The sequence below is a fragment of the Miniopterus natalensis genome, chromosome X, assembly GCF_054644295.1.
Source record: "Miniopterus natalensis isolate mMinNat1 chromosome X, mMinNat1.hap1, whole genome shotgun sequence".
NCBI classification, from domain to species: Eukaryota; Metazoa; Chordata; class Mammalia; order Chiroptera; family Miniopteridae; genus Miniopterus; species Miniopterus natalensis.
Genome location: NC_142103.1, coordinates 27,700,563 through 27,772,651, shown reverse-complemented (window position 1 = coordinate 27,772,651; position 72,089 = coordinate 27,700,563). Strand labels below are relative to the sequence as shown.

The 72,089-nt window shown below is 41.6% G+C and overlaps 1 protein-coding gene across 1 annotated transcript; it reads left to right on the top strand.

Moving 5' to 3' along the window:
- The first annotated feature begins 37,415 nt into the window (after positions 1–37,415).
- PLP1 (proteolipid protein 1) lies at positions 37,416–52,674 on the top strand. The gene is made up of 7 exons (XM_016213017.2): positions 37,416–37,505; positions 45,330–45,516; positions 46,522–46,678; positions 47,864–48,032; positions 48,514–48,587; positions 49,388–49,453; positions 50,591–52,674. Exons 1-7 carry the CDS (start codon positions 37,502–37,504, stop codon positions 50,660–50,662), a joined length of 729 nt encoding a protein of 242 aa, XP_016068503.1. The 5' UTR covers positions 37,416–37,501; the 3' UTR covers positions 50,663–52,674.
- Positions 52,675–72,089: the final 19,415 nt, after the last annotated feature.

The window sequence follows — 72,089 nt, the reverse complement described above, 5'->3', positions numbered from 1 at the left end:
TCTTCTCTGCTCTGCTCCACTGCTTTCTGCACCATCACCAACCCTCTTCAACCCTGCTCTGTACCTGAGATGAGTAGGAGGAAAATGCTGTTGACTTTCAAGTTCCCTCTAAGGTCCATTCAGGAGCTTGGCTCAGCCTACCATGAGCAGAGATAGCAGCAGCCTTGACTGCCCTCATAGGTGGTTTAGAAGGGCCTTATGGCTTCCATTTGGTGCCTGAAATATATTGATTTGGTAATGAATGGGGAAAGACTAATATTCAATAGGAGAGAAAAATGAAGGACAAACGAAGAAGGGCTAGAATCCCCCTCAAAATTTCATGCACAACTACCAAGTCATAAAATGTTAGAAATTACTATGATATTACAGTTCAAACCCACTTCCCTCCTTTTGAAAGCCAAAGAAAGGACCAAAAGTGTGAAATGACAGGCTGAAGTTGATTTAGCTATTTGGTACAGATCTTGGAGTAGATCTCTGACAATTTGCTTCCCAGTGAGCTGCTCCCATCACATTAATGCTTTCCACCAAAAGTCCAAACCAGTCATCTACTATCCCCATTATTATCTGCTTTGGGCTCTGTGACATTTCCCGTAGGCCCCCTTCCACCAGGCACACATGTGCACATCTACATTCTGCACTGCACCTGGTAGCCATGAGCTCTTCCTGGCAGAGCACAGGTCCAGGAAATAAAATTCAGCAGTAGGGCCAAGGGAGTCCCTTTATATTAAACCATAAGTCAGCTAAATTATGCACATGCAAGCTGCTTCCTCCACTGTTTACTCAGTAACTCATTCTCCTAAAAAAATACCAAAGAAACAGAGGAGGGAAATGAGAAATGAGGAGAAGAGATGAGAGAGCAATACAAGGGGAAATAAATGAGTGGATTTCCTTAGAATTTCTTGGCACCTCCCTCTCCTTACCCAAACTATTTCTGTAATCTCTGTTCTGTGGGTCCAACTTCCTTTGCAACCCTGAGCATACATTGTCCCATTATAAAAATGATAATGATAAAAAACAATGTTGTGTCAGCAGTGTCTTTCTTTATCCAGAGACCTTATCAGCATAGAAGATTGGTGTCAGAACCAAACATTGTCTCCTACAAAAGGCTAGGTTTCTTTTGACCATAAGAAGTAAGCCATCTGGAAAGAGGAAGCTGTGTTCTCCAAGAGGCAAGTAGGTACATGCCATAGGCAGCCTTGAGGTCTCTTGCTTTGAGAAAGCCCACTCCTAAGAGAGCTGGTGGAAGGTCCAGCACCCCATACCTATCTGGTTTCTGGGAGAATTCAGCATTATCCACCTTTGTTTCAGGTGGAACTTTCCCATGTAGAAATAATTCTGCCACTACAATGTTGACTCTCTGTGTCAGGCACCATGTTAGGTTCTTCTAGAGCCATGGTTTCTATCAGCTCAGAGATGGCAAGTGGAGAGCCAGGCCTCATAAGCGGGGTTCCCAGCACCCAACAGTCTTTCCACAACACCGAAACCTGTGGATAGGCTGAGTGGAGCCTAGCTCATTGGATATATTTGTTAAATGTGTGTTGAATGAATGAAAGAATGAGTGAATATGGGAACTGAGAGTCTGAAGAGAGAAGAGGCTCACAACGAGGGCTCCTCAACTCCTGTGCACCTCTTTTTGCTCCACTGCTCCCATGGACCTAGGCAGAAAGACAATGTGTTTGTTGTTCAAGACCTTTTTATTTATTGACCAGACCTCCTCCAAATAATGCTGATTAAAGGACTTGCCTGGACCCCATTCCCATTAAGTGAGTCAGGATAGTATCTTCCTCCTCAAACCTCTTCTGAAAGTAGTGTGAAAGAGGCAGGCTTTGGTGCTAGACTACCTGGGTTTAAATCCTTGCTCTACCACTTACTAGCTGTGTGACATTTTTCAAGTGACTTAACCTGTCTAAGTCTCTGTTTCCCCATCTGTTAAATGAGATAATAAATAATACCTATGCTGTTGGGGTGATTATAAAGATTAAATGTGATGATAGACATAAAGCTTTAATGTAGGGCTAGGCACATAGTCAGCACTTGACAAACTATCATTATTCTCAGCCCTGGAGCACCTTTCCTTTCATCTGCTCTATGGGCAAAAGTGGTTTTACTATAGCGTGCCTCCAGCTGGGGGTACTAGAACAGAGGATGTGGACTTTGAGGAAATGCCACATAGAGCTCACCCAGAGCAAAGACCAACATTCACTAGACTGATAGAACTGAAGCTGATGAAACATCCTGGATGAGGGTTTAGCTCTGGGAGAAGGGAGATGGTTGAAATATTGCTCAGGGGGAGGGGGACAGAAAATTTAGAGGATAGGCAGAATAAACAGGAGATAGACAGAAAGGAAAGAAAGGATATAAAGACAGGAAGAAAAGATTTGGGTGAGACGGAGGGGCTGGAGAGCTGAGGAGAAGCTAAATTGCTACTAGAACATTAAGCGCAAATGAGGGGAAATAGAATCAACATCTTTATTGAAAAGAAAAACAAGGAAGTAAGAAATATCCCTGTCTGGGGAAATCTTATGGAGAAAGGAGCAGGTGCTGGGAGCCTTTGAAGGCTGGTTGCCATGGTGATGGTATATGTCTTTTTTTTCTATTACCCTGTGAATCTGGCAGCTGATAGTTTTCTTTCTGCTCTGGTTTCTAACTCCAAGGCTTAGCCCTTGGTGAAGCTTTGGTGTTTCAATGTCCAGCATTTTGGTTATGCTGCAGAACCTTCTGGCTTGTTGTCAGGGCTCCTTTTTGATATGATACATGTCCAGAAAGAAAAAGGAGAGAAGGTGCATGCTGGGTTGCTGGAGGGAGAAGCACTTTGTGCAGCTCTTTTCAGGTAGATGAGAAGGCAAACTTAGAAAGCAGAAAACACTTTGGCCAGAGGGATTTGGACGTGGAAGGGGGGGAACTTTTAGTGCATCCTCCGTTTTCAGGGTGAATCTAGGTGGGCACTTTAAGAAACTAAGGTGATCAATTGTCCTGAGGGGTTTCCTGGGACATGGAACATTTAATTATACAATGAAGAGAATCCAAGACAAACAGGATGGTTGGTAACCCTAAGAAAAAACCCGCTCAGAAAGTCCAAGAAGAGGGGAGCTCTCACGTTTTAGAGACTGACATTAAAATATTGCAGTCAAGAGCTAAGAATACTTTTGAGAGAGTGTCATTGTTTAACGCAGGATCATGGGCCATAATTTCATAGCTTGGTTTTTGCTAATCATCTTCTTCATGCCATAGAATATAAAGAGGTTCTTCAAGTTCCTGTAATATCAGAACCATTTGGGGACCTTGTCAAAAATGCAAATTCTTGGGCCCCACCCCAACCTACTTAATCCAAGTCACCAGGGGATGGGATGTACCAGGCATCTATATTTTATCTAGCTTTCTAGCCAATTCTGATGTTTGTGGTCTGAGGGCTGGACATTGAAAAACCTGGGTGGCAGCAGTCAGAGAGTTTATTTGACAAGTAAAAGCCAACAGACATTCAGAGCTCAGGGAACCTGACTCTGCCAAAGTAAAAGGGCTTGGAAATGCCCTTGCCTCAAGGTGGGGACACACCTCTGCCTCTTGCACCCAACTCTCTGGCTGGTGCCTATTCTTCCCCAGGGTCGGGCTTCAACATCTCCTCAGAGTTCTTTCCTGGCATTCTACTTGATCTTAGAGGGATTCACAACATCTTGCTTTTATTTTCTTCTGTTTATTGCAATTCGGGATTTCACATTCATGTGTGTGGTTCTTCATAAGTACCCCTCCCCCACCTCCCCACTAGAATGTAAGCTGCTGAGGTCAAGGCTCTTGCCTGTTTTCTGCTTCCTGAGCACCCTAAGCACCTAATGCAGGGCCAGGCACAGGAAAAGTGGTAGCTAAATATTTTGGAATTCATGCATGAATGAATAAATAAAAGAATGGATAGGAAAGCACTGGTGGTAGCCCCAGATTTGCCTACAATACTGAGTGATAATCCTCCATGGGGCCAGTCCTAGTTGCTCTGTTAGCAAGTTTGCTTGCAACACCATCAGCGGGCTTGAAAGGAGACAAAGCAGGGCCCGTTTCTCATAGGTTCTTATGTAAAGCCAACAGAGAAGCCAAGGCAGCCAGGTCTGGGGTAAGAGACCAATGGATGTGCTACATCCCCCGTTGGTTGGCTGGACACCAGGAGGTTGTGGGTGGGGAGCCCTGGGACTTGTTGCCCTCTTGCCCTGGCCCTGTTTCTGGCTCTCTGGGGGTGGGCATAGAAAGGGATCAGAATTTGCCACCCCAAAATATGCCTCACAAGCAGAAGGATTATTTCAGGCTATTTTTTTTAAAAACAGCAGACATAAGGAAAGCTCTGAAAACTGAGTAAAAGTTACCCTTTTGTTAGAGACCTTTACATTAATAAAGGAGGTTTCCATTTGTAAGGATGTCTCCTTCTGTACCAAGAAGAGGATAACTAAATCTCTAGAAATTTATCAATGGAAAAGACAGACTTAAATCTATATAACAGCCTTACCCTGTTCACTGTGCTTTGCCTGGTAACTTCCCATAACTGTTCCCCCCTCCACCCAGCATCTTCTTTTGTCTCTAACTGGAGATGATATTTAAGGGGGTGGCTTGGGTCATTTTGAGGAGTTACTCAGTTTTCCTGGGTCTCTTCTCAGTATACAGGAGGTATAGATGTTATTAAACTTCTGTTTGTCTTTCTCCTGTTAATCTGTCTTTTATTACAGGGGATTCAGCCAACAACCTAGGAGGATAGAAAATTATTTTTCCTCCCCCACAGCCCTTACTGTGATGTATGCAGAGTTGTGGGCAGGTGGCCTCAGGAGCCCAGGAGTATTGGTATCTAGGGCAGTGTTCCCAAGGGTGCTTGAAAATGAAGAGGGCCACATGTGCATGTGCATGAAATCACAGGCAACGTGCATTTATCTGTATTCTGAAGGGCTCCCTCAGGCAACCTGCAAAACACATCTTCTCATCCTCAGAATGTCATGCTCCCTCTGGAATGAAAAGCCAGGTCCCGGTGACTTGAACACTGGGACAAATGACAGACCTGAAAGGTACACTGTTCAACAGCTCAAGCTGTGGAGAATGAGGATCTCTGATGAGATGCAAATAGCTAACGTTTATGGAGTGTTTCCTAAGGTTGCATGCTGACTGTTGTACATGTGTTTGCAGTAGTCTTTTGAGATGGGCACTGTCGCTGTCCCTAGTTTACAGAGGAGGAGAGTGAGGCTCTGTCAGGCTAAATGATTTTCAGTCACCTACTTGGAAGAGGCAGAGAGAGCTGGGATGTGAACCCAGGCAGCCTGGCTCCAGAGCCTATGCCCTGAATCTCTGCTTCCCTTGTACAATGAAGACTCAGACACAGAGAAGCCAAGCAGGGTACCCACGGTCACACAGCCAGCTAATGCTAGAGCTGCAACCAGAAGTTCAGTCTCTTCTCCCCTACTGTGGCTCTCTTTCCTCCATGGCCCCATCGCTGTAGGTACAATGGGGATAACTTGTCCTACTTTAACCAGCCAAGTAAAGGCCCAATGGTCTAGACAGAGGCGGAGGTTTTTTCAGTCCCATGACTGGATTTTCTTTGCTCAGTACTGGCTAGGAAGCATGGCGGGATCAGGCCTTGTTTGTCCAAAGCTTTTGAGAAGGTTGACACAGCTGACCAGCACTGTGGTCATCCTGCAGTGAAGAGCCTCCACTTGCCCCATCACTCTCTTGCCCCTTGAGTCTCAGGAGTTCCCTCTCAGTGGCCCTTCAGGGAAACCATCCACTCCTGTTGCTATACATTTTCCTCCCCTTGGCTTTCTCTCTGGATAGCTGTGGGTGCTGGGGCTGGGCAGGTCACTCCCACCCAGGGTTTTTAATGAGAAATCTTGTCATGCCCATGCAGAGAAGATGAATAATTCAGTGAAGGCAGCCTAGGAAATGTTTGTTTCAGAGAAGAGTCCCTTGACAGTGAGAGAGGCAGAGAAAGACAGAATCTTATTATAGCACAAATGGGGGGTGAAGTGACATGGGTATAAGAAAGGAGAAGGAGGAAGGCTACACAGGAGTCACAAACATAATTCTGAGGGATTTTTATCCAAGCCACTTTGCCACTTAGGACTTAAGTCTACTCAGGCTGGTGCTAATCCCCATTAAACTGTTGACTTTTGCCCCATCAAGCAGTGATGTCTTTATGACGGATGCTGACTTCCAGAGAGCAGTGGTGTCATCTCTAAGTGTAGTGGCCTGCTTTCTTTATTCATTGGAATTTAAAAATTATTCCCAGTGCTCAGAGAGGAAAGAGGGCAGAGGGAGGAAAGGAGTGACATGCATTCCTGGTCCTCATTTAGGTGCCAGGGGAAAAGAAACAAACCCACAAAAGCCCTTGCCAGCTTGCACTGCATCTGAACACATATCCCTACCTAGTTTGGGGGTTTTGATGGGGGAGGGAATCTAATTCTTAGATAGCACCTTTAAGGAGAAAACATCAAACAGTTTTCCCACAAGGTGATATGCTTCTACTTCCAACAGAACATGAGAGATGCCAAGTTTCTTCACAGTTGGCAATTTGGGACATAGCACCAGGGCCCTAGATCATTATTGTCTGAATAGAAGGCAGAAGTTCATTAATGGGTATTGGCACATGACACAAAGCAAGGTTTCTGATGCTTTCTGTGCCAAGGAAACACAGTGGCTTACACTCTGGGGTTTGAGAGTCAGAAAAGAGTGGATTTTAGCCCCAGATCTACTACGTTTTGAATGTGTGACCTTAGCAATTTGTATCACTTTTTTGTGCCTCAGTGTCCTTTTCTCTAAAGTGAGTAATGGTAACAGACTCTTTCTTATGATTTCTGTGAGGACTATAGGAGAGACAAAAGTGTTTTTGTAAACTGTAAACCTTTGTACCTGTGTGATGAAGACTGATAAGTAGAAAAGCACACTTAGCAACCCACACTCTCTCACCTGGGTCCCTGCAGACAAACTGATTTAACAGTTTGAATAAAGTATGTGGCCAAGAAATTATGAAAAGCTATCATTTTGGGGAGCTGAAAAGGGACCTTAATCTCATGGTACTTACTTAACATCAGAGGTATAGGGAGGCAGGCTTTCCAAGGGACCTGGGTTTGGTACCAGGGTCCACCATTTGTTAACCATGTGTGTTTAGAAAAGTTAATTAATGTGCTTGAGCCTCTTTATTCCCATCTATGGAACAACATTAAATAATAGTTTCTACTCCTCAGTGTTGTCATAAGGTTTAAATTAGAGTGTATATTGAAGTACTTAACATGGGCCCTGGCACATAGTACTTGTTCAATAAAGGGAAGCTTTAAATGCTGCTGTTTTCTATGTGATCAAGGGACTCTGAGATTATATACATAGTAGGCTTCACTCAAAAAACTCTTCACTGAATACCTAGTGCATGCCCAGCAGGACCTGAACATACAATGGTGAGCAAAATCAGACATGGCACCTGCCCTCATGGACTTTAGTCTAGTAACTTTCAATAAATGTTGGGTGAGTGAGTGAGTGAGTGAGCAAAAGCAAGACTCCACTTTGGCTCAGAAATCAATAACTCTGAAAGGAGGCTTAATATATGGTGATGGGAGAAGATATGACTTTGGGTGGTGGGCACACAGAGCAATATATAGATCTCATGACATAGAAACCCACACCTGAAAGCTGTATGTTCATATTAACCATTGTTACCCCAATACATTTAATAAAAAAAAGAAATCAATAACTTTAAGCTATTAAGGTGTTGGAAGTTGAGGCTGAAGGAGAGATGATTATTTTTCCAGACTCTGGGACTCAGTTGCTCACTAAAGGAATGAGAAGGGTGTTCAGATGGTATCAGGCACAGGAGAACCTACAGAGGATGGAAGGTAGTGTTTTTAAGGAGAAAGAAGTATTTAGTTCATTTTGCAATTGGGGAAACCAAATTCACTAAGAACAAATTGAGCAAGTAACCCTTCACTAGTCGTGGACATGAGCAAAACTCCCAAGAGTCTCCCCTGAGTCCTTTCTCCCCAATGTACTGCTTCCTGTTTTCTTGTCAAAACATGCATTAGGAAAGGGCTTAAGAATTAATCCACACTACTGTGGTGCAGAGCCAGTGTGAGCTGCCTGGGGACCAACATTGGGTCTGATTTATTCTTTGTTTTTTAATCCTCACCTGAGGATATTTTTTCCATTGCTTTTTCAGAAAGAGTGGACGGGGGGGGGGGGGGGGGAATTGAGCCTGCAACCAAGGTATGTACCCTTGACCAGGAATTGAACACAGGACCCTTCAGTCCACAGGCCAACACTCTAATCACTGAGCCAAACGGGCTAGGGCAGGGTCTGACTTCTGAGTCAAGGCCCAGATCATGTGTGTCAGTGAATTTGTTCCAGTCCCATACCCAGCTCCAGCCTCAGTTTCTTAAGTAAGGTAGTGGCCAAAGCAGTTGTCAGTGTGAGTTATAGAGCCTTTGATATGACTTGAAGGAATGCCTACCTTGCCAGTTGGCTGTCCATGCATGAGGGTCAGTACCCTTTACTAGACAGATGGAAAGAAAAGAGGGTTGTGGCAATGGTGCCTTTGGGAGGCCTGGCAAGGCAGAGTTGGAGGTCAGAGGAACTGAGTTGTCAGGAAAATTTCCTGAGGAGTGTGCCTCCTGTTTCTTCAGATAGTTGCACTCTCACCAATGACCAGGTGGGCCCTTGGTGAGGTGAACGTGGATACCTTACTGACTTTTACTTTCTGTCTCTTCTTTCTGCCTTTGGCCAATGAAAGGGCAAATCACTTTGGGCTGCAAAGAACTGACTGGTTCCCCTACACACTGAAGGATCCCTTAGACTGCAGAGGTTTACCTGAGGGGAATGGGGAAGAGAGTGGGAGGGCTGGCCTTCACCAGGACCCTTGAGGGTTAATACAAGTTGGCGTTTGATGTTCTCCCCACCTTCCCAAGAGAGTTCCTGAGAGATGCTGCCTAATGGAAACCTGCCATTCCTCACCTCAGCTTTCCCTTTCCTCTCTGACACTTCCCCCTCCTTCAACGTCCACATCTCCCCAGGACCAGTTTAATTTGCCCAGTATTGAAATCATCTCAGGCAAAGCAGCCAAACTCCCCTCTTCACTAACAACTGGATTGAGGACTGAGGAAGTCTGGAGGCTTACTGGTTGCCATGGAGAGGAGTAGGCCCTGAGAGGATTAAGGAGCTGAGAGTTCGAGGTTTTTTGTTTGCTGGTTTCGATGAGTTTTGTTTGCTTTTCTTTCCCTACCCAGGTTCTCGTCAATTCTCTTCCCACCTCCCCACAGTCTCTAACCACTTAAGCAGAAGGAGATTACTAGGAGCAAAATCAGCTCCTGATGTGGGCTATACTAAATACAGGTTGCCCTGCTGAGGATAATTAGCATGTACTTTGTAATGCAGACTCCTGGGAGGGCCAAGCTTGGAACATAAGATCTTACACCTTTGTGGTGTGGCACAGCATCTTGAGGCAGAGGGAGACTGATGGTAGAGGAGGGTTCACTGAAGTTCTCTGAAGACTCCATAGTTTTTCCTTTTTGGCAGTCAGGGAACTCCTGTCCTGTGTCTCCCACACCCCAAGGTCCTTTTTGACTGGAGTCCAGGCATCCAGTCCACAAATCTCCCTCCATCAGCTGCCTCTTATCCCACTGGTGACCAAGGTAGAGCATATTTGTGGAGAAAATGTGGGTTCTGGAAGGGCAGTGAAAGTATTATGTTATTATTATTATTTTATAAATAGTTTCCTTCAATTAAATCCATTGCTCTGAAAAGGGAGACAGCTGATTCAGGGATATTTTGTGGACTGGGTGCTTGGACTCCTGTCAAAAATGACTTTACTTCTTTCTTAATTGGCACCCTGGGGCTGAAGAGCCATAGGAAGGGAGAAGGGCATGGAAAGAAAACCTTGAGTGCACTGGCAAGGCCAGATCATGGCAAATGGTGATGTTTCAGCGGCTCCTATCTCCTCTTTCATTCTGTGGTAACTGCATAAAGCTAGTTTGATTGGATGAGCATCTCGGAGTGAAGGTGTCAAATGGTGTCCCTGTACCCCTTGTCCAATCTTTTTGTCCATTCTAGCCTGGGAATATAGATCCTGCTCCCTTTTTAACACTCCAAAATTCTCAGCTTCCAAGGTCTTTATTTATCCTCACTTAGGTGTTGCTTTGCGTATACTCTCAAGTCCTTGTATCCATGTTTTATTTTCCCACCTAGATGGCATGTTTTCTGAAGGCAGGTTCTATGTCACAAACCGCTAAACTTCCTCTTCAGGGCTTTGGATCATAATAGTAGCTTGGTAAATAGATCTTGAATTACTGCTCAAGAACTGAGGGTCACAAGAAAGGTCCATGTGATGTAAAACAAGCATAATGTAGTGATAGTGAAAAAATTGGCTCTTTTATAGAAAAAATAAGATTAAATGATTATCTCATGCCATATACAAAATAAACTCTAGAAGTATTAAAGACAGACATAAAAGGCAAAACTATACAACTCAGTAAAAAATGTAGAAGACTATCTTTGCAGCACTGAGGTAGCAAGGTTTTCTTAAGGTGCAAAGAGCACAAATGATAAGGGCAAAAGTGGCTGGATTTTACTGAAGTCCATTAAAAGTAAGGATTTCTTTTCTACAGAGGACACAATGGGCAAATCAAAAGGAGAGGTAACAGGCTTGGAGAAAATATTTGTACTATATATGAGCAAAAAAGATTAATATCCAGATGTCTGGCAAGAAAGAGACTGGAAATATGATGGAGAAAACAGCAAATGTACTGATAATCAACTTACAGAAGGGGAAACTCAAATAAGCAAATCATAACCATCTGAAGAAATGTTCACCCATCATACTAGTAAAACATTAAAATAAGAGTAATAACAAGTGTTGGTAACAATGCAGGGAGACAGGGATTCTCACACATCACTAGAAATTATGTAAATGGATACAGCCATTTTGGGGAGGAATTTGGAAGTATTTAGAAAATTTAAGTTAGTATACATCTATGACAGAACAAGCCCATTTCTGGGTATATATCCCCCAAGAACTGCTCTCACAGGTACACAAAATGGCTTGTATGGAAATGCTCATTTCAATATTGCACAAGAGAGGAATTGGAAACAATCTAAATGTCTATCTACAAGGGAATGAATAAAATGAAAATTATGCAAATCATGGAATACTATGCAGTAGTCAAAATGAACACACTAGATCCATAGACATCAACATAATTAGCTCTCTATAATTGTGATGCTGTATGAAACAATGAAACAGAAGAGCATGTACAGAATAATGTTATTTATGTACATCAATCACACAAGAGTGGGTATCCACCAGGAAAGGAGATGGGATTAGGAACTGTGTAAAAGAAGGAAAGAAATAAAAAAGATGAATAAAGAATAGAAATAAAATAAAAGAAAGGGTGTCATGCATAAACTAATGATAGTGTGACTCTAACAGAATTCCAATAATGCTATTCTTTGCATCTGAGCCACAACCTCCTCATCCTCCTCAAAAAAGCAAAAACATAGAAAGGAAGAAATGGGAGAAGATAGTGCCCAAGATAGTTCCTGGAAACCAATACTTACTCAGCAAACATGAATTTCGTTTTTCCTGTTTCATCTTTTTTCTTCTTTGAGAAGATAGTGGTGGGAATGCGAAAATCCCAGAAGCCAAACACGTGGGCATTTGGATGTGTCCATGGTTGCCAATCAGCCCACCTGGAGGATATGCCCCTGCTGGAAGACACCAAAAGTAAAACTGGGACATGTGTTAGAGACATGCAAGAGGCTTCAACATCCTGAATGCGTCTCATTGGGATGTGTGAGCTCCCTTTGCTCCTCATGTCCCCAGTCCCACATCTTTGTATTGAGAATTTGACCCAAGGACCCCAATCAGTAGAGCTGCCAGCCTCGTAGTCTTAGATCCAATGAGACTAGCTTCCTTGTTCGCTCAAGGGTATGGAGAAACTTTACCTTTTCTCCTGAATAAGCCAACACTACACCTGCCTAGAGGCCCCCTGGATGCTCTGAGAAATGGGATCCATAGCTCAGGAACCCAAGAACCAAGACACCAGACAGCTGGTTTAAGGAAACTGCCCTTCCTGTATAGGGACACAGAGAATGAACCCCAAGGCAGTGATACTATTGAAAAGACAGCCCACACACTGAGCTGAAGGCTCCTTAGCAGGAGGTGCCCAGAAAGCTTGCTTTTCACTTGCCTCAGCCTTGATTTCTGCTGGAGGCCAATCAGGTTAGCCTTGTAGTCTGATTCAACCTGAACAGGGCCAATTCTGGAGATAGTAGCCTTCATGGACCTGCTGCCAAAGAAGATAAGTGAGAGAAGAGATGGGAAAAGACTTGCTCCCAAGGGCATGGTTTAGGAAGAGCAATCTGTGAGACCTGAGTCATGGCAACGAAGGCAGCCAAACAGGAATGCCTAAAGTCTCGTCTGGCTCTGACCTATTTTGTAGCTGAGGGATGACATTCCCTCACAGAAGTCCCAAGACAGAATCAGGCCAATGTTCTAAGAACCAGGTGAATGGTGTAGAATGGAAAGGAACAGACAAGTAGACATAGAGCATAAGGGAGAAGAGCAATTGTATATTATTTACTGGAAAGAACAATTATATATTATTTACTCTCCTCTTCTGAACAAAGCTCCTGCTTGCTGGGATTCTCCCTGGGCCAGTTTCAGAACTTGACATTGACCTTGGTTTTTGTGGTGGTAAAGGAGATGGAGGTCTGGTCCTACCAGGCCACAAAGCTGCTTGGCTGTCTGTCTGGGGGAAAAGGGATTCAGGCACGAGGTGAGCATTTGTGTTTATGCACATTTATCACCTTCCTTTTATTTTATCTTCAGCTCTACCATCTTCCCCACCCCCAAGCTGTGGGGCTCTCAGTCCTCCTGGCTCATTCCTCTACATCTGTTTTCTATCTGTCTGTCTCTTTGCTTCCAAGGTCAGGCAATTGGGATTTGCTGATTTATCAGTTTTTTTAAACTTTGCATTTAAAGGTTTTGCAGGCTGCCTGCCCAGGAACACAAATGGCATGGGGAGTGCCAGTCAGTTTTGAGTACTCTTTTGTCCAATGTCCTTGGGGGATGAGGGAGGGAGGAGAGACTGGGGCCAGGTGATAGGGGAACACTGATGGTCATAAGTTCCAAACCTCATTTTCTTAGCTTTTGTTATCATCTGCCCCTCCCCCTGCCTCCCTCTGAAGAGAGAGGCACTGAGGTTGGGGGGAGGGTTTAGAGGGAAAGGAAGATTTACTAAGAATATGGAATACTTACTATGTGCCTTTGAGGTTAGTACTATTATCATTCCCCAGTTTATAGTTAAGAAAACTGAAGCCCAAAGAAGATTGATAACTTCTTTAAGGTCTCATGGACAGTAATCTGTGAATCTGAGAGTCAAAACCATGTTTACCTGACTCCAGTTGTGGTGCCCTTAACCACTCAGTTGCCTTGTCAGGAGCACTAGGTTATGCTCCTGGCTGTGCCACCAATATATGTAGCTATTAAAACAAAAACCTCCTTGTGCTTTAGTTTCCCTTGGTACAAAATGGGAATAACTGTCCTTGTCCTGCTCAACTCCTGGGATTGCCATGAAGATCGCATGGGTTAGGTGAAATGAAAGAATAAAGAACCATTCTCCCATGGTGGGAAGATGAATAATAGAATGAACACTAGTCTGTGAGTCAGCCTGCCTGGGTTCCAAACATGGTTGTGACCTTTCCTGGTTCTGTGACCTTGGGTAAATGACTTCAGGTTTCTGGGCCTTGACTATAGAACAAATGAGGTGGCCTTGAAGGTCCCATCCACGTCTATGAGTCTGTGATCATTTCCCCTTTCTCAAGTCTTTGGCCACCTGCCTGCTATTAGAGTGAAATGGTCCTATTCAATCTTTTCCCTTCACTGTGTTCACGTTGACTGGGTCTGAAATGGTTTAGAATGAATTCAGAGCCAGAATCCAGTCTCCATGCCTCCCACTGCCCCCTTTTCACCATCTACCACCACAGAATTGATCCCAGGTATCACCTTCCCTGTCCCACCTCCTTATCATTAAAGGGAAGGGAGACTGTGCCTTGACCCAATCTCCTTACAGCCTAGCACGGCCCTACTCACACTGTACCCCTCTGAAGAAAAATGAGTGACACTGGCTTCACTTGGTATCACTTGATGCTGCTATTGGGGATACAGGAAGGTCCTGGTTCCAGGCTTAAGCTGTGAAGCAGCTTACAGTAACAGAAATTTGACTGCCATTTGCAGTCCTAAAATGCTATTCCCCCAGTCATATCTTGACTTCATGAAGCATAATTTTATTGAGTATTTTTTATACACAAAATACACAGAAACTAGGAAGGGAGCAATCAGGCTGGTGGGTGAGAAAAACGTATCTCCTAGCACATGCAGCACTTTGTGTATTCTACAAGAGCATTCAGAACTTTATCCCATCAGATTCTCAAAACTTCTAGGAGATACAGAGGACAGTATCATCTTTATATTACAGATGAATAAAATGAGTCATGTAAGTATATATGAGACCATGTGCCTGTAGAAGTAGGAGAAGAGTAGGTGGCAACTGCAGAGATGTGTGATGATGTGAAGTAGACAAGTCCTAATGACAGGATGGTGAGCCATTAGGAGAGAAGCACTGTGAGAAGGCTTTGCTTGATGTTTAGCAAGCTTATTCTCAGGGAACTGAGGGTTCAGTCACCAGGGCTATACTTTTATAAAGATGTGTCAAAGCCTAGGGAACTGACAGAGCCTGAGTACTGTCCTCAGGTAGTCATCTGGTTGAGAAGATGGATGGGATCCTGCAGGGTAGAGTCAAAAGGAAATGAAGCTGCCTCTGGATATCTCTGTTGACTCTGCCTTAGGAAAGTTCTAGAATGAAGCCTTAGGATTTGATTGGGAGTCCAGGAGGCTAGCCACAAAGCTTTGTTCACAGTCTTGAACAAGCCAGTCCTGCAGAACAACCAGTGTCTTCTCAGCATCTGCCCTCATTAGGGTGCTCACTGAGCCCCAGGAGCTCTGCAAGTAGCCCAGCCCCCAGTACTCTGGCCTCTTTCAAAAGCAGAGCTGGAGGGCAAGTTTCCAATCTCCCTCACTCCCTAACAAGCAATCCCTTCTCTGGCAGCCTTGCTCTGCCCTACTGCTGGAATAATTGAGCACAGAAATATGTGGGTGTGAGTGTGTGCATCTCTGTGTGTGGGAGAGCAGTTGTATTGCCTGGGGAGGGGAGGTGATTCTCTCCCACCTTCCAGTTACATTGCTAGCTGCCTTCTCCTCCATACATCTGATTTAGTTACCCTCTGTCCTTTCTTTTCCCGGTGCTCCCAGGGCTCCTAGGAAGGGCTCCCTGCTCTGTTACCTAAGGCCACACTGGCCCAGGGCCTTACTATGGCAAAACACTAGGATTTCCTCTGAAGTAGATGAAGGCCCCAGGCATAAGGAAACAGGCCCTGAGTGGAGAGGGCTAAGCCAAGAAGTAGAGGGCAGGGGAAGTGGCTCATCTACACATAGGCACATACCCAGGTTATGTGCATAGTAGCTAGGAGCATGGCATTTGGAGGCAGACTGTCTTGATTCAAACCTTGTTTTTTATCTTACTAGCTGTATAACCTTTCTGTGCCTCAATGGTCTTGCCTCTAAAATGAGATTAACAACAGTATCTTCCTTATAGGTGTATGTTATGAATTCAATACACTCTTGTCTATAAATTAGTTAAAACAGTGCTGGACATACACTAAGCACTCAATAACCATGAGCTGTATTTATTATTTTTCCTTCCCCATCTTCCACCCACAGTCAAGGCAACATGAGGATCATAAACCATCCCTTGGCCAGCCATGCTCTTTCAAGGCTGGAGCTTGTCTGCCCTTTGGGAATGCGTTGTTTGCTCCACCAACATCCAATTGTTACTGATGTCATTTTAGTCTGTCTTCTAGGGGACAGGCAGGAAGATTTGTTCCCAACTCTCAAGCTGCCCTATTAGATGCCTGCCCTGATGAGTGGCCATGACAATTTTTCTCCAGTGATACTTGGCTCAGTCTCAGCCCAGGGTAATCAGCCCTGAAGCCTTGAAAGCCTCTAGAAGTGCTGCCTGGGTTAGCTCCAACATTGTCATTGCTTGAGGGCTCAAGGCCTAGTTGTCTACTTCACATATAGGAGAAAATTGTCTAGATTCTGGTGGTAGGTGCTCCTGAGCATCCTAGTCAAGAACAGCAGGAAATGCCAGAGGGAGCTGGGGAGGAGGTCCTGGCCTGAAGGGGCTGAGGGAAGGTCTTCCATGTTTCCAACAAGAGCATTACCCCCACTGACACCCATTAGTGCAACCCTCCATAGGGGTTTCCTTAAGAGGTTGATCAGCCAAAGGGAATAAGAAAGTCTCTAATCAATGAAAACTCCAGCATGGAAAGAAGGGGAAAAAACAGTTGAGAGATCCAGGCCAATTTTGAAGAAGCAGAGAATTAAAAATAGCTGAACTTTTTTCTTCTTTTTTTCTTTTGGTTGTGGGAGGGGATTGAAGAGGGCGCTGGAGCTAGACAGGATGCAAGAAACATTTGTTCTGCCAGTGAGTCACTGCCAGGAGTCTCTCACCACAGATCAAGGATCCCCTTGCCACCAGAATTGTCTTTGCAATGGGCACACCTCCCACCCCCCATCAGCCCTCTGCCCATAGCTGTTGCAACTTCCGGTCTTCCCAAGGCCTGGGCATGGGATTCAGTAGCATCATGTTGGCTAACACTTGAAGAATACACATTTGGTCCCTACACACTGATGTTAGCATTAGATGGGACACTAGAAGTGGAGGGCAGCAGCATAGCACTGGCCCATTCCAGCCATGAAGTCAGCTCAGAGGACTCCAGAGGAGGTTAGAGCTGAGGGCTTGAGTCTAGAAGAGGGACATTTTTCACTCCACCATGCCCTTTCAAGAGGCTTCAGTAGAGAACCATTTCATTTGTCAAGATGTCCTCAGTAGAGAATCATTTCACTCGGGGCTTTAGCATTTGTGTGGATTAGGATGAGGATGGAGCTCCTGAGGGTTACGTAAAGGAAGGTGCTGTCAAGAAGACACTGGCTGGGAGGGAACTGGGAGGATAAAAATCCAGACAAGGTATTTGTCAAGTCCAGCCAGCCCTTAGGCTCTGGGAATGTGGGACAGAATTAAAGAAAGGAAACTACTATTTATTAGGTTTGTATGATTATGTGCCAGGCAGGGTACCAGGGCTTTCCTGTAATGATAATAGCTACTTTTTAATGAGTACCTACTATGTTCAGGCACTTTCTGTATGTTATCTCACTTAATATTCACAACTATTCTCTGAGTTTGGCATTATTATCTCCACTTTTAAGTTTGGCAACAGAAACTAAAACAGTTCAGTGACTTGCCCAAAGTTGCACAGCTGGTGCAGAACTGAGATTTGAATCTAGTTCTGACCGACTTTGAAGTTGGTACTCATACTACTTAGCCATTGCTCGTTGTAAACTCCTCAGAATCTTTGTCCCAGGAAATGTTCTAAGAAAAAAAAATTTCTTGATTATATTAATCAGGATAGGATAGGATAAATATTATACCAAATAGCTTCCACCACTCAGTGAGTTACAATTATTATTATTATTTTATCCATGTCACAGTCCAGTGCTACTTAGAAAGAGTCAGGTGGGCTGGGCTGGTGAGCTCTGATCTACACAGTCTTCCAGGGACCCAAGCTTATTTCATAGGGTGGCTTAGCCACCTTTTTGTCCTTGAAGTCATTTATTGGATCCTCTGCATTCTGCTAATAGGTGAGGGAAAGAGAAGAGAATATAGAGGGTGCACACCCATTTTTAACTGCCTCAGCCTGGAGAGAATGCACATTACTTTTATTCACATTCTGACGGTAAGAACTGATCATCTAATTGCAAGGGAGTCTGGGAAATGTAATTTGATGGTGGGCCCTGTAAGAAGAGTGAATGCATTCAGTGAGCATCTGTACAGTCTCCGCCACTCTGATCCCATACTCTGTAGTGCAATCCCCCAAAGTATCAGTTCTTCTGACTACTAGCTTGTGACCTTGGATGGGTAACTTAACCTCTCTATGCCTCCATTTCTTCATGTATAGATTGAAAAGAACAGTAGCATTTACTTTATGTAATGAGGATTACATGAGGATTAATACATGTGAAGCATTTAGCATATAGCTTAGGACAGTGGTAAGTGCTTGATAAATGGCATCTAGCCACAAACTCTATTCCCTTCATCTTTTAGAGACGAGAATACACATTAGCATATTAGAAGTTTTGAGAAGTCTCAAAGTAGAAACACTTTTTATTTTTAACTTTGGTTAACCCAGCCTTTCCCAAACATATTTGCCCACAAAGCCCCTCCCTTTTTTTAAAAAAAATATTTTTATTGTTGAGAGTATTACAGATGTCCTACATTTCTTCCCCTTTGCCTCCCTCCACAAGGCTCCATCCCATCCCAGGCCTTCACCTCACTATTGCCTGTGACCATGGGCTATCCATATAGTTATTTGGTTAATCTCTTCCTGCCCTACCCCACTTCCCTCTGAAATTTGTCAGTCTGTTCCATGCCTTCATGTCTATGGCCCTATTTTGTTTATGAGTTTATTTTGTTCTTTAGATTCCACATATAAACGAGATTATGTGACACTTGTCTTTCTCTGACTGGCTTATTTCACTTAGCATAATACTCTCCAGGTCCCTCCATGTTGTCTCAAAGGGTAAGAGATCCTTCTTTTTTATAGCTACATAGTATTCCATTATATAAATGTACCACAGCTTTTTTATCCATTCATCTATTGATGGGCACCTGGGCTTTTTTCAGATCTTAACTACTGTAAATAATGCTGCTATGAACATAGAGGTACATATATTTTTTCTGATTGGTGTTTCAGGATTCTTAGGATATACTCCCAGAAGTGGGATTGCTGGGTCAAATGGCAATTGCATTTTTAATTTTTTGAGGAAACTCCATGCTGTTTTCCATAGAGTCTTCTCTTTTACATGACATCTTTCAATATCCAGTGGAACTGGAACCTTCTAAAATATGCTTTGGGGAACTCTCCTCTCCTTCCAATGAGAGACTCCAATAAAATGTATCAGTACCTGGAGATGTTTTCATTTGATGTTATGAATACTTTTTTTCCTATTCATTATTTCCTATTTGGAGGAGGGATGGAGGGTTGCTGTTTTTTTAAATGCCAGCCTGTGTCAGCTGACTGCTGGGGACAGGGAAAGAGTCATTGTGTTTTTGTTGGTGTTGGGGCTTTCTAAGAGGAGGAGTAGAAACTGGGCTGGTGCCTCTGGTGGCTGAGATAAACAAAAAGATGGAAGTCAAGGTGGACCAAGTCAGCTCTCCTCTCTAACTTTCCAGATCAAAGCTGGAAGTATCAAATCTCAAGAATACCATGGATTATTCCAATGATTCTATTTCCCTCTTAAACCTATGAGTAGAGATGGGAAAATGTTCTCTGATTATTTAATAAAGGCCAGCCATGAACAAGACACTACTAGGGTTTTGTGGGGAGAGGATATCTGGCCCTTAAAGCCTTTACATGTGGGCTATATACAGCGCACCCTCTGCCCCTGCCAGCCCCAGTGCTCTTGTGGGAAAGTCCTGTATATGGTCTTGGGAAGTTCATAGACAAGCATCTGAAATAGTTTGCCTCCTACCAGCCTTTTCTCAAGACTCTAGACCCTCCTCCTTGGTACCATCTCTCTTGCTTCCTCTGTTGCCTGCTTGGCCCAGGGAAGGAGCCCCTCTCATCACACTTGAAAGCAAAGGTGGCTGCAAGCAACTTTAGCTCTACCCATACTGCTGTAAGCTGCCACCTGCTCACCAAGCCACCTTAAATGCAAGCATAATCTAAATAAAGTACCCTTAAGCAGATGCAGCCTCTGGGCAAACTCCCCTTTTCCTTTAACACACATTTCAGATCACTGTTCCTAAACCCTTGCTGCATAAAAATATCTAGAACTTTGTTCCTTGTCTCCCTGACTTTTGTCCCTCCTCCCCATCCCTTGAGACTTTCTTGACAGGTAATTATCTGAGAACAGACATACTTAGGGCAATGAATGTTCCCACTTCTTCATCAGAGGGCTCTCAGGGTTGTGTCTCTTGCCCACATCAGCCAGCACATTCACCCCCTCCCTCTAAGGGTGCTTCTTTTAGCATCTTAACACAAGGCACTACATGGGAAGGAGAGAAAAGGAGGCAGAGGAAGCAGGAGACAGTCTCATTAGAGGAGGCTAAGGTAAGTTCCTCAAGGCAAAAGCCATATATATACATTTTTAAAATCCTCACCTGAAGATATTTTTTCCATTTATTTTTTTTAGAGAGTGAGAAGGGAGAGAGAGAAAGAGAGAGAGAGAGAGAAACATCAATGTGAAAGAGAGAGACATCAATTGGTTGCATCCCACACGAGCCCCAACTGGGGCCAGGGATCAAACCTGCAACCAAGGTACATGCACTTGACTGGGAATCAAACTGCAACCTTTCAGTTTGTGGGCTGACACTCTAACCACTGAGTCAAACTGGTCGGAGCAGAAGCCATATTTTATACTCCTTCTGAACCCCCTCCTCTGCCCCGTGTGCCCAGCACAAGGTGGGCAGGAGGCTAACATCAGTAAGAATTGACTTCAAGGGGATTCTGGTCAAGATGGCTGCATAGGTAAATGCAGTATTTGCATTCTTCCATAACCACATCAAAGTTACAACTAAAACACAGAACAACCATCATTCAGAACCACCTGAAATCTGGCTGGACGGAAGTCCTACAAATAGAGAATTAAAGATGAAGCCACACTGAGCCTGGTAGGAAGGGCAGAGGTATGGAGCAGGCTGGTCTGATACCCACATGTGGTGTGTTTTTTTAAATCTAGAAGAATATCTCAGCTGTGGTGGTCTCCTATGAGGAGCAAGGGGGTCCCAGCCCCACACCAGACCCCTCAGCTCAGGGTTCCAGTGCTGGGAAGGGAAGTTCCTATAACTTCGGGATGAAAACCAGCTGGGATTGTGGCTGAGTGACACGGAGAGTTGCTGGAGTTCCAGGCACTTCTACTTAAAAGGCTGGTGCATAGACTTACTTGGACTCACTTTCTCTGAGCTCCAGCATTGGGGTAGCCACTTGAAAAGATCCAGGGACATATGGGGAGGAACTAAATTGTCTGGCATCAGGACAAGAACTGGGGTGCAGCTTTTTCCCCCAGACAAAAGTGCTGGCAGAAGTCTATGTTCCTTTGCTGAGACCTCCCTGCCACAGTGCCCACAAGCAGTTGCTATATCTGAGTCTCCATCAACCTGGCTCATACTGTTTGTCCTGCCCTGGTGATTCCTTAAGACCCCACCCCACCCAACTTGCAGCCCCACCCAAGCTGCTTGCTGTGACTTTTTCATATGAATGGCCTGTGGTAGCTCAGGTTTCAGACTCTCCTGAAATCTTTCCAACAAGCAGCAGCTGGCCTCAGTGTGCCCCATACCTTTCAATAAGGGGCCCCAGGCCTGGCACTAACATTGGTTCATAGCTTGCCTTGGTTCACAGCTTGGCCTCTCCTGGGCACCTCCAAGCCCAACACAAGTAGCCGCCATCTGCAGATTGCTCTGTAGCTCTTGCCAGGTGGCCCCAGGCCGGGCATAAGCATTATCTGACTTTGCACCCCCTGGGAGGACCCAGAGCCAGTGCACCTGGTGGCCAGCTTCAGACCACATGAGATTACAACCCTACCACATCCATGAGTGATATACTGAAGGGATGAACTCAGTGAGCACTAAAGTTCTACTGAAGCAAGTTCTGCTCCATAGGGTTTTCTCCCACACAGTTGCTCTTCTGCTGTAGTCACAGCTGGTCTTAACATCCAATTGGCCTGGGGGTCAGTCCCTCCCTGTGATGCCAACAGCAATCAAGGCTTAACTGCAACAAGACATTGCACGCAGCCCAGAGAGGGGCACACCTAGAGTGCCCAGCTCAGGTGACTGAGGAGGCTGAGCCACTGGACCCTACAGGACACTTACAACACAAAGCCACTCTACCAATTCCAGGAGACATAGCCGTTCTACCTAATACATAGAAAAAAAACACAGGGAAACAGCCAAAATGTAGAGACAAAGAAACATTTCACAAATGAAAGAACAGAAGAAATCTCCAAAAAAAAAAAAAAAGAACTAAATGAAATGGAAGCAAGCAAACGACTAGGTACAGAGTTCAAAACAATGGTTATAAGGATGCTCAAGGAATTTAATAAGAATTCCAAGGAAATTAGTGAGAACATCAACAACATAAAAAAGGACCAGTCAGAAATGAAGCATACTCTAACTGAATTGAAAAACAATTTACAGGGAATCAACAGCAGAGTAGATGAAGCAGAAGATCAAATCAGCAATTTGGAATATGAGGAAGCAAAAAACACCCAATCAGAAGAGCAAAAAGAAAAATGAATCTAAACTTATAAAGATAGTGTAAGGAGCCTCTGCCACAACTTCAAGAGGCCCAACATTCATATTATTGGGGTGCCAGAAGGGAAAGAAAGAGAGCAAGAAATTGAAAACCTATTTGAAAAAATAATTATAGAAAAGTTCCCCTACTTGAGGAAAGAAATAAACTTACAAGTCCAGGAAGCACAGAGAGTCCCAAACAAGAGGAACTCAAAGAGGCTCACACCAAGACACATCATAATAAAAATGTCAAAGGTTAAAGACAGAGAATCTTAAAAGCAGCAAGAGAAAAGCAGTTAGTTACCTACAAGGGAGCACCCATACGACTGTCAGCTGATTTCTCAACATAAAATTTGCAGGCCAGAAGGGAGTGGCAAGAAATATTCAAAGTGATGAGAACCTACAACCAAGATTACTCTATCCAGCAAAGCTATCACTTAGAACTGAAGGTCAGATAAAGAGGTTAATAGACAAGAAAAAGCTAAATGAGTTCATCACCACCAGACCAGTAGTATATTAAATGTTGAAGAGTCTTCTTCAAGAAGAAGAAGAAGGGGGAAAAAAAGGAGATAAAAAAAAATATGAACAATAAAATGGCAATAAATACATATCTATCAACAATTGAATCTAAAAATAAAAATAAATGAACAAAGAATCTAATGAACAAAATAAACTGATGACTAAAGTAGCACAAGAGACATGGAAACATGAAACAGACTGATGAATCTCAGGGAAGGGGGAAATGGGGGTGGGAAGAGCTTAACCAAAGAACTTATACACATATATGCATTAACTGTGGACACAATAGGGTGGTGAAGGCCTGGATTGGGGTGGGATCCAGGTGGAGGGGGACAATGGGGGGAAAAGAAAGGAAACATCTGTAATACTCTCAATAATAAAGATTAAAAAAAAGAATTCACTTCATTCTTGCTGGCTAACTGATGGCTCATTCTCTGCTGTCAGCACTAAATAGTTAGAAACTGCAGTTGGCAGCTCTGGCTCCTCCCTTCATGCTCCTTAGGAATCCCTGCACTGAGCTAGCAGCCTCACCAGGCCTCCTCAGCTCCTCATCCTGGACGGGGCCTACAGATATGGTCTGATGATTCTAGTAACTACGTGCAGACTCCAAGACAAATCACAAGACACATCAACATACAGTAGTTTCCCTTAATTTGTGGGGAATATGCTCCAAGACACCCAGTGGATGACTGAAATTGTGGGTAGTAGTGAGATATAGTTTTTTCCTATACGTACATACTTTTTTACTTAAAGAAAGCACTTTATGACTCCTCTTTGTCATATCTGAATTGCCAGCATTGCTACTCCTGTGCTTTGGGGACATTATTAAGTAAAACTAAGGGTTACTTGAACACAAGCAGTGCATGTGATACCTTGACAGTTGATCTGACAACCCAGACAGCTCATAAGTGACTAAGGGGCTGAGAGCATCTACAGCATGGAGATGCTGAACAAAGGATGATTCACATCCTGGGTGAGACAGAGTGGGTTGGTGTGAGATTTCATCATGTACTCAGAACAGTGTGCAAAAAAACTTATGAATTGTTTATTTCTGGAATTTTCCATTAAACATTTTGGACCTCGAGTAACTGAAACTATGGAAAGAGAAACTGCAGATAAAAGGGAATTACTGTATATTGCAACCAAACCACCTCCAAACTCACATACAAAAACACACACAGGCCCGGCCGGGCGTGGCTCAGCAGTTTAGAGTCGACCTAGGATCCAGGCAATCGGGGTTTGATTCCCGGTCAGGGCACATGCCTGGGTTGCGGGCTCGATCAATGACTCTCTCATCATTGATGTTTCTGTCTCTCTCTCTCCCTCTCCTTTCCTCTCTCTGAAATCAATAAAGATATGTTTAAAAAAAAACCCCACAACCACGCACACAATTTAATGAGCAATTGCAGTGTGCAAGGTTAATGAGCGAATAATCAAGGTAGGGATGGTACACCAGCATATCAACTAAGAGTAAGATGCAATGTATTGGAAAATAGAATTTCCTATAGAGAAATTGCCAGGAATCTAATAGAATCTCCCTGTAGGCACTCTTTTAAAAGCAGCATTACATACCCCAAAGAATAAGTCCTGGGTTCTTGTTAGACTTCTCTGCTTACTAGTTGGGTAGTCTCAGTTTCATTATTTGCAAAATGGTGATGATTATAATTTCTTCCTTGTGGGATAAAAGTGAAGTAATGTACACTATGAGGAATCAAGCACTTCAGGATTTTGACTTAAGTGATTTTGGAGAGGGTTTAAGGAAGTGGGGCTTTGTGCTGGATTGGCTATTGTCAGAAACCAGGAGTAATCCTATAATTGGGTATCTCAAATATCTAAAAACAGGAAAGATTAGAGCAAAGATAAAGATGTAATTAAAGGAACAGTAGTCACTCATATTAGGCAGAATAGAGGAAGTTTGGTCATTTCTATGGTTTAGATAATGTTCATGTTTTGTCTGTGTTCAAATCTTATTACAGTGATTTTTTCAGTCTGACACTCTCCCAGCTGAGCTATTTCAGCCCCCACAATGGTCCTTTTTGGTCTTGGTCCATTATGGTCAAAGAGTGGCCTTGTTTAATGTTATATTCTGTGAAACTGTTTAGTACCAGGTCAAGTTTTAGCTGTCAAGAATTGCTTGTTTCTTTCTTAGTGCCTCCTTTATGGCCAAGGGTAGACAAAGTCAGGCTGCAAGGCATTAATCAATGATGTCCAGATTTTCACCATTGCCAAGATTCTGCTAATTAGGAGGTTGTTTGGAGGATGTAGGCTATAGCAGGACTAGGGTTAGTCTATTTTGCTCATTATATTGCAGGTTGTGTTGTTGAGTCCTCTGATGTAACAATGGTTGGGCAGTAACATTTGAAAGACAAAACAGGATACTATAACACTAACAATTATCAGAAACAAAATGATGATTAGTCCAGGAAACAAGTGACTCCCCCCGCCCCCCAACTCTTTTACTTATCTTTTAGTATACAGGCATAGTAAGAAGTATTTGCTACAGCACAAATTCCCCTTGACTACTTGAGAGGAAATAGGGAGTAATGTGACTGTAACAGCCCTGGTTATTGAATTTAGACTAGTTTGTCAGGCTTTCAGAATAGGAGTTATGTTATTTATGACTTTTTCTAGGGTCAGAAACAAGTTTTAGACCACCTTTGCCAGCTGTATTATTCCTAATTGTGGGAATCACAGCTAGGATAATATATGTATATGAACAGGCAATCAGTTATTCCCTCTGGGAGTTCTCCAAAGTGTCTTGTGTATGCCTCATTTTGGAGGTAATTGAGTAATTTTGGGGTAATTTAAAAATTATATCTAGAGAAACATGATCTTCTAGCAAAGTGGTAATTTTAAACATCTAAAAGTCCCCAAAATTATCCTGAATATACAGGATAAGTTAGTGTGTGACACTGATGTGTGATGTCTACATATGAAGTAGTACACTAGTGAGGCACAGACTGTATTGGGAGCAAAATTGTCATTTGTGACAATAGTAGTGAGGCCATTTTGTGTTCTAAGTTAACAGTTTTTTGAGTCAAATTGAACAGTTCTTAAGAGCAGGCTAAAGTGTCTCTGAAGTTTCCATAAGCTATGAAAAATTCCCCAACAGAAGTAAAAAGAGGAAATGGGTTCAATCAGCATCTGTATAGTCTCTGCCACTCTGATCCCATACTCTGTAGTGCAATCCCCCAAAGTGTCAAGTTTGCTGAATACTAGCTTGTGACTTTGGAAAGGTTACTTAACCTCTCTGTGCCTCCATTTTTTCATGTATAGTTTGAAGAGAACAGTAGCATTTACCTTATGTAATGAGGATTACACGAGGATTAATACATGTGAAGCATGTAGCACATAGCCTAGGATAGTGGTAACATTTCATTCATAAAGCAAGTGTAGGCAATTTAGGAAGTTTTTTAACTATGAGAAATTTAAATCTGGTCTTGAACAAACCAAAATAGTGTGTTAAGACAATGAATCACACACAAATTCTTCTTTTATCTTGAAACCAAAGCCTCTTTTTTTTTACAGCTATAGTAATAAAGCTAGTATGTAAATATACTTTCAGTGCATATATAAATTAAAGCAGTTTAATAACTTAAAAAATTTTAGACAAATTTGACATTATCTTGAATAGATATTCCTAGAGTGTATACAAAATAACTAAACTATTTTTTGATAAGTTAATAGTTAAAATTTTATAAAAGAGAAAATGGAACAGGAAAAAATGAAATAAAGCCAGTTACAATCAAATATGTAATCATCACTGTAAAGGACTATTTATATTTCCTCTGCAAGGAGAAGGAAGGAAGTTAACATGCAGAAATATAAATTTTAAGCTATATACACACAAAAGAGAGTGGCATATAGCTGGTTTTGACATAACATGGACTCTTAACAACTTTACCAAGCTGTGTAATTAAAAAGCCAGCATTTATTAATCCCCCAAATATGGAGACCAAGAAAGTGATATTTCCTACATTTAACAAACTGATCTCTCTTTTGGACAATCTCATGAGGGTCTCTTTTGTTTTCTGTTCTTAAGTACTTCTCTTGTTCATGTGCAAAGCTCCCCAAAGGTGTCACTGCAATTTTATTTTATTTTTTATTTTTTGCTCTGATATGTTTTTTATTGATTTTTTTTTTTTTAGTGAGAGAGAAGAATGGAGAGGGAGAGATAGAGAAAAACATCAATCGATTGCCTCCCGAACACACCCCAAACAGGGATCAAACCCGCAACTTGGGTTTGTACCTTGACTGGGAGTCAAACCTGTGACCATTTGGTGCACAGGATGATGCTCCAACCAAATGAGCCACATAAGCCTGTGCGGTACATGTTTTAATGTAAATGTGAACACATGGTATATCAAAATGGAAGTATCAATATTTTAAAAAATTAACATCTAATTTTATTTTTATTTCATTTTAAAAATATTTTTATTGATTTCGGAGAGAGGGAGAGAGAGAGAGAGAAACATCAATGATGAGAAACTCATTGATCAGCTGCCTCCTGCATGCCCCCTGCTGGGGATGGGACCCAAAACCTGGGCATGTGCCCTGACGTGGAATCAAACCTCAATCTCCTGGATCATAGGTTGATGCTCAATGGCTGAGCCATACTGGCCAGGCAACATCTTCTGATTTTAAAAAGGAAGCACACATATTATAGAAAACTTGGAAAATGCTGACATGTATAAAGGAAATTAAATCACCTAGAATTCTATTAGCCAAAATAATCATAGTTAATATTTTTATATATTCATAGTCTTTTTCTATTAATTTTCTTCTTTATATAGTTAAGCTCATAATGTACAAAGTTTTTAAGCATGGTTAACAAAGGTCTATGTGGATGATGACAAAAATGCCACTGCAGTTTTAAATTGTTCCTGCTGAACTGTTCTAGTTAGAGGGATAATCATAAAAGTTAGCATTATGGGTAGAAGACATAAAAGAAGCAGGTGTTTAACCTGAAATAGGTGCATTTTTAGACTGAGAAATCTCCATGAGAACTCAAAGGTCTGTAAAGATGATGATGGTGAACTTTCTGTTTACAAAGTTTGACTAAAGGCCAATTGCCACCAATTAAGGGCCAAGCAAAATCCCCTGATTCTGGGTAGATTAAATGAAAGAAAGCAAGTCTCAGAGGCAAAAGCAAGATTGAGAAGTCTTTATAAGGTTTTGAAATGATAACTTGAGATAAAGTTTGTCTGAAGGACACTGGTCTGAGGAGATTGTCTGAACTCAGTCCCCAGGGCCAGGTCAAGAACAAGTTTATTGAATCTATGCCATCCTCTCCCTATAGACTTTCCTCCTATAAACAAATAACATTAAGGACACTAGGCAAGCAGACAGACTATAGGAACATGCTTCTTTGGAGTATTATTCACCAAAGAATAATACAAATCTGAACACATAACTAAAATTAGCGCAAGGGATCTCATTCTTAGAAAAGCAAAATAAATCTTAAGTGTAAGGGCTTCAGTGAAATATCAGAGCTCACTTCATCATGAACTTATCTCCCAGATATGGAAAAAATATCCTCAAGTTAAAAAAAGAGAGAAGGGGATCAGTCTTTTTAAAGAAAAATACTCTGATAAGCCAATTTTGGGAAGGAGAAGCTCTGGTTGAAAGAATTGGAAGATGGCACATATGTAGCTTAACTGTTCCTCATAAAAAATAAACATGAATCTGGGAAGGAAGAGAGAAGAAAAAGAGGAAATAGGAGAAGGGAGAGTGAAACAAGAGTGGATCCATGGCAGGAGGATGGAGTTTGCAGAGAAATTCCAGGTACTAATGTAGTCAAGAACTTTTAAATACAGAATGTCTAGCAATATAGTTTTTAATTGTTTGTGTTGCTATAACATATGCCCTCTCCATCTACCCAAATCTTGATAAATTCTGTTACTTGCACAATTTCTTCATGTGAGTGGTTCTTATAGAAATCCAAGAAGAAAAGCAGCATTCCCAATCTGGTGTGGCAAAAAGTACAAAGAAGGTAGTGGCCATGGAAGATGAACTAGGTGGTGAATCAAAAGTTTATTAAGAGCCCCAATTCAGAACCAGAATTAGTCATGGAATTCTGAGCTCTCTTGGAATTTCCAGAAATCTTGAGGAAGACAATGGACTTCCCTGACAAGGGATGGCATTGGAGCTTGACCCAGTTTATCTGACTTTTTTTTTGTTTTGTTTGTTTTTGGTAATCCTCATCCGAGGATATTTTTTCCATTGATTTTTAGAGAGAGTGGAAGGGAGAAAGAGAGAAACATCAATGTCAGAGAGACACATTGATTGGTTGCCTCTTGCATGCACCTCAACTAGGGCTGGGGATCGAACCTGCAACAAGCCCTTGACTGGGAATCAAACCCATGACCTTTTAGTGAGTGGGCTGATGCTCTAACCATTGAGCAACACCGGCCAGTGCAGTTTATCTGACTTTGAAAGGACAGGCTGGTCCTCTGCTGACATTTGGCTTACATGTGCACATAGGGTGGGCCAAGCACAGGTAGGTGCTTAATGCTAGTTGTGCCTGAGTCTCCATTTGGTTAATGTCTCTAACATATCTTCCAGAAGAGGCTATAATGTCCTTCAGGAAGGGCTGTGTCCAGAAATCCTCTAATTTCTCAGTATTCCCCTCAAAGCCTGGCAAAGTGCTGGATGCAGGATAAGAAGAGAAGAGAGATGATAAACAGGGGGAAGGTCAGCCTCTTAAATATTAACAACAATCACCACTTATTGTGCTATGTGTAGACTGTGGTGTGGTATGAATCCAATCTGGCTTGCTACAAAGCCCAAACCCCTAAACTGTATTATGCAGCCTGCCTCAGGGTCCATGGCATCTTGCCTTGCCCCCAACTGATCCCTAGAGGTAGGTGTGGCTACCCAACTCCTCCCCTCCCAAGGCTCACAAGATGAGGGAATCGGTGGCCAAAATGCAGAGTAGAAGGTGTGTCCAGAGGGAACCATGATTTCTTGTTTGAGGTTGCCCTAGCAATTCTCCTGGCTCCCTCCCCAGAAACCAGTTTGGCTTGCCATGCAAGACTGCCCTTGTTTTTATGGTTGCTAGAATTAGCAAATAAAAATACAGGGCTTCCAGTTAAATTTGACTTTCTGATAAACAGTAAACAATTTTTTAGTATAAGTATATTTCAAGCAGTATTTGGGATATTCTTATCCTAAACAATTATTCATTGTTTATCTGAAATTCAAATTTAATTGAGCATGTGTATTTTATCTGGCAAGCCTATTTCAGAGTGAGGAATGGAGGGCTTTTAGAATTTCCCTGATGTTTTCAGTAGCCCCTGAGGGAACTGCTTTAAGTGCAGTGCTTATGGCAGTGCTAGAGTGCTGATGTAGGCTGACAAACTTGTCCTGGTTTTCCTGGGACTTACCTAGCTTTAACACTGAAATTCCCACATTGTGGGAAACCTTGGCAAATTGGGGCGGTTGGTTACTTTAGTGAGGGGCATACCTAGAAGAGCTGGAGATGTTGGAAGACAACTACGTGCCTAAACTGCTAGGTAAGTCTCAGAGAGTCTCAATACTTATAAAAACATTTCCTTGGGGCCATTTTAAACATGGATAGGTTCTGCAGAAGTCTGGAAATCCTGGATCTGAAAAGTGTTGCTTCTATAGATCACTAAAGTTCAGTCTCTATTTGTTAAATGTAACATTTCTAAGTATACTCTATCATCTCACCTGGTTATTATTATTATCATTATTATTATCATTGTACCTTAGCATAGGCATTTTGCTGAACATGTTATGTTCATTATCTTGTGTAATCTTCTCAGTACCCCATGTGATCACTACTATTATTATAACTTTTTTAGGAATGAAAAAATGGAGACTCAGAGAGGTTGAATTGCCCAAAGTCACATAGTTGGTATTTGGTAGCCCAGATATCTGACTTCAGAGTTTATGTTCTTAATCACTATACTCCACTGCTCATAGAGAGCCCTGGTCATCTGGAAGGCCCACTTGGTATCCAGCTAAAATCCTTCATGCTGCAATTCTAATGACTTCCCTCTTCCTTAGTTATCAGCTGGGAGAGGATGACTACTCCCAGGAAACCCAGGACTAGCTACTCTTTCCAAACCCAGCTTTAACTGGGATAGCAAACTGTACCTCAGCATTCACCAGCCACTTCCATATCCCCCTTTTTGAGGAAATTTGAAAATAGCTGAGTAGCTCTTGCTTCAGAATGGAGAGCCCTACCTTGCTCTTTAGGCTTATAGCTTAGACTCACGGCAAAGTGGGGATTTCCTTCTTTTTCTGAAAGTTTCTGCTATGAGGAGGGAGCAAAGGCTAAGGGGAGCTGCTGCCACTCTACCCTTTGAAACCTTTCCAAAAACTGCTGGATTCAGCCTGTGGAAACAATTGCAGTGCTTCAGAAATGTTGAAGGATTTTCAAGGATAACCCAAGGAGCATGTTAAACCCTCTTTGGAGGGTCCTCGGGGGAATAGTTTCTTAGACTATGGTTTGGGACTAATTGTGCTTAAAAAAAGAACTCATTTTCCTCTGAGGGCCAGGGTGTCTACAGCCTAGGAAAGGGCAGGCCAGGATGGAGAAGTGCAATCTCTCTTCTGTGCTTTGGGGGCTGGGGGAGACAGCAGCTTGAGTGAGCCTGCCAACAGCCTCAGCTCCAGGGCCCAGCACGCCTCATGCCCTCCATGGCTATAGCAATGCAGCACCTAGGGGAAAAATAGTTGGAGGGTGGGGGCTCCGCATCCTACTGCCTTGTTTTACTCAGTGACAGGAGGAGTCAACGCTGGCAAGGAGAGCAACTGTCCAGGTCTCCTCCTGGGCTTGGCAAGGGTGGGGGAGAGATGACCTCAGCCAAGAGTCAGGTCTTAAGGCATTTGCTCTAAGCTCTGGCACCATGATCTGTGCTTACCTGGAGTTCACAGCTCTCAGCAAGGAGAATTTCTTCTCTAACTTGGCTGCTGGTACAGTTTCCCAAGGTAGGTACCCTCACCTCGAGTATTACAAATTTGCTCCATAGGAGCCTAGCTTTGGGTTGAAGGGTCACCCACAGCCCACAGTGACTCCTTTTACCCAGTCAAGTAGCCAGAGCTGAAGGGCTTGGCATGGCTTCTCTGAAAGGGACAACAAACTTTGATGATGATGGTGATTTAGAAGGGGTAAAATTACATCTCTGAAAAGGCAGTCCTGGGCAATGGATTTGAAAGGAGGAGGCCTGGGCAGCTGCCTGAGCAAGTCCTTTTAGTGGCAGGCATAACCCTTACTGCTTATGGGGTCAACAGAGAAGCAAGGAAGGAAGGCAGAGGGAGTGACCTCTTGGGATGGGGACATTTCTTGCTTTCAAGGGCTCATGAGTTCTCTTACCATGGGGAACAGGGTAAGAGCAATCCCTCTTTCCCATCCATCTGTGCCTTGGGCGGGGGTCCTGGAAGTCCTCTCCTGTGGCTGTAGACAGCCCATGTTTTGAAATAGATCAGTGTTTCATAGACACAGGCAGAAGGAGGGGTGTGGGTAGTTTGAGTGATGTGTGGGGAGGAGTAGGGGCTGGCCAACCTGCCATGGTGAGGACTTCCCTCTCATGATTCACCTGCCGCAGTGAAGCAAACCTGAGGTGTCTGTGGACTGCTGTCTCTCAATATGCCTGATTTCAAATGTCTTTTTTTCCCCACAGAAAAAGTAAGAAATAGATATAATTACAAATTCCCACCATACTAAAGTGTATAGAATGAAAAGTCTCCCTCCCATTCCAAGATCCCAGTCTCCTTCCCCAGAAGCAATCACTCTTACCAGGCTGTATGCATCTTCCCAGAAAGATCAGAGATTTATTTTAGAAATGTTCTCTTTTTTTCCTTTTGGGTTAGTTTGAATCTTAACTCTAATGACTCCTTTTTTATGACCTCGAGTTTAACTATACACAAAGTAAAGAATATAGTATAATAAAATTCCATGTTCCCATCACCCATCCTAAAATTTTTCAATACTTGGCCAATGTTATTTCAACTAACCTTGTTACTATAATTTTCTGGTGAGGAAAAATCTCAGAAATCATGACATTTCATTTATAAATATTTCTCTATGCATCTATAACTGATAAAGAGTTTTTTAGAAATCATACTATGCTATTACCATGCCTAACAATGATAACAAAGTCCTTAGTATCATCTGGTCTCCACTGACTGATTTTGAATCTTACTGACCCTACAAACAGCACGCAACTTGCCCTGCCTGGATTTCTAACATGCTTAGCCTGAGAAGCGCAGAGAGTTGGAAACTCAGGCCACAGTAGCCTGAAGCTTGTCCATCCTCCCCCTGGCTCTTCTGTCTCAGGGCAGAGGCTCTCTGTTCAAATATTCTTTTGGAGCAGTACAACTTTCCAAGCAACTTCCAAGCAATGCGAATCTGGAGAGAGGTATTCTCTAGAGGTGGCTCTGTTCCTTGACTGCTGGGTGGCACTGGGAAAGCTGCCTCTGTACCCAGTCAGGAAAATGGAACATATAACTTTGGTCCTAAGGAGTTAAGTGAGTATTTGACAGCCAAGAATTGTAGTCATATTTCTGCTCTGCTCAGAGATCGTATCAAACATGCATGGGCTACTGTGCCACAGCTAGCAGAATTTTCATGTTGGTGAAGGTGGGTTATGTGTACATCTGATTTCTTCACGTTGCTAATAGCTGTTTGGTGCTCTCCAGGTGTTTCTTTCATGAGCTTGTTAATCTGATTATTTTGCCTTACACTCTACCCTTCACTCTATCAGAAGCCATGGGCATCTCCCCATCCCAAATATACATTCAACTCATCACTTTCCCCTATCCATCCTTGCACTGCTCCCTGAATCTTGAGGAGAGGAAGAAGAGCAGCCTCCACTTCCACCGCCCATGACCTTAGCATTCAGTTTTCTGGGCCAGAAAGACTTGGTCAAGCCAATTGGCATGAAGTTGGGTGTGGAAAGTTCTATTGACAAGTATATAGGGGATAATATATTGCTTGCTTGCCAGCTAGTCAGCCCTCAGTGCCCAGGTTAGAAAAGCAGTTAGATGAAACCACTTGCCTTCCTAAATTTGTTCTGAGAGGACATTATGTTGTGGAGGAGAAGCAAAGCTTCAGCTCCAGAAGTCCAAATGCTAGCAGGTGACCCCTGGCTTTCACTGGTACCATGTCTTCTCCGATCCCCTTTATTATTTTCTATGTGGACATAGAGAAGTGGACCACCAAACTGGGCACTTGAGCCCTTATTTAGTTTTCTAGGAGAAATTCATTGGAATTCCCTGAGTTTCAGAATTCAGTCTATATAATGGAGCAAAGAGCATACTTGCCCAGTGGCCTTTAAGAATCAGGTACTATGTTCTTTAGATTCCACGTATAAGCGAGATCATGTGATATTTGTCTTTCGCTGCCTGACTTATTTCACTTAGCATAATATTCTCCAGGTCCATCCATACTGTCCCAAAGGGTAAGAGATTCTTCTTCTTTACAGCTGTGTAGTATTCCATGGTATAGATGTCCCACAGCTTTTTTATCCACTCATCTACTGATGGGCACTTGGGCTGTTTCCAGATCTTAGCTATTGTAAACTGTGCTGCTAATATAAAGAACTTAATAAACTGATGAACAGAATAGATTCAATGACATGGAAGCATAGCTGAGACTGATGAATGTCAGAGGGATGGAGGAGGGCGGGTGGGTGGAGGGGGAGAGAGTAACCAAAGAATTTATGTGCATATATACACAACCCAAGGACATGGACAATGGTGGGGAAAGGGATTGGGGAGGGGGAAGGAACGAGGTGGAACGGGTCATTGAGGAGAAAAAGGGACATCTGTAATATTTTAAACAAGAATAAAATTTAAAAAAAAAAAGAATCAGGTACTATGGGATCACAGAACAGAGAGTGGAGGTAATATCCAAGTGTTTGGGAGTTATTTGCAAGAAGCTGCACAACCAAAGCAAGTTATGATCAAGGGGGGCCAGATCCTCTGAGTTACCTTCAGCATTGCATGAAGCAAGCTCTTTACTGGTTTCATACAATCCTGCATTGTTTCCACAGGCACAAAGTGCAGGCAGCAGGCTGCCACCAAGAAAGCTGGCAGTGCCCTCTTGAGGAATCCCTGGGCACTGCCAGGGTTCCAGCAAGGGCACTCAGCAGAACCACTGGAAGCAGAATCACAGAAATAGGTGGGGTGGGTGGATTAAAAAACCCCAAAACCTTGGAGGCCTGGAAAGAAACCTTATGAGGGCTGTGGGAAAGGATTAGGAGAGAGGTGGTTAGTGGATGCTGAGACAGAGTGTTAGGACTACAGAGTGACTGCAATACACTGGATTCTGGGGAGCTGGGAATCTTAAGGCATTGGGGACAGTGAGCAATAGAGATGGAGGAAAGGAGAAGAGAAATGTGTGTTAGGTAAACATGGTTGAAAATTTGGTATCTTTGGGTTTATTGGGAACACATCTTTTCTTCTGAGTAGTCCCCAGAGCTGCTGCTGAGAATCCAGGGACAGATTTATGAGAAGGCTGAGCCTGAGCAATCTCCCTTGCACACAGGGCTCTCATCTATCTGAGCTGTGAAAAACCATCTCCGTCATCCCTCAGTTCCTTCTGTCATCTGAAGAGCTGAGGGAACAAATTTTTGTTCTTGGTTCTCCCTCTCCTTCAGGGCCATTCTGACAAGAACCTTCCAGAAATTAATTTTTGGCACAATCCTACAATTCAGCTTCCTCAGCAGGTAGAGTGTATGGCTGGAAAGCAGGGCTGGTGAGGTCAGGTGTCCTGAGACCCTTTACCCTCAGTCATATGGCTTTTGTCTTATCTGCTCTGGAAAGCTACTTCTATACTATTCTGCAATAGGGGCAGCATTAACAGGGATCCTTTCTCCTTGGGGCTGATATAAAAGCAAAAAGGATCTAGGGTTCTAGGATTCTGAACAAGCCTCAGACACTGCAGGATACAGGACCCCGGTGGACACACAAGGTCATCTGTAGAAGACTTATCCTTTTTCTAACAGCAGAGCCCAAACCAGAAACAAGTTCAAGGTCACAGCTCAAAGAGAAAACTGTAAGACACCGTCTTGCTTCTCTCCCTCCACAGAAAGAGTCTAGACTCTGCTCAGTACCTCCTTTCTCTCCTCTACGATGCCTAGGCAAATCCATAGGAAAAATTCTGGGGGCCCATACCTTCTTTCCCTGAATCCTTCCAACAGGTACCCCTCCAGTTATATGTCAACCAGTTTCCTTACAGGCCACCCATGGGAGGATGTGGGCCTCAAGTTCAAGAGATCTATGCCTTTCTGAGGCTCCTGAAAGGATAAAGAACAATAACAAAGAGCCTAGTTAGACACTGGTTAAGATTCACCTCTTTTAGAAAACCTTCTCAGGCTAATCTCTCTTGGCACTCAAATATCTTCATAGTCTTTAGGAACAACTATTATTGGTAAGGCAGGTTTCATATATTAGTCCAAAATTTTTGCTGCTTAATCACTTTTTCTTAGTATTTCATTCTCTGAGGCAAGCACGAGATTTCCTTTGCCCTTCTCTCCACCCTCACTGGCACTCACTGATTCAACCCAACCCACACCCTCCCTGCCTTTCATCACCCTAGCCTCAGTTCTCTGATGATACTACATTCTCAGGATGGGATACTGACTACCTGATTCTCAGACCATGTTCCTGACTTTTCTCAAAGTCATTTATCCTCCTTAGAAATCACCCATATTCCTAACTCTGACCTTTTCTTTAGTCTATTTGGTGAACCTGCATAGGTCTTGCCCCCTCTCTGGGCCTCTTATCTTCTCAATAAAATTTTACAATGCTAGCCTCACCCTGCTTGGTCACAATCTGTTTGTGGAATCAACAGCTTGTATTTTGTCCTCATTTAGCTGGAGGATTTGGACGATGTTATTTTAAAAGACAAATTTTTCTTCTCTGTTGTGTTTCTGAAGCTGAGTAGGGGGGAGGGTGCTTATTTGCCAAGGAGTGGGGAGAAGAGAAACGTAGACAGGGCCAAGGGCAGCTATGAGTGAGGGTTGCAGTTGGGGCCAGAGTCGGAAGGACTCTAGAAGATCTCATCTAGGTTTTTACCTTTAACCCCTCGCCAAAGCTACCACTTCCGTGGCTTCTGACACTTGTGCTGCCACATCCTACAGCAAATAGATACAAGTATCAGTTAGAGGATTCCATGACCTCTTTTTTTTCTTTTTAAAAAAATTTTCAGCCCCAAACCACATTTCCAAATGTCTCTGCAGCAAAGTGAAATTCCACATAGGGAAGTCTTAGGAAAAAAAAGAAGAAAAAAAAAAGAAAAAAAATTGGCAGTGAAAGGCAGAAAAGAGAAGATGGAGCCCTTAGTAAAGGGAGTATTCTTGAGGAGGTGGAGACAAGGGGAGGAGAAGGGGAGGAGGAGATGGGGAGGAAAGTGGGCCTGTCCCTTTAAGGGGGTTGGCTGTCAATCAGAAAGCCCTTTTCATTGCTGGAGAAGAGGACAAAGATACTCAGAGAGAAAAAGTAAAGGAACGAAGAAGGAGACTGGAGAGACCAGGGTCCTTCCAGCTGAACATAGCCGCAAAGCAGACTAGCCAGCCAGCTACAGTTGGAGTCAGAGTCCCAAAGACATGGGTGAGTTTCAAAAACTTTAGCATGGAAGATTTAAGCAGGTACAGGAATGTACAATAGTATTTCTGACTTTGGGGTTTGGGAGTTTTCAATAGTTTAAATGAGTTGTGTTTTGGCACTTGTTTTTTTTGTTGTTGTTGTTTTAAATTCCTTAGCACTCAATTAGATTAACTCTGTCTCTGCTGTATTGAGATTGATGCTTTATTCTCAAAAAATTTCAGCAGCATGTGGAGAGTCCCACAAGTCCTTGGAGAGAGTGCCCAGTGGGCTGGATATGGTCATGTGTCCTCCTCTCCCCTCACTTCCTTCTACCTTTTCTTTTCCCCTGGTTCCCAGGCTCTGGTAATGGCCAGATCAGCTGACATCCCTGGTTCTGCTGGAGGCAACTGATAGTCGGGTACCTGTCAGATGTACAAAATAACCCCTTGCTTGATACAAAATTTGAGCCCTGTTTAGCTATAATTGGAAATTGGAGAATGAAGCAAGATGTATTCAGGCTTGACCATGGCCAAGGAGGCCAATCTTAAGTTCAGAAAATGAAAATAAAGTCTACAATGACTTTACCATGGGGAATGGATATGAGTAGGTGTGTGTGTGTGTGTGTGTGTGTGTGCACGTGTGCATGCATGCACACATGTGTGGATGGCCATACCTAGCAAATATCATAGACTTAGACTTCCTGAGGACATAGTCCAAACTCTAAATCCCTGCTATGACAAGGAGGCTGCTGGGACTTTGGGAGTCTGGTTGACTTGGTTGAGTACTGAGGGCTTCTCCATGTTCTATGAACAAAGAGAAAAACTATGAGGTCTGGTCTGTGGTAGTGTCTACTCAGAGCAAGGTGTGCAGAGCACAAGGATCTTTGTCCACACAGGATGTCACAGAGACATGTAGACATTGTTTATGAGTGGCAAAACAAGAGTAGCAGCTTGAATGCATCCTAAATAAAATGAGAATCGATTGCCTTATGTATTCATCATCAAACATAGTATCAAGAAGACTCCAGCCACATCTAGGAAGATAGGTTTTCAACTCTATTAAGCTGGTGTCAGCTTTTAGGTTGTTTTATCCTGAAACATCAAAACAGATCTTTTCAGCACGTATTCAGGTAGGATAATTAAGAAGGCAGAACACTGAATTAGAAGTCAATACAACCAAGTTTAAATCCCAGATCTGCCACATATAAACTTCATGACCTTGGGTAGGTCATTGTGAATTATCACTTTTCTTTCTGGAAAATGGGCATCACAATAACTGTTTTGTCTGCTTTCAAGGTTGTGAAAATCAAGTAATAATGATGTGAAAGTCCTTTGAAAGTGGCCAAGCTGTATACTCATTGTAAATCATGATAATAACAATTATTGTAAAATAGTTCATGTACAGGCTGACTCTCATTTTTCCCCAAAGTGGTTGGGTTTTCTTTGTCTGCACTTTGTGCACTTGGTTAAGAATCATTTGATCAATTGAGTGTGGCCAGGTGAGAGGTGAATGTTGGAGAAACTCAATTCCTGCCCAAGGTAATATCAAAAAACCTACCTGATGTCAGGGCAGCTGTTTGGGTAGGTTGTGATTTAAAAATAGAGAGGGAGTAAAGAAGGGTGCTGAATATTACTTCCTCAGGGTATGAAAGTGTATGGGCGTTTAACAATTGTAGTAGACAAATTATATCATGAAATCTGTGGTTGGAAGGAACTTTAGAAGCTGTCTGAGCCAAATCTTAATGCAGTAGTCCCTTTTACAACAGCCAATTAAACGTTCCTACAGCCTCTTCTTATTCACCTCCAGGAACATGGAGCTAACTACCTCAACCATATAGAATCCTGTAGGATTGGACACAAAGAGGAACACTGAATTCAGTAGCATCTACACAAAAGGTTTATGGGGGAAATAATAATTCTTTAAACCTTGTCCTGACTTGGGAGGAGAGTGTTCCAAATGAGTCTTTGGGATAACAATGGAACCAGAAAAGAGCCAAAGAGCAGTAGCTGATTATTCTCTGCTCAGTAACACAATGCCATTACTGAACAGCAAAACATTGGCTCCTGTAAGTCAGTGGTTGTTATCCTGGTAACCAGACTGTGATGCTTCCTTCCAAAGGTGGCTGTTTGCTGAGCAGTATAGTTTTGGCTGGCTCAGAGTAAGTGGGTGTAGCCCAAGCAAAAAGTGTGGAGGCAGAGCAGGGGTCCAGTTATACAAAATGCCTGAAGACTAACTGAATCTCACCCTGACACCAAGAATGTTGCAAGAATTCCAGAAGCTAAAAAGAAACCAGAGGAGCTCTTAGAGCCAAGCAGAAATCCGTTCTGCTTTGAGGGGCTTTCATCCTGGCTCTGCACTAGGAAAGCCAGTTTACACAACAGCCTGCCAACTAGAACTATTCTCTCAAAGCTATCTAAGTAGTAACAAGGCCCAAGAAACCCCTGGGAGATGGGTGGGTGGGGGGAAATATAGTCTTCAAACCCATCAAGGCAGAACCCCAGTGGCATATTTTTTCTCTTGTTGCTTTTTTGTGTATTATTCTGAAGCCCAGGAAACCATCATCAGGGTATAGTTTAGTCTTGAAAGAAAGCAAGAGTAGAAAGGCCCTCCTTGCCCACAGAAATTTAGGTCCAGGGAAGATCTAGTCAGGGCAGTGAAATGATCAGGAAGGATCACCGCAGCCATGGCAGGCAAACAGAGCAGCTTTTCCTTCCTTTACCACTGTCAGGGCCTACCCAGTGCCAAACTTACATCAAAAGTTCAGCAAGTACTGATGGATTAATTCCTCTTTGGCTATTTTTAAATGGTCCTAAGGGTGCTCTCTCGGCTCTGTGCTGGCCTCTAAGCTCTCTGCCAGGCTGGACTCTGAAAAAGAGTCAGAGAGATTCCAAGAAAGACAACAAAGTTCCCCAGATCAGCTTTACCATGCAATGAAGAAGAGAGGAGAAATTGGTAGGAGACTGACCTAAGGAATAAGGTATGGAAACTGTTGTCTCTTAGCTTAGTGTCAGTTGCTTCTTTTACCTTCCCATATGTGGTCAAGGTGAAGACAGTGTGTGATGGATAAAGTTTAACAATAAAGCTTCAATGTTTGGGCATAAATTGGTTGTGTGTGTGTGTGTGTTGAGAAGGATCAGGGAGTATAGGAAAGAAGGTGGTCCAGATGCTGTTGCCATGGTAATAATAATACCCATTCAAAGAGGAGGCTGAGATCCCTTTTGATTTAACTCCGTCCACATGACTTGTCTATCCAGCAGGCTTGGATTTTCATGGTCCAGTGACTGTAGGGCCCCTTTCCAGCCTTTGAATGTGGTATAAATACTGATTTCATGTAAGAAAGACAAGATTATAGGCAGGGCTTTGTCCGACCATGATAAGGCCAGAAGCAAAAGTCTTTGTCGCTGGTACCTCCCGATGATTGTTGTTTTACTCCTAGAACCCACCCACTGATCCCCATCCATCCCCCGTACCAGTCACGGCTGCTCTAGTATCTTGGCCCTGTCAACTGCTTATAGGCCCTGATCAAGGAGGCCTCTGTTCACAGGGTGAGGTTAAGGGGTGGGTTCTGGGAGGAGGGTAAGTGCAGATTAGAGACCTAGGGAGATAGGGCCAGTTTTTTACTCAATGAGTCTGCCTGTTGTTTAGCTCAGTTGTATAGGGTTCTATCTCTCCCTTTGTCAGCTGGATTCAAGGGACAGGCTGGGAATTGTGCAAGGCACAATTGGTCTCTTTCTACCATCCCTTTCTGAGGCCCTTCCTCTCCTCCCTTTGACGAGCTCCCAGATTCACACTGAATTACCATCATGGAGCTGGTCCTTGAGGCATGCCCAGGGTCATGGGAAAGGAGGGAGGGCTTGGGAGCTCTTGGTTCCTGCTTAAAAAGACAGCATCAGGGTCAACAGTCTCTTGGATGGACATGGACCTGAATAAGAGTCACAACAGTCCTGTCAATCTTTGTTAGACTCTTGTGAAGAGCATTGGTGAGAAGGGCTTGAAGTTCTATCACAGATTGATTAGACTAGTTTTGGGAGTTTGCAGATAAATCTAGCCAACACTGAATATTTCCTCTTTGCTTATATTTTGTCCACAGGACTTGGTTCTATACATTTTAATACAAGATGATAAGGTAGCTTTAGTCTTTGATTCAGACATAAGTTTGTTTTCTCCAAGACTGAAAGGTCTTTGAAGAAAGGGACTGGGCCTTATATTTCCCTTTTGTTTCTCATAGGATGTAGGTTACTGCTAATGTGCTTAATAACTGTACCGAATCTACATAAACATAAATGAAAGAAAAACACGGGGAGTGTCATTATTTTTCTCTATGACCTCTGGTCAAAGTTAGTTGGTTTAATCCAACTGAGTTGCATTGGGTAATATTATTACTATATAATTTTTTAATGCCAACTCTACTATATTGCAGACTGTACTTAGCCTGGAAAATGTGAGACTGTCTCTTGAGAGAGACAAGGAACTTCTCCAGAATCCCTCATAGCCTTCCTGAATCACACCAATACACTTGCAACCATGAAGGGTTCTGAAATGGAGAGCCTGTGGCTTAAGGCTCTTGTCCTCACATTCCCATGGACACTTCTTGGGCTGTGAAAAATGAAAGTGTACCTAATGGACCCTACTCAGAATATTTTGATGGTTAGCTACTTTGATGAAGACACAATATCTTGTATGTTCTGAGTTTTTCCCAGTTGGAACCCAAAATTTGATTTTTTTTACTTGGACAGACTGACAGATTCTTCACTTCTGATGAACTTAAATGCCCCCAGAACAAACATTTCACTTCAATTGTGAAGAGATGGGCATCTGATGCTTATGCCAATATTGTTGAATTGTTTATAGCTAAACAGTGATAGATTTATCTCAGGCCATTTATTTCCGACTCCACACTAAAGACTCATTAAAACCTATGTCCTTCTTGTCCTTTGCTTTGAGTGGCAGTAGAGCAGAAAAGAACTTGTTGAGTTATTTGAGCTCTAAGAAAATAGATGAAAAATGGATGTGAAGAGTATCAGTTGGTGACTCAGAGTTGCTCCCAAGGTTTAGCCCTCTATCACCCAGTAAGAACAATACAAAAGACACTCTCTGGCTATGTGGATGATGATCAAGGGATCAAATACACTAAAGATGATTTTCCCTCATCTTTACAACCCTGGAGTGAGTATCAGCTAAAACTTAGAGTGGAATTCTCTGGTTAGTAAGAGTTCAAGTTCCTCCATCCCTGATCACACCTGCACCACCATTTAGCCCTTCCCAGGGTGAAAAAGCTGGGACGAGTGAGTGGGCACAGGATAGTCACTAGCTAGGGTGGATGGCTCTCCTTACTCTAAACAAACAGCTCTGCTATTGTTCTCTGGGCATGACCCCCTCCCCACCCCCAGGCCTGTGGGCTCCTGCAGAATACCAATGAGGATCCTGAGATCTCTGGGAAAAACAAGGCTTCTTTGTCCGGGGGAGCTATGGAGGGCTCTGTCCAAGCCCTGACCCTGTGCTAGGGAGAGAGGGAACAGTGGGGTCACTGACCTTCCCCTCCCCCCACCTCCAGGCTTCAGAGACTTTCTTTACTAGAAGAGTCTAAGAGTTTGGGGGTGGGGAAGAGTTGGATAGACAGGGAAAGAAAATGGCAGCACTGTTTATTTCCAAGCTCCTTTTCTTGACTTACAAGATATATCTAGTATCTTAACCTGTTGTGAAATTTCTGGAATGTTTCCTAAGAATAATGATCAATTTCAAATGCTGTGTTTTTCTCTCTGGTATACACATACATGTGTGTGCACATTGCATGTATGCATGTGTGTGCACATGTGCACACACACATACATACACACACCATGGGCTCGCTTTGATGAGACACTCTTACCGAGCACAATTGCAAAGTTTATGCTAAGTAAATTCTGCCTTGACTTATGGCATCACAGTTACAGATTGCTTCCAATAGAGGCTAAGTTTTCTGACAACAGTACTTCAGTTCTTGAAGAAGAAATTCAGTACTGCTGCAAATGCTAACTACTTACTTTGCTTGATTTGGGCTTCCAAGTCTAATCTTTGGTGTGATATGCAAGAATTTTTGAGGAAGAGGCTCTTTGAGGACCAAGGAAGGGCTGCCATTTTAGGGGATGGTGGGTATAGGACTCACTCATTCTGTGGCTTTGAGAAGAGAGACAAATGTGTCTACCTCAACTTTCCCATGATAGAGGTAATTTGGTCCTGTTCACATTGATGCAATTCTACCATGCAAATCAACAGATGGTCAAGCACTCAAGACTAAAAAGAAACTGTACCAGTATTAAGAGGGTCAGACAAAGGACTCCTCTAGTCCCTGGTACCCTGGTATAGACAAGTGAATTTTGTATAAAAATCCAAATCTAAAAATTAATACAGTTTATTTTCTTTTTATGAGAAGTCCCAACATGCTTTTCCAAAATAGCAGTTTTCCAGCACACTTGCTGATTATTTGTGTATGTATATATGTACAAATCATATATACATATAATATACAAAATTACAAAATAATTCAAATATATCTATATATTATATGATATATGAATAGATATATAAATTCTGTGTGTGTATTTGTATATCTATATATGCATACATATAAAGGATTCTTTTCTGAAGAGATTAACATTTTTATTTCTCCTACCTTTTGGGGATCAGGCCAAGGGGCCAAAGAGAGCCATCCTTTTCCCTTCTAGTCAATCATCTACTTGAAATTTGTTGAGTTTGACTCATGTGACACCTTAGAGCATGGGCCTAGTACTTGGGGCACAGCTGCTCTTGGAGCCTGTGGCTTCCTGTGTGCCTTTTCTGTTTCTCAGTAGGTCTGGGGATCCCAGGGACTGTTAGCACTTTAAGATACCTGTGTTTCTAAGCCCCAGTGTGTTTTTGTCATGCCAGAAACATAGTTCATGCTTTGCTGTCTTTGTATAAAGTCTCTTTGTAGCCATTTTGACAGAAGTGCAGTGTAAGACTGAAGATGGGGACATTGACTAAGCTGCAGTATAAGGTGACAAATCAGCCACGCAAAATGTTCAAAAATCATTTAGCATTTTTATTACTGGGAATAACAATAGTAATTTTTCATTACCATCTCCTGTCCTCTGCTAGTTCCCTCCATCCCTTTGGACTGCTCTCCACATATCTAGACTAAGAAGAATCAAGCATTCCACGCAGCACATTCACACAATGCTCAGGAATATCCAGAAGCATGCAATTTCCAAAGTTCCCCCCACCTGGAATGCTCTTCAAAGCCCAAATCTTACCTGACAAGACTGATATATCTGGACTGCACTCATCCCTTCCTGGAACTCTAAGTACATTAACCCTTTGTAACCCTTGACTGCCTGGAATTATTAGTTGAAAATATTAGGTCTACCTAACTCATTCTTCCTCAGTAAACAAGATTCCCATACAGCTGAAACTATTGTTTATGTCTTCACATCTCACATAATACCTAGCACAATGCTAGGCACATAGTGGGTACTCCATAAGAGTCGATGAATGACTAAAACAAACAAATCAGAATGATAAGACAGGAGAGAATGATTGCATAATCTCGCTGGCTTGCTACTTGAATGATTGATTATTAACATCCCTCCTCCACAAAATTCTGGGAATTAAAGGTGAGGATTTATTTTCAAGAATAGAATAAAATATGGTTCTGGGGTCAATCTCACATTCCAGAAGCCTAAGGCTCTAGACTCTCCTGTTTTGAGGCCCTGGAGTGACACTCCATCCATGTATGTGAGTGCAGGGTCTGACTGGTATGGCAGAGAGGTATGAGTGGCATGACCTTCCTATTGTATACATTCCTGATTGTTTCCTGTCCTTCTTCACCAGGTTTGTTAGAGTGCTGTGCAAGATGTCTTGTAGGGGCGCCCTTTGCCTCCCTGGTGGCCACTGGATTGTGTTTCTTTGGGGTGGCACTGTTCTGTGGCTGTGGACATGAAGCCCTCACTGGTACAGAAAAACTAATTGAGACCTATTTCTCCAAAAACTACCAGGACTATGAGTATCTCATCAATGTGTAAGTACCTGTCATCCCACACAAACTCCTATCTTTCTCTCTCTCTTCATCTTGGAGAAACAGAACTCATACTTAGTGACAAGTAGTGGATTCATGTGGCACTGGAAAGAATTCCTGAGTCTTTCTTCTGTGTGCAGATTCCACTTATGCCATATCTGAACCCCTAAATAAGGGGAAAGTGCCAAGTTCAGAAAGGAGGGGTCTGCCTGCCTGCTAGCCCACTCCTTAGCCATTGTTTTTTTCCATGCATTCTAACTTTTGCTCAGTAGGGTTAACACTGAGTTGGAGCCTCCGAAGTGGTAGGTATAGAGAACTCGGGGAGGCATAATGACTGGACAGAGTAGGGCCACTGTTCTGGGTTTGACACACCACTTCAGGATGCTCAGGCCCAGTGCTAGCTTCCCATATTCCTAGAGCAAGTTAGACTCCTGTTTCCTCATCATTTTTCTTGTCCAACTCCTCTCTCCTCTGAGGGAACATCTCTGAAAGGTCAGGTAAAGGAGAGTAGGGCTCTGGTTGTTCAGGTCACAGGGTAAACAAGGTGTGGATCGAGGAGCATGTGCCTCTGGCCATACACTCCCTATCTTCCTTTTTTCCTTTTTAAAAAATATATCTTTATTGATTTCAGAGAGAGGAAAGGAGAGGGAAAGAGAGAGATAGAAACATCAATGATGAGAGAGTCATTGATTGGTTGCCTCCCGCATGCCCTGGACTGGGGATTGAGCCCGCAACCTGGACATGTACCCTGACCGGGAATTGAACCCCAATCGCCTGGATCCTAGGTTGATGCTCAACCGCTGAGCCACGCCCGGCCGGGCTCCCTATCTTCCTTTTACTTCAATTCAGATAAAGTGGAAGTATGGAAATGGATCTTAGTCATCCCTCTAAAGACTCCCTAACCTTGTTTAAGTGCCCCCTCAAGAGTCCACCTCATTTATGCAGGAAGGGAACTGGTACCTCAATTAATAAGATTCTCTGGTCTCATTTGTCTGTCTGTTAATGCAGGATCCATGCCTTCCAGTATGTCATCTATGGAACTGCCTCTTTCTTCTTCCTTTATGGGGCCCTCCTGCTGGCTGAGGGCTTCTACACCACGGGTGCAGTCAGGCAGATCTTTGGCGACTACAAGACCACCATCTGCGGCAAGGGCCTGAGCGCAACGGTAACAGGGGGCCAGAAGGGGAGGGGTTCCAGAGGCCAACATCAAGCTCATTCTTTGGAGCGGGTGTGTCATTGTTTGGGAAAATGGCTAGGACATCCCGACAAGGTGATCATCCTCAGGATTTTGTGGCAATAACAGGGGGTGGGGGACAATTGGGCGTGAGTCTGTGGCCTCACCCTCATCCAAGGCTGGGTCCTCTCCAGGTGCCTGGCCTTTTAGTGAGGAAGTGATGGCTACAGCCGAACGAGGTCAGGAAGAACGTGGTGCCCAGCTGGCTTAGCTTCACCTTTGAAAAGTTCCCTAGAAAAATTAATCTCAAAATGAAAAGCATGACTTTTGTAAGATGCTTTGTACGATCAGACCATTCGTAAGCCATCTGTTGGTATCCCTTTACTCCTCTCATAGGAGGGACCACAGCAAGAGTAGATCTGACTGCCCAAGAGTCTAAAATGCTACCCATGAGACTAAAACATAGGTAGCTAATCTGAGAGGGAGGGTGGATCATGGAAATTAAATAATTGACTCCAAGGTGGAATTCACAATATTCTGGGATCTTACACTGTTGGAGATCCCTTAGGGAACTAGGATAAATCTACATATTTAACAATTCATCTTTGGCTGTGGGCTATCCCATGCTTCTATTGAAACACACATTGGTTTTCAGCCTCTAGAGTTAAAGATTCCTTTGGGGGCTAAACATCTGTGGGTTGTGGTGATATCTTTTGTGGTCAGCAGTTGGCTTAGAAATGTTTGCGTGTTTTTTTAAATTTGAAATTTAAATCTCCTATTGGCTTTGTTCAATGACTAGGGATCAAAAGTTCTGTGATAAGAACATTTTCTAAGCTCAGCCTAAGGCAAGAAATGGCACGACATTCTTTCAAGATCTATTTTGATTTCTTTACACCTTATCTGCCCAACAAATCTCCTGAAGCCTCTCTAACCCAGGGATCCTTCTCACTCCAACCCCCACCCATTCCTGTTACCCTCTGTCACACTCAGGGCTAGTTCTCTAGTAGATACTGCCAATGACATTGTCAGAGATGCCCTGCTTACTAATTTCATTTGGTGGAGATCCTTGGAATCCGATTCCATTTCTGGAACATATCACTCCAGGATCTCCCAGTTTGTGTTTCAATGTCTACAGGCTAATGCTCATTTCTAACCACACCATGTCAATTGTTTTAGTTTGTGGGCATTACCTATGCCCTGACCGTTGTGTGGCTCCTGGTGTTTGCCTGTTCTGCTGTGCCTGTGTACATTTACTTCAACACCTGGACCACCTGCCAGTCTATTGCCTCCCCCAGCAAGACCTCTGCCAGTATAGGCAGCCTCTGTGCTGATGCCAGAATGTATGGTGAGTTAGTGCATGGGTGCCTTGGTTTCTCAACCCCCTTATGGAAGCACTATTAATTTGGTTCTTTACTTAGGCCCTAAGTCTTAGGGTAAGAAGGGTGATAATTATGGGGAAAAATAAGAGGAATGCCTGGACCTTAGTTTATTATTCCCTCTTCAGTGAAACTGGAGAGATTTCTTCCTTTGGAAAGAAACTTCTCAGAAGTAGGGGGAGATTTCTTGGCTGTACACACTACTCTACCCTGTTTGACTGCTGTTCCCAACCCAGAAGCAGTACATTTCAATAACAAACACAAGATTTCACAATTGTTCAATACCACCTTCTATTTTTTGGTAAATCTTTAAAAAAGAGAATGCTGATTGTTAGTAGGATCCAATTTTCAGTCAGGATGATTAAAGGTAGAAGGACTCTGAAGGAAATTCTTCATGTAGCCCCACAACTCCATGAAGCTCACGTTGGTTGATTTGTGTATCTTACTTAGGTGTTCTCCCATGGAATGCTTTCCCTGGCAAGGTGTGTGGCTCTAACCTTCTGTCCATCTGCAAAACAGCTGAGGTGAGTGAGCCATTTGGGTTACATTACAGTGGAATGGCTAGTATCATACAAATTCCTACCCATGGCCTCTACTTTTAAAGACCACAGTTTTTCTTTGCTGGATTTTGAGTTGGCAGATTGTTTTCTACAAAATATTGGTTTAGTGTGCCTGAGCCAATGACCATAGATAGTAAAATATGTATGTTCCCTAGAGCTGCATAGATAGCCTTCCATTCCAAGACTTCCTCCCTTACAAGAGTAATTTGTAGCTTTAGGTATAGATAAGAACTTAATGGTGAAGTCCCCCAAATGGAAATTTTCATTCTTTTAGTTAAAAACCTTATGAAGAAAATGGATTGTGCATAGAGATATTCATGGGTTTTGCAAACTTTCAGTTTGGAACTTCTTAATCTCTAATGAGAAGTAAAAAGCAGTACATTTGAAAAAGGAAAACACTGTATAGAGACCAGATATTATATACAAATGAAGAAGAGGAATAAAAGTTATCCTGAGGAAGAAGGCAGTGAATAATTTATTTGAAAACAAAATGTTGATTTTAAATTTTGGGGTCCTGGGCACAATTGTAAGGAACCAGTTGAATAAAATATTTTATGAGTATTTCATAAGTATTCTGTGCTCTGGGTATTATGGTGTACGCTTAGGAATGGTAGGCTTACACTCATGGAGGTGACAACTTAGAGATGCAGAATTAACACACAGAAAGATATCAACACATATTCAGAAAGCTCTGTTCATGATATATAGCAGGGCATATTTTTGCTGTTGCAAGAAACACTTCTTCCTTTTGTATTTTCTTGCAGTTCCAAATGACCTTCCACCTGTTTATTGCTGCGTTTGTGGGGGCTGCAGCCACACTGGTTTCGCTGGTGAGTTGTCTTTGGATGATCTTGGCAAATAAGTGGTCCTGTAATAGCTGGGGTCCAGCTATGCTGAAAGGCAAAAAGATAGACTCCTTCTAACTGAAATGCTGGAGAGAAGCTACTGGGAAGATACAGCAAAGTATAGAGACTGTGTACAGTTCTACTTTGGGTTGGCAAGGCATAAAAACTTCAGAAATTAGACAGGAACAAGAAAAATGGTATGAGGAAAGAGGAGGTAAGAGATTCATAGTCAAGAATGATAATACTTAGAATTTACAGAGCATGTAATATTGCCAAATGCTTTGCAGTCATACATTACAGTTAATTCTCAACACATCCTGGTCAGATCAGTGTCAAGAACAGTGAAACATTACTAAACATAATATTCTAAAGTCTGGAATTCTATATACTGTAAATATGACTCCATCTTGTTCATTCTCCAAGGGATTTAGTTATTCTCCTAAAAATACCAGAAGGACCCCCTAACAGTATGAAAACTGTTATTGCTGTAACGTGATTTTATGTCCCAAGTCCCAGTGGTGTTGTAACAGCAGTGTCAATGTAATGCATTCATTGTTCACATTAAAAACCTAGGGCAATGAAGAGTGAGGGAATTTATCTGAAGTCACTGAATAAGTGGTGAAATGTTCAAGGATAAGCTCACAGAACTCTTGGCCCCAACTACTGAGGCTTTTATAAAGTCTAGTTGTTTCTCATTTTGTAAAATAAATTGATGCACTAAGCACTGGAGGGCTGTGTTGCATGGTGTGGCTGTGTGTCTGCAGCAAGCACCCTATGATTCCAGGTCACTCAGACATGTGGGTACTATGATGGCAGATCTATGTATTATTTACTTTTCCTTTAGAAAAAGTCAGTGCTAGGCCCAGTATAGGTGTGGAATAAATCCTTGTCGAGTTGGTTCTCTGGGCCTGTGCCATTGGAAGGAAATGATTCAGAGAGGACTTTTAGTCAAGTATATAGGAAGGACAAAAGCCTGGGACATGCTGCTTTTTATAGAACAGGGATTTTTCCTTTATTTAGCTATTATTTTATTTCATCCCTTCCTCATTCCTGAAAGGACTGGAGGAGGGAGAAAGCTTCCTTTTCTACTCTCACTCATATTCTCTCTTCTGTTCCTTACAGCTTACCTTCATGATTGCTGCCACTTACAACTTTGCTGTCCTTAAACTCATGGGCCGAGGCACCAAGTTCTGATCGCCTGTAGAAACCTCCCTTTCTCTAATAGCAAGGCTCTAACCACACAGCCTACAGTGCTGCGTCTCCCATGTTAACTCTTTGCCTTTGCCACTGACTGGCCTTCTTACTTGATGAGTGTAACAAGAAAGGAGAGTCTTGTGGTGATTGATGTCTCTCTGTGGACTCTCCACTCTTATGTACCTCTTTTAGTCATTTTGCTTCACAGCTGGTTCCTGCTAGAAATGGGAAATGCTTAAGATGATGACTCCCCAACTACAAGTCACAAAGAAATGGAGGCTCTAATTCAACTTTCAAGCATCTCCTGAGGACCAGGGAGTGTTTTCTTCTCAAAGGGCACTTCCACTGATGGAAACAAAGTGGAAATAAAGATGCTCAGGTAGAGAGAAGGAATGTACCTGGCCCCATTACCATCTATAGGGACCAAATATATTCTCCTTGATGTGCAAAACAGAGAACTCATTCCTGTCTCCCTATTACCACTGAAGATAGAAGAAAAAATAGAGAATGCCAGTAAAACAATAAGCGCATTTGCCCAAATCTACCTATTGCATCTGGGAGAAGGGGGTCAAAGCAAGGATCTTTCACTCATAGAAAGAGAGCACTGACCCCAATGGTGAAGGACTATTTAAGCCCTAACTCAGCCAACCTTACTTATAGCATAAGGGAGCGTAGTGTCTGTGTAGACAGAGGGGGTACCTGGCCTTACACTTCATTAGAGAAAAGAAACAGGGTTTTGTCAACATTTTCTCACCCCTTTCTCCTTGAGAACAGCTACTATGACAACCCTGTGGTTTCCAAGGAGCTGAGAATAGAGAAAAACTAATTCAGATGAAAAAAGACCGGCTTAAGGAATAGCAGTTGCTAGTGGTTAATGGTGTAAACTGAGCCAGCCCTCTGGTAGACACAGGATAGATAACTCTTTGGATAGCATGTCTTTTTTCTGTTCATTAGTTGTGTACTCTGGCCTCTGTCATATCTTCACAATGGTGCTCTTCTCATAGGGTATTTTCCATTCAGTCATTGTAGGTAATTTGAAGATCTTGATTTGTTTCAGACCGATTCACATTTCACATTTTTCAGTTTGTTTATCACTTGGTTGGGGTTATATCAGAAAGGTCTGGAGAATGATTTTTTGAATATGATTCTTTAACAAATGAAAATTGGACATTAAACATAACAAATGATAGGTAAAATTGGCTAGTTCCATACACCTACTGGAATTTTCTATAAATTATTCTGCCTTTTGCAGAAACAGATTTGGTGAATTTGAATCTCAATTTGAATAACCTATTATTTTAATCATCAGCTGATTGTTCTTTCTAGCTAGTTGGGGATGATTTGATTTAGCAATGTTACCTTGGCCTGTTAAAGAGTCAGATTTAACATACATGTTATTCTCTCCTGGTATAGATCACATAATTGAATACTCCAGCTGTCAGCTATTCAGTTGGCAAGCTTCCACAGAAAAGGAAAGGTGGAAAGATTTTGAAACCTGAATAGATCCCAGGTTTCGGTCTTCTCTTTCTTGTTTATGAACTTTGGGTTAAAGGATAAAAGGCTGATTGGTTATTATTGAAGGAAAGATTTTATGGGTATGACCGTAGGGGGCTCTTTTGTTGTAAAGAGTTGTATATTTCCCCCCCCCAAAGTGGTTTCAGCAATGTTTAAGGAGATGTAAGATCTTTACAGAGACGCTTGATATTTGTTTTTAGACCGGTATACCAGATAAGCTTCCAGGCTGCATAAAGGGAGGAGGTAGAAAAGGTTCTGTAAGAAACCAATCAAGATCAATGAAAGTGAAGTAATCCATACCTTGTGTTTTGTTTTGATTTAATAACATAACAAATAACCAACCCTTCCCTGAAAACCTCCCAGGCATACATACACACATATACACACATGAAGAGAGTTAATCAACTGCAAGAGTTTCCTTCATTTCTGATATAGAATTTCAATTTTAACACTCATAAAGATAAACTTTTAGAAACTTATCTTACAAAATGTATTTTATAAAATTAAAGAAAATAAAATTAAGAATGTTCTCAATCAAACATTGTGTCCTCTGAGTGAATTGTTCCATTTAACCCCACAATTGAACTTGAATAATTGTAACTTTATTGTGATTTGTCCAAGGAGTTCATTCATTTTCAGGTCATCCAAGTCATTCTCACAATTCTCTAAAATAGAGTAGATAAATCACTTCTGTTTTTATAGCTGGTGACACTAAGAAATAGAGGCAAAATTAATTACCCAAAGAAACCCAAAAAGTACACTTCTGAGCTTGGACTAGAACTCAGATCTTGATACCGATTCATTGCCTGTTTTAGGGTTTCTTTTCTCCTAAGATGGATTTCAGAGTGGTATGCTAATTCAGAGTCAAACATGGTTACTTCTTTAATACAATAACGGTGTTCCACTCCAGTGTCTTTAGGATTATGTTATTGTTAGCTCTTTGAATTGTTTGAATTTCCCAATAATGAGCCCTTAATGCCTCATACGTGAGGATTGTGCATGTATCTGGAAAGTACTGGATGAAAGGTTTAATGTCAAGGCAGAGCAAATATGGTAAGAGCAATACAAATTTAAACAGTTTATAGCAAGACAGTATTAAAATAATTAGTAACATCTACTACTCTGATTGGTCAACCCACTAGCCCTTGGGACACAGCATTAAATGCCTGTCACAATCCTCAGCTAGAATTTAGTACTCTTGGACAGCACTCTAATGACCAGCCTAAAGAAAGCTGGCTTAAAATTAGCTGTAGATTCATTGTCTCATAGTTGCAGCTGGCAAGGAACATGACTGGAAAGAAAGGAGGCTTTAGCTGGGGGCAACAAGTCAGTCATCAGTTAAGGAGCTCTGTTCAAAAATAGTTTCAATTTAATCTCCTGATTTCTGCTTCACCACAGTTAATATTCTGCAAGCAAGTCTGGTGGATGACTTTAAGACAAAAAGAATAAAGATAGGACACAAGGACTTATTTTTAGACACTGGCAAACAATGACATAGCACTGTATTTTGGAGAATTGATTCAGAGTGCTATAGAGTGAATGTATTTTTGCCTCAGAGGAGCAGAAAGCCAGTTCCCAAGAAAGTTGTGTTTGTCTCCCCTTGTTTGGCTTTGCCCTCTGGGATTGATCTATAGATGAAGTTTCCAGGCTCTCAGAAACTGAGAGAGTCTCCAGTGTATCAATTGAGCCCATTGTTCTTAGCTCTCCCACACATCATAAACCTCCTTTCTCTGAACTGAAAGAGCTCTCTTTGTGCTTAGATCAGCCAAAGATCAAGATGCAGCAGTATAAACAAGAAACATTTTCTTACAGCATCAGTTATGTTGCTTCAGGGTCAGTACTGCATGCAGTTATGCAGGGTGTGGAAGCTGCAGGGTTGGCCAGAGCAACATTCATTCATTCATTAATTCAGTCTACAAACATTTATGGAGCATGTACTAAGCTTTGTGCTAAACCTTGGGAGTCTCAAGTTTGGGGGTGGTATGGGTAGAAAGGCGATAAAAATATCTTACATTCAAGGATCTCACTCAGCTTCAACCAGAACAGAGAGATCTCCTACAGTGGAGTGAAGTGGAGGCAAGAAGCATGCTAGAAGCAATCTGACCAGCTGACTGCAATGGGCATCTGAATTCTCCTCTTAGTATGTGGGAGAGGTGGTGGTTAAGGGCCATGACTTCACGTGGCTCTGATTCTCTTGGGCCCTGATAAAAACAAAACTTCAATTTAGAGTCCTGACAACTTGTGACTTGCCCTCTCTATGTAACCCTGCTTCTGGCCTTACATGTGACAGTGTTTATGCACACACTGTCACAATGCATGTGCGTGCTTCCACCCACTCAGTCATCTGAGGAGTCAGAGGGCACATGGGTCAAGATTTACACAAACACAGGCTATTTATCATGGCTTTTTCTTTTCATCAAGGCTAAATCTGAGAAGCCATGGAAGGGTATGTGATAAGATACCAGGTACTTCTCTCTGAATTTCTTTACTGTGAGCAGATACTATGTCTATTTTGACATTAACAGTTAGCTTGATGAATATTAAGTAACAAATGAAAGAAAAATTGATTCTTATATAAACAAAATCAAATCAAAACTTGACCTTTTCCTATATCAATAGCAGGTAAAGAATTAAAGTCAGTATCTATAAATTTGGAAAGGTTTTCCTTGTTCACTCACTTGCATTGAAACAAGCAACCATGCTCTTCACAATTTTTGTTGTCCTGCAGTTTGGTGTCTGTGTTCCTGCTCTGGTATGCCTTGAACAGGTCTACTTTATTCCAAAGGAAAGAAAAATTAGATAAAGTAATAAGTATTTTCCAGATGAAATAACCAAAGGAAACCCAACCTCAACATTTTATTCAAACCTCCCAAAATATGTATTTAATAAATTCTCTATACCAAGTATTATGCTTGGTGCTAATAATACAGCCGTGAATAAAACAAACACAATCTCTGCTCTCATATAACTCAACTAGACACAAAAAGAGTTAGGGAGGGAGATAGGAAGTGTGGTGAAGAATGAAACTAACATCCTTTGACCGGAAAGGTAGAAAAAATAGAATTAGGGAGAAACTTGTACAGTCCCGTGAAAAACAAAGGGTCAAGTAAAAGAAGATGTAGGCATGCAATTCTGTATCTAGAGAAAGGGGCCTGGCATGCTATGGTATTTAGGGTCATAAAACGTTAAATAAGGCCTCTTGCTGTTTTGCTCGCCAGTGTGGACAGTAAGCCAACTCTGGACGTCCATGTACTATGTGAAACTCTACCTTTCGAACATGAAAAGGGAAAACCATGAAGCTGGATCTGAGGGCTACAATTTACTTTAATTTGTGTTTTTCTTTTTGTAAATTGAATTTATTGGAGTGACTTTGGTTTGCAAAACCAAACAGGTTTCAAGTGTGGAATGCAATAAAACATCATCTGCACACTGCATGGTGCCCAAAGCAGTCTTTTTCTGTCTCCATTTTTCCCCCTTGGCCCTCTTCCACTTAGCTCCCACCCACTTTCCATTTGGCTATCACCACACTGTTGTCTGTATCTACATGTTATGTATATATATATGTTTTTGTTTAACCCCTTCACATTCTTTCTTTTTAAAAATTTAATTAATTTTTTATTTATCTTTATTGTTGAAAGTATTACAGATATCCCACTTTCCCCCCATTGATCCCTCCCACTCCGCATTCGCCCCCACAGGCCTTCACCACATTATTTTCTGTGTCCATGGGTTAAGCATATATGCATATAAGTTCTTTGATTAATCTCTCCCCACCCACTCACCCACCCCTGCCTTCCCACTGAGATTCATAAGTCTGTTCCATGCTTCTGTGCCTCTGGATCTATTTTGTTCCTGTCTGTTTTGTTTATTAGATTCCACATATGAGTGAGATCATGTAAAACTGAATCAGGAAGAATCAGAAAACCTGAATAGGCTAATAACAACGGATGAAATTGAAGCAGTAATAAAAAACTCCCAGCAAACAAAAGCCCTGGTCTGGATAGCTTCACAGAGGAGTTTCTAATTCTATTAGTTGTAGGGTTAAATAGTTTATTAAAAATTTTTCTTACTTTTTGAGGTAGGCCTGTAGTGCTCTGAAATTCCCTCTCAGGACTGCTTTTGCTCTGTCCCATTGATTTTGGGTTGTGTGTTCATTTTCATTTGTTTCTAGGAAGCTTTTATTTATTTATTTATTTTTATTTTTTTATTTAAATATATCTTTATTGATTTCAGAGAGAGGAAAGGAGAGGAAGAGAGAAAGATAGAAACATCAATGATGAGAGAGTCATTGATTGGCTGCAGCCCGCAACCAGGGCATGTGCCCTGACAGGGAATCGAACCCTGATAGCCTGGATCCTAGGTCGATGCTCAGCCGCTGAGCCACGCCCGGCTGGGCTATTTCCAGGAAGTTTTTGATTTCTTTCTTGATCTTATTGGTAACCCATTTATTGTTTAAAAACATGCCTTTGGCCTCTATGTGTTTGAATGTTTTTGAGTGTTTTTACTGTAGTTGATTTCTAATTTCATGCCATTGTGATCTGAGATGCTTGATATGATTGCAATCTTCTTGAACTTGTAGAGACTGGTTTTGTGTCTTAACATGTGGTCTATCTTTGAGAACGACCCATGTGCACTTGAGAGGAATGTATATTCTGCAGCTTTGGGGTGAAATGTTCTGTAAATGTCAATTAAATCCATTTCATCTAGTGTCACTGTCCATTTAGAGTCACTGTTTCTGTGTTGACTTTTTGTCTGGAAGATCTACCCAGTGAAGTCAGTGGGATGTTAAAGTCCCTGACTATGACTGTATTGCTGTTGATCACTCCCTTAAAGTCCTTAAGGTTATTATTGATAGGTCTGTATTTACTGCCATTTCAATTCTTTATGCCTATGTTTCTCTCTCTATTTTTTCTTCTTATTACGGTAGTCCCTTTAACATTTCTTACAATGCTGGTTTAAAGTGGTGATAAACTCCTTTAGCCTTTTTTTGTCTGGGAAGCTCTTTATTTCACCAATTTTGAATGATAGCCTTGCTGGATAGAGTAGTTTTGGTTTCAAATCCTTGTTTTGCATTACCTTGAATACTTCTTGCCATTCCCTTCTGGCCCGTAGAGTTTCTGAGGAGAAATCAGCTGACGGCCTTATGCGAGCTCCTTTGTGTGGATTCCTTCTTTCCTGCTGCCTTTAAGATTCTTTCTTTATCTTGAATTTTTGGCATTTTAATTATGATGTGTCTGGGCGTGGGTCTCTTTGGGTTCTTCTTGCTTGGGACTCTCTGTGCCTCCTGAACTTGTGTGACTCTTTCCTTCACCAGGTTAGGGTAGTTTTCTGCCATTATTTCTTCAAACAAATTCTCTATCCTTTGCTTATTCTCTTCCCCTTCTTGTATCCCTATAATGCAAATATTGTTATATTTCATGTTATCCCACAGCTCCCTTAAACTGTCCTCCTGTTTTCTATCTGTTTTTTTTTTTTCTTTTTGGAACTCTGATTTAGTATTTTTTCTATGCTGTCTTCTAATTCAATGATCCAATCCTCAGCTTCCTCTAATCTGCTGTTTATTCCTTCCAATGTATTCTTTTTTTTTTTTTTTTTTAATTTATCTTTATTGTTGAAAGTATTACAGGTGTCCCATTTTTTCCTCCCAATTTACCACCTCCACTTCCCTCCCACCCTCTCCCCAGGCCTTCACCCCATTATTGACTGTGTCCATGGGTTATGCATATATGCATGTAACTTCTTTGGTTAATCTATCCCACCCTCCACTCCCCTTCCCTCCTTCCTCTGAAATGTGATCTTCTGTTGCATGTGTCAATGTCACTGGACATTGCCAGATTCTTTTGTTCGTCAGATTCTTTTGTTCATTAGCTTCTTCTTAAAGAAGACCCTTCAACATTTCTTGTAGTACTGGTCTGGTGGTGATGAACTCCTTTAGCTTTTTCTTATCTGTGAAGCTCTTTATCTGACCTTCAGTTCTAAATGATAGCTTTGTTGGGTAGAGCGATCTTAATTGTAGGTCCTGGTTTTTCATCACTTTGAATATTTCTTGCCACTCCCTTCTGGCCTGCAAAGTTTCTGTTGAGAAATCAGCTGACAATTCTATGGATGCTCCCTTGTAGGTAACTAACTGCTTTACTCTTGTTGCTTTTAAGATTCTCTCTTTGTCTTTAACCTTTGGCATTTTAATTATGATGTGTCTTGCTGTGGGCCCCTATGGGTTCCTCTTGTTTGGGGACTCTCTGTGCTTCCTGGACTTGTAAGTCTATTTCTTTTCCCAGGTAGGGGAAGTTTTCTGTAATTATTTTTTCAAATAGGTTTTAAATTTCTTGCTCTCTTTCTTCTCCTTCTGGCACCCCAATAATGCAAATGTTGGCTTCTTGAAGTTGTCCCAGAGGCTCCTTAAACTATCTTCATATTTCTGGATGTTTTTTTCTTTTTGCTCTTTTGGTTGGGTGTTTTCTGTTTCCGCATGTTCCAAATTGCTGATTTGATTCTCAGTGTCCTCTACTCTCCTCTTGATTCCCTGTAAATTATTCTTCATTTCAGTTCCTGTAGCCTTCATTTCAAATTGGTACTTTATTATGTCATCGATGGCCTGACTTGTTTTTATAATACTCCTACTAATATGCTTGAGCTTCCTCATAACCATAATTCTGAACTCTGTATCTAGTAGCTTGCTTGGTTCTATTTCATTTAGTTCCTCTTCTGGAGATTTCTTCTGTTCTTTCCTTTGTGACATGTTTCTTTGCCTCCACATTTTGGCTGCTTCCAGGTGTTTGTTTCTATGTATTAGGTAGAGCTGCTATGTCTCCTGGAGTCTGTAGAGTGGCTTTGTGTAGTAGGTGTCCTGTAGGGTCCAGTGGCTCAGCCTCCCCAGTCACCTGAGCTGGGCCTTCTAGGTGATCCCCTAAGTGGGCTATGTGCTCTGACCTGTTGTAGTTGAGCCTTGGTTGCTGTTGGCATCACTGAGAAGAATTGGCCCCAGGGCAAACAGCTGTGAGGACCAGCTGCATCTACAGCCAAAGAACTGCTGTGCTGGAGACATCCCTATGGATCAGGATTTACTTCAGTGGAGCTTTGGTGTTCACCAAGTGTGCCCCTTGAGTGTGTCACTCGTGGATGTGGTAGGGTTATAGTCCAGCGTGGTCAAATCTGACCAATCAGGTGCACTGTCTCTGGGGTCTCCTGGGAGGTACAAAGTCAGCCTCTGCCTGTGCCTTGCCCAGGGCCACCCAGCATGAGCTACACAGCAGACTGTAGTTGGCTGCTACTTGTGCTGGGCTTGGCGTTGTCCAGGAGAGGCCAAGCTATGAACCAATGCAGGCTGTCGCTAGTACCAGGCCTAAGGCCACTTATCAAGCCACATGGGGCTCCCTGCTGCTTGTTTGAGAGATTTTAGGAAAGTCTTAAGCACAAGGCTCGAGAGACCACTTGCATAGAAAAGCCACTGGAAATGGCTTGGATAAGCCTGCAAGTAGGGAGGTGCGGGACCTCCGGGAGTCACCAGGGTGGCCCAAAGGTGTGAGTCAGGTGCTGGAAATTCAAATATGGCGCCTTCCTGCCTGCTGTGTGCAGGGAGGAATTGCCAAAGAAGCAATGGCCTCTACCAGTCCTTCTGCCTGGGAGAAAGCTGTCCCTCCATCTCTCGTCCCAATTTCAGGCAGGTTAGTTCCTCCCCAAGTGTCCCAGGTTCCTTTGAAGCTGCTACCCAGCGCTGGAGCTCAGAGGGAGCGAGTCTGAGTGAGTCCATGCACGGGCCCTTTAAGGGGAGCTGCCTGGGATTCCTGCAGCCTCTGCAACCCTCAGAGACAGTCCCCGCTGGTTTTCACAGCTCATAGCTGTGGGGACTTTTCTTCCCAGTCCTGGAGCACTGGGCTCAGGGTCTAATGTGGGCTGGGACCCCTCACTTCTATGGGAAACCTCCATCAGCAAGATGTTCCTCCCGGGTTTAAACTGCAGCACCAGGTGTGTGCTGGCTACTGAGTCTCTGGGATTCAGCCCCAATCCGCCTGTGTCTCCGCCCCTCCTACTGGTCTTGATGCTCCTTCAGTTCCGTCCTTGTAAGGCTTCTGTCCAGCTAGATTTCAGGAGGTTCTGAGTGAGGGTTGTTCTGTATTTTAGTTGTAATTTTGATGTGGTTGTGGGAAGCGGCTGGTACAGCTGTTACCTATGCCGCCATCTTGTTTCTTTCTCTCCAATGTATTCTTTATTCCTGCTATGTCATTCTTCATTTCTGACTGGTCATTTTCATCATTTCTATACTTTTTCTCATCTTTCTGAGCATCCTTACAATCGGTATCCTGAACTCTCTTTCTGAGAGATTGCTTATCTCCATTTCATTTAGCTCTTTTTCTGGAAACTTCTCTTGTTCTTTCATTTGGGGCTTGTTTTTTTTTTGTCTCCCCATTTTGGCTGCCTATTTGGGTTGTCTATGTATTAGGTGGATCTGCTAGGACTCTCAGTATTTTTGGAGGGACTCTTGTGCAGGCCAGTGTCAGATGCCCTTTGTGACTGGCCTTGAGTACCCTGTTTGAAGCTATGAACAATCCACAGCATGTGGTTCTTTCTGTTGTGCTGGCTTGTTTTTTCCTCTGCTGGGGCTAGGTGTATTTGGACAGGACCAAGAAGCACACCGAAGTCTGCTTTTCCAGTAGCAGATCACGCAAAGATTCAAAGCTCCCAGAGGTCCACCTCTGCTTGCAAGCTGATTGATCTTAGTCTCTTAATGAGCCGCAGGCTATAGACCACAGCAAGGTGTAAACTCCACAAGGTGGGGTGAGAGGTTTTCCAGTGGGTGGGGCAATTACTTCCCTCCACCAGTCAAAAGCTGTCTGGCTGGCAAAGGTCTGCCTGAGAAAGATGTCCTCTGCAGTATGGGAGAATGACTCAGCACAGGAATCCAGACAGCCGCCCTCTGAGCTCTGTCTCCAGAGTCCGAATCCCCAGGTTCTTCTCATACTGTTCTAGTCCACTCTGCCCTCTCTCTGCTGGAGCTCAAGGTGAGTGGCTGCACATGAAACTTTGTGTATTGGCCCTTTAAGAGGGTGTCCACATTTCCAGCTGTCTCTCTCTGGCAAATAGAAACCCTGCTGCTTTTCACAGCCAGATGTTATGTGGGCACCTTTCCCAGTTCTGGTGATCTGGGTGGGAGAGCTCAGCCTGGGGTTTAAACCCCAAAGTTCTCAGTGGGAATACCCCCACAGATGAGATATCCCTCTGGACCTTCAGCTGCTGTCTGTGGGAGCCCAGCCAGCCCTCTAGTGCTTCCACACTTCCTATCAGTCTCTATGCAGTCTCCTCTTTAGGTCCTTGGTTATGAGGGTGCTCTCCAGCTCGTCTTCAGTTGCAGTTGATTATTCAGCATGTTTTTTCTCTATTACAATTGTAATTCCAGTTTGGTCGTTGGAGAGTGTCAGTGTAGCTACCACTCAATCTGCTGCCATTTGGAATCTCTCTCCCTTCACCTTCTTTCATCCAGTCCCCTCTGACAGCTACCAGTCTGTCCCATGTATCCATGCCTCTGTTTCTATTTTGTTCATCAGCTTATTTTGCTCATTAGATTCCATATATAAGTGAGGTTATATGGTATTTTTCTCTGCCTTACTTTACTTAGCATAATACTCTCCAGGCCAATGCATGCTGTCACAAATGGTAAGATTTCCTTCTTTTTTCCAGCGCATAGTATTCCATTGTGTACATGTACCACAGCTTTTTTATCTACTTATCTAATGATGGGCACTTGGTCTGTTTCCTTCTTATATCCTGTTTCCTGAAATATATCCTGTTTCTTAGGATATATTCTGAGAAGTGGGATTCCTGGGTCAAAAATAAGTTCCATTTTAAATTTTTTGAGAAAACTTCATACTGCCTTCCACAGTGGCTGCACAGTCTGCATTCTCATCAATAGTGCATGAGGATTCTCTTTTCTTCACATCCTCACCAGCACTTGTTTGTTGATTTATTGATGATAGACATTCTGGCAGGTGTGAGGTGATATCTCATTGTGATTTTAATTTGCATTTCTGATGATAAGCGATGTTGAACATTTCTTCATATGTCTCTTGACCATCTGTATATCTTCTTTGGAGAAATGACTATTCATGTCCTTTTCTTATTTTTTAATTGGGTTGTTTGTCTTCCTGGTGATGAGCTGTATAAGTTCTTTATATATTTTGGAAATTAATCCCTTATTAGATGTATCATTGGCAAATATGTTCTCCCATTCAGTGGGTTTCCTTTTCATTTTGTTGATGGTTTCTTTTGTTGTGCAAAAGCTTTTTAGTTTGATGTAGTCCCATTTGTTTATTTTTTCCTTTGTTTCCCTTGCCCTAGGTGATATGCAGGCAAAAATGTTGCTACAAGAGATGTCTGAGATTTTACTGCCTACGTTTCTTCTAGGATTTTTATGGTTTTGTGACTTAATTTAAGTCTTTTATTCAGTTTGAGTTTATTCTTGTCTATGGTGTAAGTTGGTGGTCAAGTTTCATTTTTTTGCATATACCTGTGCAATTTTCCCAACACCATTTATGGAAAAGACTATCTTTACTGCATTGTATGCTCTTGCCTCCTTCGTTAAATATTGACAGTAGAGGCATGGGTTTATCTCTGGACTCTCTTCTGTTCCATTGATCTATGTGCCTGTTTTTATGTCAGTACCAGACTGTTTTGATTACAATGGCCTTGTAGTCTAGTTTGATATCAGATATTGTGACATCTCCAACTTTGTTTTTTTTCAAGATTGCTGTGGCTATTTGGGGTTCTTTTTGGTTCCATATAAATTTTTGGAATTTTTGTTCTATATCTGAGATATGCTATTGGTGTTTTAATAAGAATTGCATTAACTTTATAGATTGCTTTGTGTAGTAGGGACATTTTAATGATGTTAATTCTTCCAATCCATGATCATGATATATGTTTCCACTTATTTGTATCTTCCTCAATTTCTTTCTTCAATATCCTATAATTTTCTGAGTATAGGTCTTTTACGTCCTTGGTTAAATTTATTCCTAGGTGCCTTTCTGTTGTTGCTGTTGCAACAATAAATTAGATTTTTTTCTTAATTCCTTTTTCTGATAGTTCATTATTGGTGTATAAAAATGCCATCAATTTCTGAATATTAATTTTGTATTTTGCTACTTTGCCAAATTCATTTATTAAATCAAGTAGTTTTTTGATGGAGTCTTTAGGGTTTCTATGTACAATATCATGTTATCTATGAATAATGACAGTTTTACTTCCTCCTTTACAATTTGAGTGCCTTTCATTTATTCTTATCTGATTGCTGTGGGTAGGGCTTCCAGCACTATGTTGAATAAGAGTAGTGGAAGTGGACATCCCTGTCTTGTTCCTGATCTTGTTCTTGATCTTAAGGGAAACACTTTTAGTTTTTGCTTATTGAGTATGATGTTGGCTGTGGGTTTGTCATATATGGCCTTTATTATGCTGAGCTATGGCCCCTCGATTCCCACTTTTCTGAGAGTTTTTATCATAAATGGGTGCTGAGCTTTTATAGCATGTTGACATGATGATGTGATTTTTATCTTTTTTTTGTTTATGTGATGTATCATATTTATTGATTTATGAATATTTTACCAAACTTGCAACCCTGGAATAAATCCCACTTGATCATGAGGTATAATTTTTAAAAATATATATTTTTATTGATTTCAGAGAGAGGAAGGGAGAGGTAAAGAAAGATAGAAACATCAATGATGAGAGAGTCATTGATCAGTTGCCTCCTGTATGCCCCCACTGGGAACCGAGCCTGAAACCCAGGCATGTTCTCTGACTGGAAATCAAACTGTGACCTCCTGGTTCATAGGTTGATGCTCACCCACTGAGCCATGCCGGCTGAGCAAAGGATATGATCTTTTTAATGTATTGCTGGATACAGTTTGCTAATATTTTTGTTCAAGATTTTAGCATCTATGTTCATCATGGATATTGGCCTATAATTTTCTTTCTTTGTAGTGTCTTTATCTGGTTGTGGAATTAGGATAATGCTGGCCTTGTAAAATGAGCTTGGGTTCTTCTTTCTTCTTGAATTTTCTTGGATACTTTGAGACGGGTAGGTGTTATTTCTTTGAATGTTTGTTAAAATTTACCTGGTCCAGGACTTTTGTTTGCTGGCTGTGTGTGTTTTGTTTTTGTTTTTTAAATCCTCACTCAAGGATATGTTTATTGATTTTAGAGAGACAAGAAAGGAGAGAGCGAGAGAAACATTGATGTGAGAGAGAAACATGGATTGGTTGCCTCTCATATGCACCCAGACGGAGGATTGAACCTGAAACATAAGTATGTGCCATGACCAAGAATTGAACCCTCAACCTTTTTGGTGTATGGATGGTGCTCCAACCATCTGAGCTGTCTGGCCAGGGCTTCTGGGAGTTTTTCTTTCTTATTTTTACTGCTTCAATTTCATTAGTTGTTATCCATCTATTCAGGTTTTCTGATTCTTCCTGATTCAGTTTTGGAAGATCGTATGTTTCTAGGAATTTTTGCACTTATTAAGGGCTACAATTTAAATCTGAACAAGCCAGCTGATATTTGAAAATGTATAGATGGTTCTAATTCTATGTGATGACTTGAGCTCACATGTAGAGCCACTTATAAACAGAAGGGAAATGTGGCCCTTGCAATCAAAGCTCTCTTCCATGTGCCTGAGTGTGCCAATTATCAATTGTGTGGACTTTCATTTGATTTAAAATCTGAAATCAGTCCACATTAACAAAAAATGTGAACAGAAACATAATCATTGTCCTATATTCAAATTATATTATCACAGGGTAAGAGTGGTCTAGTAAACCAATGTCTCAGCTAATTATTGCTAGGAAAAAAGCCTACATATCAAATTTTCTAAAAACAAATTTGTAATTTTTAGTAGCTGTTCCCAACTTCTTATTGGTGAATAGCAGAAATTATTCCATAGGGTACATACCACAGGATATATACTGCAGTTAATGTATCTGGGAGAACACAAGTTCCATTTCTCGAAACCAGGTTTTTATGGGGGCTTACTGAATTCGTGTGTGTATGCGTTTTTATTGTTATTGTCTGTCTTCTGTTTGTTTTTAGTAGCTGAGATGGTTATAGACACTTTCAAATATTTCCAGGTTAAAAAATGTTTAATGGCATATTTTTTAACATGGGGCTTTGATCACCTGCTTGTTTCAATGTTAAAGAAGGCCTAAAATAACTGTCTGAAAAGAATCATGGCCCAGCCCACAGGCAGCCATACCTCCAACAATAGTAGCTATACTTTACTGAGCCCTCTACAAAGTACTTGAGATATCTTTTCTTATTCAACCCTCACCTCAGTCTTATGAGGCAGAAGCAACTATTATCCCTCAGTTCCAGGCTGGAGCACATGCCATTGTTGGTCATATCAGTTTGAATTTGAGAATGTCAGTCTTATCCCAGTTCAGCTGACTGCTAAAGTGGCAGAGAGGAGCTACATCCAGATGTTTGTCAGGGAGGCAGAACTTCAGTCATTGTAGCTCAAGTCCCTACCAGAAGCTCCACTGAGAGAAGCAGTGGCTATGGAGGATAACCTGAAGGGAGTGTTGTTCTTTCATTCCCTAATCCTCGCCAAACATTTGTGATGTGCAACCTTATCAGTTAAATACAATGTTGGAGCCCCTGTCTCCCTGCCCCATGACCCTGCTGTTCAAAGTGTGGTCTAAGAACAAGCAGCATCAGGATGCCCCAGGAGAGCTAGTTAGAAATGCAGAATCCCAGGCCTACCCCTAGAACTACTGAATCAGACACTGCACTTTAACAAGATCCCAGGTTGATGTGCACACACACTAAAATTTGAGTAGATTTGTCATATGTAATTATGTAAAAATGTATTAAAATATATAATACATTTGTGTTTAAAATATTAATGTCATATTCATGTACTGCTGTACTAAGATATTATATACATTATAAAGCATGCAAAACAGAACATTTAAAAGTATGAGATAACTATGAAATAATATTTTAAAATAACTTTTGTTTGATTTATATAAAATTTTATTTCTTATTTGATATACATTATTATTAATATCCTAGTGAGAACAATGTGATTAAATATGCCTCATTAATTTTAAAATTATGGTTTAACATTTTGGAATACTACTGAGTTCAGTTTCAACTCACACTTAGCTTCAATGGATGTCATAGCTGAAAACAATACCTCACCAAGATTATAGATCTAAATGGCTGTGGTACAACATTAGCTGTGCTGAGTAAATCATGTTACTAACTTTTCAGTCTCACTCTGCAGTTATGCAAAGGTTTTTGTTAAAATTCGTTTATTCACTTTCCATTTTCCCTGACGTCAGTCAGTGGCTCTTGCAAACTAAAATATCTTTACAAATGAGTTCAAGCTATTGGAGTAGAATGATTTTAGGCAAGTTTAAAATGTCCCATTACATTTTTTTTACAACTAGGCAAGTAGGTAACACACATAGTTCTTAGCAACAAAATCATAAGGTGATGATAACATTTTCAAATATCTGTTTTCAAAATGCTCTCTCTATGGCATTTCTTTTTAAAAGCACTTACTTTCTCACCCATTGTTAAAAGGCATTTTTTCTTGACAAATAGACTGAGTGATAACACCAGTCCATCTTTATATTAGATATTAATAAAAACATTTCTCTCTTATTTTACAATTAAAAATTGATATAATTACTAATTCTAACAAATCATATTGCAGTCTCATAGAGTAAACACCTCTCACAATTAGAGATCACAAAACTGTGTAGCAGTTTTTCCAAACCATTGAGTATGAAAATCTCTAAGATAAAAACTGTTCTCAGACCTCCACCATGACAGTTATTGTACTTTTTTTATCCATTGGTTGAGAAAACATTTAAAATCTATTAATTAAGTAACCTTCTTTTAAAACTTTTTCTTACAGAAAATTTCAAATACATACAAAAGTCGAGAATGGTGTAATCAACTCCATGTACTCATCACTCAACTTCAACAATGATTAATATTCAATGACACTTTAAAATGTCTTTGTATTTTATTGCTGTCCACACACATGAAGACACATCATTCATTCATTCTATTGACAATCCTTGATGTTCAGGTGGATATGGTGACTCCTTGCAGAAATGCCTTCATTTTCTACCCCACCCCCAAGCGGAGAGTGGAGCAAAACTTTGAGACTTGATCCACTTTAGAATCTAAAATTGCTTTGTGATTTAAGGCAGACCAACAGGTGGCAACATGCTTGAATTGCTTCATATTGGACCCCATGAAATTATTTCTAGTGAATTTCTCTGCTTTGTGATATCAGTGACCTAGATTAAGGGGCATGTTTAAAAAGCAGTCCTACACAACAGTGGCTGTGTTTACCATGGGCATGTTTTTGTGGGTGTAAGTCATTATACAATATTTATCCAGAAGATTGCAGTGGAGACATTTTTCTGTAGTCTCAGTATCAAAAATAGTTATGCTTTATCTGGGTAGTGGAGTAAGGCAGATTGTCATTATGATTGCTGATGTTGTGTTTGGGATATTTTTCTGAAACACATTTTTTACTTTAGTAATTTAATCCATTTCTGAGTTGTTGAAACATTCCAAAACAACCTTTTGCTTTGTTGGGTTTTTTCTTTCCTTCTTTTCCCTCTCATCTCTGTGGAAATGCTGGGGGAGGGCAGGATTGAAAAACGAAGAGCGAAAACAGTTTTAGGTCTGTTTTTCCCTGGCCCTCACTTCAAATTTCAGAATTCATAAACATTTAAAACATTTAGATGTGTGTTTTTTTCAGTGAGTTAATATTTGATCCAAATATGGTGAATTGGCATCTTCTATCAACCAGACCTGGGCATACTTGCTACTGCAAACCTAGTAAGAACTCCAGGCTCTTTGTCATTTCAATACATCAGTCCAGAAGATACCTTGTGTGGCAGACAATTCTAGAAGTAAATATAAATTTGAATTAAAATGGCTCCATGCCCAAAACTTTTACTTTCACAGGTTAGGGAGGCTTTTAAAGTGTTCATTATCTCCTTCCTATAATAAAAGCCATAGGGGAGCTAATTCCCAGACTGGTTCTATAGCCTGGGATTCTCCACATGTTTCAAGGAGTATCAGGAAAATGATATAAATATGATTTTGATTGAATTCCAATTGTAAAGGCATATGCCATACATTTTTAGGAAAAGAGAATGAGATAAACTAAAATAAAAGAAGCAATAGTGTTCAATTCTAAAATATCTGGGGATTGTTGCTTAAAACAGGGTAATTAAAAGAGAGGATCCATTGTAGGCTCTGCCTCATTCTCTCTGCCCCTGCCTTTCTGGGCTTACAGTTAGGTATAATTATGTCCCCAGGATTGGGCTTCACTGACACTGTGCTGATAATAATGGCCCCTCCTCTCTAGTACTCCTGCACCTCATTCTTCCAACCTGAGTACTCACCTTGCACACCATTTATAGCAGTTTTGTCCCCATTTAAGATCACCACAGCAGTCCCTTATTACACTAGTTCCCTTCTAGTAGTATGGCTCAGACTTACCCTATCACTTGCTACCACCACTTTCTAGGTACCCTGTTTCTGTTAAATGGTGACTGGCCTTCTAATGGCCACTGCTAACCAGCTCAAACCTCTCTAAAAGGTTTGTTTACTTTTGGGCCCACCCTCTACACTCTGCTCATCCTACTGGCATATAAATAAGTTACATGTTTCACCAGAGAATCCTGAAACATGACTAACAACCTAGAAACATAATAACAGTAAGTACATATAACTTCTACTATGCGCCAGCATTTTTCTTAGTGCTTTGCATATATTAACTCATGCAAACCTCATAACAATTCAGAGGTCATTACTATTATTATCATTATTCTGATTTTAAAGACAAAGAAACTGAGGTAAAATAGGTTAAAAACATTGCCCAAAGTTACAATCTGAAAGGTGGTAAAACTAAGAATCTTAAAACCACTTTATTGAGATATGATTGACATACAAAAAGCAGTACATATTCAATATATTATAACTTGATGTGTTTGGAAATAAGTATACACTGTGAAGCCATCATCACTAACAATGTCATAAACTTAACCATCACCTCCAAAAGTTTTTTTCTGCATCCTTTGCTTTGTTTTTCCTTTTGTGGTAAGAAAACAACATAAGATGCACCTTCTTAGCAGAATTTCAAGTATACAATGCAATACTGTTAATCATAGGCCTTTTGTTGTAAAGCCAAACTCCAGAACATATTTTGCACAACTGAAACTCTATACCTTTGAGCAACACTCCCCATTTCCTCCACAGCCTCTGGCAAGATTTAAAACTAGGTAGTTATATTCCAGAATCTCTGCACTTAACCACTGCTCTATATTCCTCCCAGCATAGCAGGACTTTAAATTAAGGAAAACATTTTATATAACAAAACTGTCCTGTTTGCCCTGGGAGGGAGGTATGTTGAGGACAAAATGAGAATGCTGAGGATCAGAACAGGCTAATCAGAACTTGGAACACTCAGTCCCCAATATGAGGAAGAATCCTACAGCATAAATGTTATCATGTAATTATAACGGTGCAAGCTATGTAGCCACAAAGTGCAGAACAAATTTTATCAAAATAATCAACAGCTTTGATTTGCATTTTCTTAATAGCTAGTGAAGTTGAGCATCTTTTCATATATCTGTTGGCCATTTGTATGTCTTCTTGGGAGAAGTGTCTGTCCATTTTTTAATTGGGTTGTTAGTTTGATGTTGAGTTATATGAGTTCTTTCTATATTTTGGATATTAACCTCTTGTCAGAGCTGTTATTTGCAAATATCTTCTCCCATTCAGTTGGTATCACCCCAATACATTTAGTTTAAAAATAAATTGTGAAAAATTGGTTAAAATACAGAATACATAAAATACCAGTACATAATTTACAAGGATACCAGCATGTTTAAAAGGCTATGTTAAATACACTAGAGTGGGTGCCTTGGGTGGGAGTGGAACAAAGGAGGAGGGACTATGGAAGAAGGAAAAACAGACAGGGTGAGAGAGACAGAGGGGAGAGAGAGAGAGAGAGAGAGAGAGATGGCTGGAATAATGATAAAAATTTACTGACAACTGAGGAGTGTAACCAACTTAATTCTCAGCCACCTGAGGCCCAAAGTAAACAAATAAGCAGTTGCCCTGAAATGGAAGCCTTTGCTGTTGAAGATGCTCATAATTTTTCTGGTTGGATGTATAGAGTTTCTGATACATCTCAAGGGTAAGCAAGACTAAAATCTAGGAGGTGGCTGCATGGAAAGGAATCTTGATGTAGCCTTTGCTTTACTGGGAAACGAAGAAGCTATTCCTTGCCTTTCATTTTCTTTGAAGTTAGATGTGAAAATAAACCCAGGCTATCAGTGCGTGATAGATTATTTTTATGGAGATATAATTCACACACAAACAACTGACCCATTTAAAGTGTACAATTCATTGGCTTTCAGTATGTTCACAGAGTTCTGCAACCATCACCACAATCCATTTTAAAACATTTTTATCACCCCCACAAGAAACCCCATACCCATTAGCAGTCACTCCCCATTCTCTCATTCTCACCCTCCCGGGCCCAGGCAACCACTAATCTACTTTCTGTCTCTAAGAATTTGTCTGTTCTGAACAGTTCATATAAATAGCTGGCAATATGTGCTCTTTTGTGACTGGTTTCTTTCCCTTAGTGAAACATTTTTAAGGTTGATCCATGTTGTAGCATATATAAGTACTTTGTTTCTTTTTATTGACAAAAAAATCTTCCAATTGCTAAATAATATATCCAATTACCAAATAATATATACAGGATAGGGCAAAATAGGTTTACAGCTGTGAGTTCATGAAACACAGAATTTATTCTTATATTATTATTTATTTATTGTTGTAATATTTCCCATACAAACAACTGTAAATGTAATTTTGCCCCACCCTGTATTCTTTTGTATGGATATGCCATATTTTAGCTATTCTTCAGTTAATACACATTTGTTTCCCCCCCCCAACACTTTTTGGCTATTATGAATATTGCTGCAATAAACATTTCTGTACCAGTTTTTGTGAGAACATATGTCTGCAATTCTACCTAGCAGTAGAACTGCTGAGTCATTTGGTAATTCTACGTTTAACTTTTTGAGGAACTGCCAGACTGTTTTCCACACTGGCTGCAATACTCTGCATTCCCACCAGCAATGTATGAAGGTTCTGATATCTTCACATCCTCCTCAGCACTTACTATCTAACTTTTTTATTATAGCACCATAGTGGTTGTGAAGTGATATTTCATTACGAGTTTGATTTGCACTTTCTTGATGACTAGCAATGTTGAGCATCTTCTCTTGTACTTATTGGCCATTTGTATGTCTTTAGAGAAATATCTCTTCTGATCCTTTGGCCATTTTAGTGGGGTTATTTGTCTTTTTATTATTGTGTTTAAGATTATTTTATATATTTTTGCTGTAAGTCCCTTATCAGATACATAATTTTCAAATATTTTCTCCCATTCTGTGGATTGCCTTTTCACTATCTTGATGGTAGATTTTAAGCAAAAATGTACATTTTTCAATTTTGAAGAAGTCTAATTCGTCTAATTTATCTATTATTCTTTCATTGCTCTTGCTTTTATTATCACATCTAAGAAGCCAATCCATAAAGCAAGGTCAAAGATTTTCCCCTATGTTTTCTCCTAAGAGTTTTATAGTTTTAACTCTTACATTTAGGTCTATGATCCATTTTGAGTTAATTTTTGTATATTGTGTGAGGCAGAGGTGCAACTTTATTCTTTTCCATGTGGATATCCAGTTGTACCAGCACCATTTGTTGAAAAGACCATTCTTTCCCTCCAAGGCTGACTGCCACTAGTGCCTGGCCTGCTGTCACTTAGCAAGAGGTACAGGGTATGCAAAGAGATGCCGTTTGTTTGAGAGAT

Bases quoted from the DNA above. Each gene is read 5' to 3' on its own strand.
- PLP1 (XM_016213017.2), top strand. The intron at 48,033-48,513 runs GTGAGTTAGTGC...TATCTTACTTAG, and splicing joins TGCTGATGCCAGAATGTATG to GTGTTCTCCCATGGAATGCT. The intron at 49,454-50,590 runs GTGAGTTGTCTT...TGTTCCTTACAG, and splicing joins CAGCCACACTGGTTTCGCTG to CTTACCTTCATGATTGCTGC.